The following is a 72,089-nucleotide window of genomic DNA, read 5'->3' on the forward strand; positions in this document are numbered from 1 at the left end:
CCTATAATAGCCGTGTAGGGAAAGAAAACATCTACGACGATGAAGTCCACCTCCACCACATCCGTACCGATCTGCACAGGTAATTTGACCTGACCTTTTGGGATGACCATTTTTCCCTCAAAACTCACCAAGGAGAATTGTAGGCCGTCAAGTTCTCAGGTTTTAAATTTAGCCCCCTATACAAGTTAGGATACATTATGTCAGCAGCACTGCCCTAGTCAATCATCACCCTTATCACATCGTACCCACCAATTCTTAGCGTAACCACAAGAGCGTCATCATGGGGCTGTATGGTTCCAACTTTGTCCTCATCTGAAAAACCCAACACTAACGGGATGCCCATCTTTGCTCTCTTAGGCATTGAGCTAGACTCCTCGGCTGGAGAACGGGATACCGACATTACCCTGGAAGGACAAGATCTGATCCTCCCCGGGACAGTAAAAATAATGTTTATTGTGCCGAGGGGGAGTCTTGAAGAAGCATCTCCTCGAAACTCTAAGCTCGTTTAGCTCAACCGACCACTGGAATGATGCAAGAGTTGCTTCAACTTCTCAGACTAACTGGTCCAAATGGTCCCATAAATTTCTGCAATCTTCAGTTGTGTGTCCATGATCCTGATAATAGTGGTAATAAATGTTCTAGTTGCATCTCATAGGATCTCTTGTCATCTTGTTTGGCCATTTGAAGAACGACTCATTCTTAATCTTCTCTAGTACTTGTTGCACTAGCTCTCGAAACACAGCGTTAACCGCCTGGGTGTTGACAGATCCTAACTGCCCAACAAAGTCTTTCCGAGGTTGGTTATTATTGTACCAGTCCGACCTGAAATCCCTCCTCTCTTAAGGGATCACCTTAGCCTTTCCTTTCACCTGCAGTTGGTCTTCTTTGACTCTTCTGTACTTATCAATCTGATCCATCAATTGACGTACACTAGTAATAGGTTTACCAGTTAGAGATTTCCTCAAATCATGCTCGGCTGGAAGACTTGCTTTGAAAGTGCTAATGGCCACATCATCATGCTCTCCTTCTATTTCATTAAACATCTCCCAGTATTTATGTGAATAAGCCTTTAAAGTCTCACCCTCCCGTATGGACATAGACAATAAGGATCCCAAAGGCCGAGGAACCCTGCTGCAAGTAATAAAGCGAGCACCAAAAGCCCGGGTGAGTTTCTTGAAGGAGTCGATAGAATTCGCCCTAAAACCATTGAACCACCTCATTGCCATCAGGCCTAAACTAGATGGAAAGACCTTACACATCAAGGCCTCATCTTTGGAGTGAACAACCATCCTTGATTGAAATGGCTAACGTATTCTACCAGGTCTGTCTGACCATTATAAATGGTGAATGTGGATTGATGAAATCGCCGAGGAAGGCTTGCATCTTCAATGTTCCGTGTGAAGGGTGATTTAGAAACTTGACTCAGCGCCTTGTTCATGGCATCATTACCCAAGCCTTTGCAAGGCGGGCTTTTGTGCCTATGTTTGTGGTGATGCTTCTCTTCATAGGAAAAGGTTTCGCTGGGCGGAGTTCTGGATCTCCGTCTATAATTAGCACCATCCATCTCTTTAGAGTACGGTTCGGAGCTGGGCGGTGAATGTCTTCGCCGAGCATAACGCAACTCCCTCTTCAACTCATTGATTTCACGTTGTATGTCTCTGTCATTCTTTGCATGGGAAACATGACTCTTCCCCCGAGAATGACCTTTACTGGTATGAGTTGTGTGCATACTTCCCTCACGGCCTCCTTTCCGTTCAAGGCTCCTATGCGGATTGCTATATTGAGAACCCATTGATTCTGCTTGATGTAGATTAACATCTACTTGGTGTGGTCCTGCCTCCTCCATCGTAAATGTTGCAACTGAATCTCCTTCAGACTAGATCAAGCTCATTCCTATAAACGGTGCCAATTGTAAGGACTGAAATTGGATTAGACCCAAAATAGGATTGGGTTCTAGTCCAAGCGGCCCAAACAATAAATTTGTAGAGCGTGGATGAAAGAACTAAATCTATTCCAGAAGAAGAATGATAAAATTTGGTAATTTAAGATTGTTAGACACAAGTAGGATGAGAAAATCTGTCATCGGAGTAACTCGAGGAGTTTATATTATATTGTCTTGTTGAATAATAAAATTATACAAGAGTTTGCAGCCTTGTTCTCAAATTACTTGATTTTTTCTAATCCCCTTTTTGGTACATCTTCCCATGTTATATACCACAATCTTGGTATCATCCTTACCATATACGTGTAGGTTAGATTCGGGGAACTCCTTCCTGTTCCATCCAACACCTCCCAGAACCATCAACTAGTAGCTGTAAGGCTGCTCAATCACTATTCAGGCATCACTTTCACATTAATACGACCAGAGAGTTGGTTGAGAGATATTTAATGCGAAGGTAGCAGTTTTTGAAGATATTTGTTTGCCCTTTTCTCTTCTTACCCCTTGTCCAATGTCCAACCTTTAGTTGTGATGTAACTTCGAACAAGGTCCATGATGATATAACACTCTTACTAACCTCAGACACTTGTTATCGAGATGACTTTTCTCCTTGGACATTCGTTGGACTTATTTCTTATTATCTCTACTTTTCTCTTTACTCCGTTCCCTTTATAATTTCATCTGAACATCCTCGGATGGTCCAATGTCCTTGGATTAGGTCATAGGCCTAATTAGTACAGACTTAACAGTACCTCCTAATTAAATGGCCCCTACAAAAATTATATTATGAAAAGTTTCAAGTAATTTAAGATGAAATTAATATTTCATGTAATTAATTTAATTATATACCACAATTTGTGTTTTAATATAGTAGAGTAGTAGACTAAAGGTTACACATTGCACATCCTGATTTATTAATTATTAAGATAATTTATTAATTTATTTTTATTGAAATTATATTAAATTTTGATGTGACTCATTAAGTAAAATATTTATATATAATTAATATTTTTTTAACATTTAATTTTAATTAATTCGTGCATGCATACTATTAATAAAAAAAAAAAAGAAAAAAACTTAAAACGACGTGGTTCCTCAAATGAAAGTTGAAATCTGTGAGAGACCCAGACCAGTTTTTCTGGTGTGTGCGTTACACCGTAAAGCATTTTCCATAGTATATTATCGTAGATTCCAAAGACAGTCCATGTAAGGTCCGAACTCCGAACCACGTAATCTGACAGGTCGGAGAGAGAAGAAAAGGTAAACACACACACTGAGACACAGACACAGACACAGAGAAGAGAGAGAGAGAGAGAGAGAGAAAGAAAGATTCAGACTTTTTGGTGAAACGAAATAAAAAAAAGTTGTGGGTTTTGATTGGTGGAGGACAAGGGAAGGTGGGCTCATCAGAGAAGGAGACAAAGTGATCATTCACCATCGTCTTCTAGTTTTAGTTCTAGTTCTAAAATGGATGGTAATGGTGAGGGGGTTGCGGTTTTGGAACCTCAACCTTCTTCTTCTGGAGTTTCATGCTCGATTTGCTTGGATTTGGTCTTGAATATTACTGGGGGAAGATCCAGGGCTAAACTGCAATGTGGCCATGAGTTCCATCTGGGTAAGCCTGATTTTGTTTTTCTTGTTTTTGTGGCAGTTTTTTTTAGTGGGTTGTGAAGAAAATTTGGTTCTTGATTGAAATTGTTGAATTATGCGGAACTTTGGCACCTGGGTTTGTCTTAAAACAGAAGCAGTAAGGCAAAAATATTGGGGGTTATGTAGAATAAAGTTGAAATTCTGAAAGAGTATTGTGTTGTGTCATTGTGAGCTAAGATTTTTCTTTTGCTATTTGATGTGTGATTGTTTCCTTTTTTATGTGGTAATACTTGATAATTTTGTGGTTGTAGAATTTTAAGTGCTTGTAATAAAATCTTTTACGGTATAGATATGTTTTTTTTTAAGGGTATCTTCACGGTTTCAAATTTTAATGCATGTAAACCCTTGGTTGAATTTCACAGAGAATTGAGCTTGCTGGAGAAATCTTGTAAAGAACAATTAGGTATTGGTAATAGTGAAAATAAAGGAGAGAGAAGTGTGATCATAATTGAATAGTGATGCTGTTGCCCATTTGGTGTTGATATGAGTTTAGATCTCAAAATTTTGTCAATTCTTGGTTATGAATATATGTTATCAATTGAATTTACTAGAAGAAAAAAGTGTAGACCATGAATGGATATATTAAAAAGAGATGGATTTCACACTTTGATTGTCGGAGTAATTATTGGCTGTCAAAAATTACAAAGGCTTTGTTTTGCAGGAACTGATACCTGTCCCAAGGCATAGTAATTTGATTAATTTATATTTCGTTTTCTTTTTTGGGTGTAGATTGATGGTTGTATTAGTTTCAAGGAGATATGAAACAATGCTTTTTGCATGATACAGATGTTGAAAAATCCAGCAAAAAACTTGTTTCAGCCAAAAACTTTTACGTAAAATACTATACTACCAAATATTTTTAATGTTTAAGTTTGGATTAGTTTCAACTAGAAATATGATTTCGATGATGATCGTTTTGGTATTATTATTAAGAACATTTGAGCTGCTGCATTTACTTAGATTTGTCAATTTCTTTCCACGTGAATGACCTGAAGCAATCTTTTCCACTCAGATTCTCATACTCCAGAAGGTCCTTTTATGCTTCTTTTACCTTATATCATAAGGTCCAATGCATCGGTCTTTATAGTTAGTTTAGGGAAAGCACTAAAAGAGAATGTAGCACTGTTCTGAAGGGGAAAGAGAGGTCTAAGGGGATTGAGTTCATTTGGTGGGAAACTATTTTGCTGAAGTTCAAATTGTGAAGTTCATTTTAAACAGAGCTCAATGCTTGCACTATTCCTTGGTGCATGCCTTTTGCAGACAAGATAGTTTTAGTGGATGACACTAGAAATGGAGTAACGCCAGGTTGGAAATCTGAATGAATGCTTTAGAATTTAACGACATTAGGTTAAGTAGGTCTAAAACAGAGCTCATGGAATGTAAATTTAGTAAAGTTAGAAACAAACATGAAGTAGTTGTAAAATTTAATGTATATTGGGGTATGCATTTCACACTTGCTGTTTGCAGATGATACCATCTTGTTTTGTGATGTTTCTAGAGATCAGTTGTTGTCCATTAGGCTGGCTTTGACCTGCTTTCAAGCGTTTACTGGTTTGAAAGTAAATGTGGGGAAGAGTGAGATTGTGCCGGTTGGGGAGGTTGGAAATATAGGTGCTTTGGCTACCATACTTCGATGTAGGGTGGGTAGTCTGCCTATGAAATACTTGGGAATGCCATTGGGTACTCCATATAAAACATCTCTTTGGAATCTTATTTTGGAGAGGATGGAGAAGAAACTCTCAGGTTGGAAGTGTCTTTTTTTATCAAAGGGTGGTAGACTTACTCTGTTGAAGAGTACTCTTTCTAGCCTTCCTACGTACTATCTATCCCTATTTACCATCCTTGTAGCTATGGCTGATAGGTTGGTGCGTGTTCAGAGAAATTTTTTATGGGTGTCTTCAGAGGAGTGTTTCAAATATCCTTTGGTGGCTTGGGAGAAGGTGTGCTTGCCATTAGAGATGGGTGGTTTGGGGATCAAGAAGTTAGTGCATTTTAATCAAGCCCTATGAGGGAAATGGTTATGGAGGTTTGGACGAGAAAGCACCAATCTCTGGTGGAGGGTTATTGCAACTAAATATGGAGAGGGTCAAGGGGGGTGAAATACTAAAGTATTTAGAAGGGCCCACGGATGCGGTCTGTGGCGTGGTATACACAATGGATGGGAGAGTTTCTCCAAACATGTAGCCCTAATGGAGGGTGATGGCTCTCGTATTCTTTTTTGGCATGATAAGTGGGTTGGAAATAACTCACTTAAAATGCTCTATCCTCAGTTGTATGCGTGTTCAAATGACAAGGAAGCTTGCATTTTTGATGTCCTATGCTATCAGGAGGATGGAAATGATAGGATGTGGAATTTGAGATTTTATAGGGATTTTCATGAAAGGGAATTAGAGGCTGCCTTCTCTTTCCTTGAGTTCATTTAATCTCGGATTCCTAGGGGTGTTGGGAGTGATATTTCCTATTGGCATCTCAATGGGAATGGCAAGTTTGACATTCGGTCCTATTACAATAAGATTTGGGGTGGTTCTATCTCCAATTTTTCTTGGAACGGTGTTTGGAAAGTTAAGATTCCTAAGAAGGTGGCATTCTTTTTGTGGACAGCAGTTCATGGGCAGATTCTTACCTTGGATAATCTTATGCTTAGGGGGTGCACTTTGGTGAATCAGTGTTGTATGTGCTGTTGTAATGAAGAAACTGTGGATCATCTCCTTCTCCATTGTCTTCTAGCTCACTTGCTGTGAGTGCATATGCTTCAGTTTTTTGGGATCCAATGGGTCTTGCCAGGCTTTGTGGAAAGCTTGGTGTTTTGTTGGAGTTATTGGCTGGGAAAATTAATTCAGACATTTGGAATTTGGTCCCTGACTGTTTGATGTGGATTGTTTGGATGGAAAGAAATCGACGCTCTTTTGAGGATACTGAGAAATCATTGGCTCAGTTACAGGCTCTAGGCCAGAAGACTTTGTTTGATTGGTCTAGGTGTTGGGGCTCCTTGAATTGTTCTTTATCATTGAGTTTCATTCTTCTCTTAGTATTGCATCTTGAGTTTTTTTCCTTCTTATTTGTTGCTTTTGCTTGTGTTCACCATCATGAACACCTTGTATTTACTTTCTTCTTTTTTACATCTTGATTAATAATACTCTTATTACGTATCAAAAAAAAAAAAAAATTAATGTATGTTTAGCTAAGTTAGAATCTAAGATAAAACAGTTGTAAAACCTAATGGCCAAGAGATACCAAAGAGTAAGCGTTTAACTATATCTTGGATCAATAATTTATAAGGATGGAAAGGTGAAAAGGGATGTAAATCATATAATAAGAGCATAATGGATGAAGTGTAGAAGCTAGGGTGTTCATTGGTTAGTGCAGCCGGTTTTGGGGGAGTTTTTTTGTCTGCACCAACCTAGACCGACCTAGTTGGTTTTCTCAAATTACAAATTGCCACTGCACTGGGTCAGAAAGTCAAGCATTGGGAGGCGATTTTGGTTGATGCGGTGGTCAATTACTGAGGTGAAAAAAAAAAACTAGTTTAAACAAGCTGGAGAGAGAGCCAAATGGGGGTGTATCTAAGCCAATAACAACTGTGACTAAGATGTTCTATTTTGAAACTTCTGATGACACCTACTCTTGTTTGCCAAAACACCCATACACAATCAAATCTGGAGTGATTGATCTTTTTTTTTTTTTTTGGGTGGGGGGGGTTGGTGGGGGAGAATGTGACACAGGTGTGGCAATTATTTTTGGGAATGAAAGATCTGTTTTTTTTTTTTTTTTTTTTTTTTTTTTGGGATCTCATTTTCGTTGGAGGGTTGGAGTTTTGTGGGGGGGGGGGTGTGGCGTTCAGGAAGTTGATTTTTAGGCGACTTTCAAACCCTATCACTGAAGACCACTACCTTGACCTTGTTCGTTTTGAAATATTTTCTGTCTCCCACCTCTGTTGACCTTGTTGGAAGCCACTGTTGCCAGTCAGCTTGGCTCAACAAGGTCGGCTCTGGTTGGTGGTAGTCAGTGTGTGACCAATAAGGAGAAGCAGATTAAAAGTATTGTGTAATCGTAAAATACCCATTAAGTTAAAAGGAAAGTTTTACAATGCTTCTATAAGACCAGTTATGCTGTATAGTATCAAATGTTGAACTTTTAAGAGGTGGCATATTCATAAAATTAGTGTAGTTGAAATGAGAATTGTAATGGATAAGTGGAAATACAAAGAAATATATGATACAAAATGAAGAAATTTGTTTAAAGATATAGGTAACTCCTGTAGATCAAAAAAGAAAAGAAAAATGAGGGAATGTTTCTTAAGATGGTTTGTAATGTGTAATGGAGAGTGATTAATGCACTTTGATTCAAGTTGAGAGAATGAAAGGAGGTGAGTGAGACCTAAAATAACAATAGTAAAAGTTATAAAAAAGTAAATGTCAATAAGGAGGTGATAGGGAGTACGATTTTGGACAAGATAGAATGGCAAAGAAGAATTTCTGTGACTGGCTTTGATTAGTCTATTGAGGAACCTCAAACTTTTGGGACTAGCACAGTAGCTCTCTGTTCTGTTGTTGTATTTTAAATGAGTTTGCAATTATGCTGTGCTGATTTAGGTTTTGGTTCTGTAAATGGAGAGCTTTGCATGACTTGAGTGAGGGGGATCATGTTTGAAATTGTTGAACACCCTTGTATTCTAAAACCTAAAGAGCACACAATATAAGTAGCAATCTGTATCTGAGCATCCAATAACCTTCCTTACTTCTGCAGATACGATTATGATGAGAATTACAAACTTGTCAAAATGTAAATGTGATGATATCACTAACTGCATAGGTCTCATTGGTTGTATCTCAAATGATGTCTGCTGAATATGTGCTTTGGGAAAAATATGAATACATATCGCATATCATTAATTTTTGTGGAAAGATATGAATCCCATTATTATATGGTTTGGACTATGGGTTGACTTTGAATTTCCCTCATATAATGTGTGCATGCATATGCACCACACACATAGATACATATGGCAGTACCAATTTCTAATACTTCTTATGGTATCTTCTCCCTTCAAATGTTAATTTTATGTCATGACTAGGAAAGTAAGACCCTTGACGATGCTCTCTTCTTCTGCATGTATTTAATTGTTTTGCAGACTGCATTGGCTCGGCATTTAACATGAAGGGAGCAATGCAGTGCCCAAATTGCCGAAAGGTTGAGAAAGGCCAATGGTTATACGCCAATGGCTCTGCTCGTTCATTTCCTGAGTCTAGTATGGATGACTGGAATCCTGATGAGGATCCCTATGACCTAAATTACCCTGAAATGGTAAAACATTACTACTTTATCTTTTAATAGTATATAACTCACTATTGTAAAACAGATATTTCTCAACCTGCCAAGTTCTGAACAGGCATCCAACGACTCTGAAACAACATTTTCTTCACGTCAGCGTCTTTGTGTTTACATAGATTTCGGGCTTTTATAATTCTCTCTCTCTCTGTGCATGGGTCATTAACAATAAGCTCTATTACAGGCTATGGAAATCCCTAAAACATATAGAGATCTTTTAAACATATTCTTTTTGGCAATTTATTTTTTGAAGAGTTGAAATCCCTTAATACCAAAAACCGCTAATGCCAGACTATTGAGGATATCCTTCTCTCCTTTTCCAAGATAAAAAGGAAATTCTCTCTCCAAAACATTTTAAAATGTGTTATTATTGAACTACTCATTTTTTTGCATATCTGCCTATGGCCTGCATGGTCCGTGTTATCGTACTGCATTTATAATTTTGATAATGTCTTTTGCAGCCATTTAGAGTTCACTGGTGTCCATTTGGTGAATTGGCTCGAATTCCTACATCTTTTGAGTAAGCAAGATCTTTGTTTTGTGGTTTACATTCAATTCGTTTTCTTTAATTCCTTGTGTGGTTTGTGCTTGGTTACAAATACTTATTTGTGTGAATCACTCCTGCCAGGAGCTTATGTGCTTGTACTAGTGTGCATTACACTGCTTCTTATCATTGAGGCCTGGGATTTTGATTTGGAGGATAAATTTAGTACAATAAGTGCAATGATTTTTTTTGGTGGGAGAAAGGGGGGTGGGTGGGGGGAGTAGGATTCAGGATACCTGGTTCTCTCACTTTATACGGAGTAGATCATTTCAAAATTCATGTTAGATCCCTGTGAGACTTCATTAAAATTCTCCCTTACTGTTATGTTGATTTTTAGTTTAATCATCAATTTTTATTGAGCATTTGCTCATAGTGTCACGACCCAAATCCATGGAACATGAATTTAGATGCATGACTAACCTACTAAACTTATATAACTCCATAAATTGAATTAATCCAAAATAAATTAATACTCCAAAGAAACAATACTCTTAAAAACCCCTTACAAAAATCTAAACTCCACAAATAGGAAATAATCTCCACTGTATAAAACATGAATTACAAAATAAAAGTAGCTAAAATTCTATAAGTCTTCAGGTAATATTGAAATCGCCTACAACTCCATGCTCTACCTTGCACCTTACAAAGCGATCCAAAGGTTCTATATTCCCAACTACACTTTAATCTGAAAAAAATAGTAATTGATGGGGTGAGCCACACATCTAGTAAGTAATTATACAGAATACACAATGGAATAGAGTCAAGCCAGGCACGAATATTTTGATTTTTCACAAACTCATTCAATGATATCAAAAATAATTATTCCAAGACATATAATGAATCACTTAGTACAATTGTAATCACATCTTAAAATCATTAGAAAACACATACATATAATTGATCAGAGTACAGTGTCACATATACACATCACATATTCTCACATACAATTCTGTGAGCGGATACCAACATCTAACCCCTGCTGGTGAGGGATCAACACATATTCTCACATACAATCCTGTGAGCGGATTTACACATATATCTGATATATCGGATCGATTATAAAAACACTTATTTTGAGTCACATATCACAAAGCAAAGTTTATACAAAATATAATAATTTACTTGATATTAACAATTTCCTTTCAAATACATAGGCATATCAAAGATCACAATATCGAATTGAACATAAATCAAAGGATGCTTGACTCTCTTAGGGAATGAATATGAACTGAAGAGTTTATATAAATATATTACAATTTACCTATCAAAAAAAAAAATATAAATATATTACAATTCTTGAGTAAATCTGAAAATTCAATTTGCTAAAAGAAACATTTTAAATATCATTTGGAGAATATGAATATGACTTTAAAATCACTTGGTTTTAACAAATTTAAAGAACAAGAACCTTTTTAGAAAGCTTACATTGAAACTCAATTATTTATGGAAAAATAGTTTAGTTTAGGAATCATCTTTTAAATGAGATTTGGACATTCAAAACTTATTTAAAATTCGAAGTATCTCTTTAAAACATTATTTAATAGTCGAAATTTCTCTTTCAATGATACAAAAATGCTTTTGACAAACTTTAGAAAATATAAGTTTGAAATACAAAACTTTTGAAAACTTTTAACTTCTAAGAACCTAATGGACAAAACTTGTGCATATTATGCATAATTACTTACAGCTCTTGAATCATTCTGAAAGTCCAGCTGAAACAACCTCCAAAAAGCCTCAAAACACTCTTAAATAGGACCTATAATCAATCATGGAAATTACTAAATATCCTCCACAAAATATAAAACTTATCGAATTATGCAAACTAACTCACGAGGGAGATACTTTGCTGAACTAATTAATAACACTAATGCAAGGAATCTCTACCCAAATTGTTTCCTTGAATTTATCAAACCGTAGAGGCAGTAACTAAAATATTGTAAACTTAAGATTTGATATATATATATATATATATATATATATATACCCAACGAAAGTAAACCCTTAAACATGATTTAAGCTTTATAATCTTGACTTTTGTTCTAGGATACGAGCTGTAGGGACCCTAGGATTTAATATATATATATATATATATATATATATATAGATATATAACCCAAAGAAACGTAAAAGCCATGTACTTGATTAAACTGTGTAACCCGTGGCTTGTAATCCCAAAGTAAAAAAGATGTTAAGCCAATCTAATCTATATAACCACCAGGGAACGTAAAAGCCATGTTTTCCTTGAATTAGGATTTGCAATCTAGGAATTAATATTTATATAACCCAAAGAAGAGCATAGAATCATTTACACGAATTAAGATTTATAGTGTAAACAATCCCCTTTTAAACAATCTACCCATCACTACCGATTTCCATGACAAGATTCTAACTTTTTAATTCTTTGATTCTAATGGTGAGAAATCATACCTTGAAAAAAATCCGATTGCCTCTTCAATTGTATGTGCTCTAACTCCAAGGAAAACCTCTTAGCCTCTTTGATAAAACCCTAGCCCCCTTAGTGATGAAACCCTTTCTATGAAAACCCTAGTTTATCTTTTCCTCCAACTTATATTTTAACACATCAGAGATGTGGGCTTGGTGGGATAGTGGGTTGGAGTTTAAAACCCACTTGAGCTTATCTCTTTAGTTTCCAAGAGGCCCATAAAACATCTTCCTCTTTTCTTTTTATTTATTTATCTTGTATGCACTAAAACTTTAATTTTCTCACCCATTTGTAGCACCACAAACTGTCTACTCCCATCTTATTGTGCACACACGTATAGTACCTCAACTCTATATTAAAATTGGCAAGGTACAGTGATAATCATAAAATCAAAATTGGGGTATTACAGACTTTAAGCTCTGGCATTCTTTGGTGAGATATTTAGGTGAACTTGAGTAGCGTTTACTATTCTGAAGAACTTCACCATCTATATTCTGCTTAAGAACTTGGTCAGCCCCTTTCCTAACACTATCATCCATTGTTGTCTCTGACACGTTGATTCTGTCTTTCAGGGAAGTGGAATCTCCATCAACCACTTGTAAGTGTTGAGTTATTTATATCAAGAGTTAAAATTTTTTAGTTGCCACCATTAATATATAACACAACAACGTAATTTCTTCTCCGCGTAGATCATGACATGCGGGAACACCATGGCATGCCTTCTGAACACACTGCTCCATCATCTCTGCCTCATTCATATGTTGCATACTTTGGACCGATTCCACATGCATCCTCAAGATCTAGTGATAGCATTGATGATCCTAACTTCAATTATCCCTGGAATGGTCTATCTGGACACAATGATATATTTAATCCCCATAGTTTTCCTGCCATTAGCATCCAATACCATACTTTGGGTCGTCATTCCCCTCCCTTCTCCCAATTTGGTAGCCATATCAATGGCGCTGATCCAGCTTCTATTCAACCTGCAACACAGGGATCTACTCACAGTGATTCCGATGCTACAACAAGGTCCAGATCTTTCCCATATCCACTTGTCTTTGCTCATGGGTAAGCTTTCTAGGCCAAGGTTCCCTTTTTTTTTTTTGAGGAAAAAAATCACAGTTTTGGGTAGGCGCTGCTGGTAAAAGTGCGGGGTGCACTTAAGTGCAAAGGTCTCCTGGAGCCTAGACGCAAAACACAAGCGCATGCCTGATTGAAGTGAAGCGTACATTCAAAAAAAAAAGAAAAAAGAAAAAAAGAAATTGAAGATAATTATTAATAAGCAATACAACAATCAAATGATCAAATAATCATATAAATTGAAATAAAATGTTTTGTATAATACATATAACATTTATATTAGCCCCTACTTTTGCAATTCTAACACAAAAATTGCAAGTCAAGTCATTTTATTTTTTAGATCATCTAAATAGGAGTACTTCCATGCAATATCCTTCTTAAATATCTGGTAGGCATAATGCTCTATGACTAATCACTAATATTAGTTAATAATTTAATCACTTAATGACTATAAGTCTATAAGAATTAATCAATTAAGTCTTAAGTGCTATGCTTAACATCAACTACCGAAGTAACTAAGCAATTACCAAAAATATGGTCATTGGTTCCAAGCAGTTATTCAAAGGGAAAAAATAAAATACAAAGAAGAACAAGATGGGCAGGGAGAAAAAACCAAGAAAAAATTAAAATTAAAATAGAGAAGCACTGGGGGTTGTGGGTTTCAAGACAAGTTACACAAAAAAATATGCCAAATCAATGGTTTATATCAATAATGTTAAGATCCTATAACTACAACTCAGTCTTGTTTTTTATTTTTTTCTTTTTTTTGAAAAATATAAAATAGTGCAAAAAAAAGGGCGCTTAAAGTGCAAAGAAAGCATTCCTAAAACACGCTTCTTTGAATGCACCTCACTTTAGAGGCAAAAAGCATTGGAGCATTGGTGCTTTGTGCTTTGTGCTTAATTGCACTTTTACCAACACTAGCATGGAGATTGCTTTCTAATCTCCTCATTTGCCAACTTCCTCTGAAATATTTGGGCTTTCTATTGGGTACTACCTATAAAGAGGAGACAATTTAGAATCCTGTTTTGGAGAAGATGGAGTGGTGTTTAGCTAGATGGAAGAGGTTGTATTTATCTAAGGGGTAAGGTAACTCTTATTAATTGTACCCTTTCCAACTTGCCAACTTATTTTATCTCTCTACCTCGTATCCAGGTGAAGGTGGCTAATCATATGAAGAAATTATAGAGAGATTTTCCTTGGAGTGTTATTGATGCTCCTAAGGTACCTCTGGTGAAAGGGTCTAAGGTTTGTGAGCCGGTGCAGAATGGTGGGTTAGGCATCAGGTGTTTGAGAATATTTAATACTGCCTTGCTAGGCAAATGGTTATAGGGTATGGAATGGAGAGAGATGCCCTTTGGAGGAGGGTCACTAAGGCGAAATATGGGGATGACTGTGGTGGTTGGCGTACAAAACTCATGTCAGGAACCTATGGTGTTAGTGTGTGGAAAACCATTAGAAGTGGTTGGCTGGCTTTTTCTAAGTTTTTTTGGTATGATGTTGGTGATGGTACTAGGGTGAAGTTCTAGGAGGATGTGTGGTGTGAGGATTGTTCTCTTAAAGAAGCTTTTCTAAAGTCGTATGGTATTAATTGGGCAAGGGAGTCTTTTGTGTCGGAGATTATGCATTCCTCTAATGGGAGGCTTCATTGGGACATCCAATTTCGTTGTCCAGAATAGGATTGGGAGTTAGAAGCTTTGGATCTTTTTTTGGATATGCTTTATTCCACGGATGTACCGGGCTATGGTGCTGATGAAGCTTGTTGGAAGCTAGCAATGAGAATAGGTTTTGAGGTTGGAGGTTTTTATCACTCTCTATCCCCCCTTCTTCTGTCATTTCTTTTCCTTGAAAAATGGTGTGACAATAGAAAGTTCCTTCTAGAGTAGCGTTCTTTTCTTGCACTGCCACTTTAGGTAAGATTTTAACTACAGATATTCTTTGGCATATTGCAGTGCTAGATTGGGCAAGTTCAAAAGACATAGAAATATAGATTTTTGGAGGATTGTGCCACATTGTTTGTTTTGGTGCTTATGGAGGGAACGGAATGCTAGATGCTTTGAGGATTGTGAACGGTTTATCCTTGATATAAAGTATTTTTCCTTCCGTACTCTCCTCAAATGGATCTTAGTTTTGCCTTCATGTTCTTGTTTATCCCTCCCCGTCCTTCTTGATCATTGTAATTTGGGTTCTTAAATTCTGCCACTATAGTGCATTTCTAGTGTACTTGGTTTGGCTATTTTGGCTATTTTTTAAAATAAAAGTTCTTACGTTATTATCAACAAAAAAAAAAAAAAAAAAAAAAAAATCTCCTCATTTGCCAACTGTCAAATGGAAAATTGTTTATGGTGGCACTATTGCTTTGCAAGGCAATGACGCTGGTTATTGCATAAACCTCTACCTGAGTTCTTTAAAAGTTCTACTTAGACTGCTTATCAAAAAGAGTTCTGCTAAGTTCTACTTAGACTGATAGACATGTATTTCTAACACAAACAGTTGTAAGAAACATGTGTGCTCTTTGCTAACAAAGCCAAGGGTATTCAATATAGTATAAATTACTTTTAATCACCTTATGGTCTTGAATGGAATATTGGTTTTAGTGGCACTACGGTTTTGCAGTTCATTAACAGTAGTTGAGGCATGAACCTCTTAAGTAATTTCTTCTAATATCTGCTTAGATACTTACTCTTTTAGTTCTAATAGTTGTGAGAAACGTGTGTTCTCTTTGCTGACATAGCCAAGGGTAGTTGACACACATGGACTGTGCACGTCTTTTTGTCATTCTCACATCTTTGATTGCAAATTTAACAGTTTACTTAAAGGAGTGTTCCATTATGAAATACCCAGATTGTTCTTTATATGAGCTGTGTACTAAATAGTCTTTGCCCCTACTCTTTGTAGGTCTGGTCCTAGAGCTGGGAGCTCATTTGTCTCCTCAGCTGTTCCTCGTTATCCAGGGTCCAATGTTCATACCCATGAAATGATACAGGTTTCTCATGCGTTTCATCTTCAGCAACGACCTAGCAATTCACTAGGCATGCCCTCACCTATCATTCCTGCTGTCAGGAGAATCGATAGTCCTGGGGGTTTGCCTCCAGTAGTGCCAGCATCTCTACAACCTGATGGCAATGGTGGTTTTCATATCTATCCTCCTCAAACTCCTTCAGTCCCGAACCTACATGAAGCTGAAAATCCTTTGCCAAATCAATTTCACGCGTGGGAAAGAGAGCACTTCTCTCGTTTCCCTCCTGTATTATCTGACATGGACTCAGCATGGGGGCAATATCATCATGCTGCTGGTGACTCTGATTCTGTCAACAGGTCTGGTGGCTTATGGCATAGGCGCTGGCCCTAGAGGACCCGCTCCCCTACTATGGTTGCAAATGTTTATCAATCAATTTATCCACTTGATACTTTTAAACGAATCGCATCTAAATTATGATGGATAACAAACTCAATTGTGGGTATTCATAAACATTTGTCCATTTTTGTAAATTAAAAAAAAAAAAAAAAAAAACTTATTTTGTCATGTAACCTCTTGAACTTGTAAATCTTTGACAATCTAGTGGTGCTATAACATTTGTTTCTTCTTACTGAATGTTTTGCTTAAACTTCCCATGGATGCTTGCATTGCAATTTGGCACTAGCTTTATTGAATTTCCAGGGAAGTACAGGGCCTGATGTAGAAATTGGTAAACAAAAAGTTACCTTAATATGTGGTGTATATACGGTTTCTGGGTCGACTTGTATTACCTTCACAAGTTGTCGCTTATATACACTTATTGGTCTGGAAACATGCAGATTGTTACCAAGAGAATATATTAAAACGACTTACTTCGTCTTCACGAGTTGGAAATGCAACTCTACAAAACTATTTTAAGCCACAGTCGTGAGAGATAATTGTTCCTAAAAAGTAAGGTAAAATCATTCAGTATACCCGATGTATTACACCTTTCTTATGTAGAAGCGAACTCTATTTTTAAGTCTCATACCTAAGAAGTACATTTATATGAGATAGGTATAAATATAGTATACTGACCGAAATTATGCACTGAATTATTCATACCTAAGTTAAATGTTTGTTTTAGTGAAAATTTCGATGCATATTTTCAGCATTGGTAGCATTATCCTCTATTAAAAAAACAATGGTTATTACGCACATTTGTACACATGTTTGTTTTAACTAAAATTTTCACTTTGAAGTCACAATTTTAGTTAAAAACAAGCATGCGTGTACTGATGCTTGTGTGTTAATGTGTGTGTAAGAGTTATTTCCCTTATCAAAAGTAAACTTGTGGGGTAATTTCTCAAATCAAGCTGTGGAGGGAAAGAATTCTCGCTCTCTTAACATGCAAACGTTAATGCACTGAAATAGAAGACATGAGAACCCTGTTACAAATTATTGATCAATAATGTCACTTTGTACATTTTGGTTCTCATAAGCAACATAACACCACTACACTTGTCCCATAATATGAACAGAGCCTACTGAAAGTGAGAATGAGAGAGAGAGAGAATGGACTCTTCTCAAGTTCAATAACTCCATCAAAGTTGATGCTTCTTCCCTTCAAAAAATTGGAGTACCATTTTGCAGAGAGCTTGGGATATCTTTTCAAATCCGGGTCATCCAAATCCACATAGTTTATGCCGTAGCTATATCCATAGCCACCAATTAACTCAAATATAACCAAGAAAGCCCATGTCAAATAACCTCTTGTGTTTGATCCATTCCTTCAACGAAAAAAAAATAAAAATTAAATGGTGGCAAGGAAAAGGAAATGCAATCAATTTAGAATTTTCTTTTTGTTAAAAAAATAAAAGCTACACACATCTATCATATCAAATACATTTTATTTATTTATTTATCGATTGTTGAGGGTGGGGGAATTTGAACTTGGGTGTCTCCATTGTAAATTCCAAGAGGTGCTAATGAGCTACAAGGCTCTTGGTATATCAAATAAACAAAATTGAATAAAGGTGTAGTCTATATTCATAGTCTCCTACCGTAAATTATGATAATGCACATTGGAGTTCTACTAATGCTAAACTAGTCTACAATGACTTAAATCCATTACAGACTTTTTCCATAATGGTCACATGCTTAGATTGGAAGTAAAAGTTCTCCATAAGTGTGTTAATAGTCCATTAGAAGACCATATTTGACTCAAGTCGACCTAATTTTTTTTGTTGCTAAACCTTTTAAATAGTTCTACAATTTGACTGGCGCCATTATCCATAGAAAACTTACAATGCTGTCATCCACCATGTGACCATTATAAAAAGGACCACTACATTAGGAAGCTTTCATATCAACTCATAGTGAGGATCAAATGTCACAAATTAAGTGCTTGCTACATCTATACTACACCCTAAAACGATTAGTTAAGTTACAATTAAGACTCATCGTAATTGCTTATATAGCACATATTGACATAGTAATTGAGTGATGTGGGACTCAGCGTACACCTTTGCAACACACACTCATATAATCTAGCACTTTTTCTTCATTCTGTGTGTGTTGCAATTCCATGTGTATCCATTGAGAAAGACAAAGGAGGGGGGGGGGGTTTAATTGGTCTTGCCAATAATGAAACATCTTGATTTTATTTAGGACTACCATTTCCAATGGTGCTTTGCATCTTAAAAATCATTATATCCCCTCTTGGAAATGAGTGGGGTTGAGATAGCAATATGGGCCCATAGAAAATATATAATTAGGAAACATTGGCAAAAGAGGGGGTTGGGTGGAGAAATCTATTAATCTACTTTGTGTTGAATATAAAAGTTGAACATCTGATCACATGTTTTTATTGAAGGAATGACCTGCTTAGCCCCCACAATGGTCATAGAAGGAATTTTAGAATATAATTAATGGCACTTCACTAGGAAAGGTTTGAATGAAGTATGCATACCTCAATGCATCAAGCACACCTCCAATGTATCCACGCATATATTTCACCCTTGCAATGTCATCCAATGTTGAATTTCTTTGCATCTGCTGACCTAACAAGACATCCCATGACAAGTTTGATCAATTAGATATAAAACATGATGAAAAGACATTGCATGATGAGCATTACAACCCAACCCAACCCAACCTTGCCTAACCCATCAAATGCCAACATGACAAATCATACCATATGCAGGTTCCACTGGTTCACCATGAAAGTACTTATAATAAGATGGTGGAAAGATTCTTGATTATTTCCAACAATGCCACAACCATCCCGAAGGTAGGGAACATGCAGCCACAGTGATCAATCATTATATGCTCTGTCTCATACTTAATGCAAGATAGCCAACCATCTAATGGATTTACAAGACCAAAAAAATTCAAGATTGGAATGATTCAAAAATTCAGCTACTTGCTTGTTCGACACAATTAATCTATTTAGACTTCATTTGGGGGATAAAAACAGATTTGTATATGGTCAATTAACTTGCAAAGTTTTCTTGCTGTCCCATAGGGTTTCCTCCAAGAGTCCACTTCCAAAAGAAAAGTCCAGGGAAAGAAAAGGAAGAAAAACAGAGAAATAAAATGATAAAGGAGCAACTACTCAAGAGTGAGTGTGTGAGAAAGAGACAGAGACCATTTTCATAAATGTAAATAGGAGGGTTGCCAAAATCTTGCTTGACATATTCCAGCACTGCTTGCAGACACCAGGGCATAATAGGAAACTGAGTAAAATAAGGCTGGTTAGTGAAGGGTGAATGATATAAACAAACTGAATCTTATGTTTAGGTAGAAAAAATTGCCTAAGCCACAGTTTATTTTTGAAGTCTCACCTCAAATTCTGATGAGCTATCCTGAATTACTGCCACAACCAGAAAATCACAGAGTTACTTCTGTTCATCTTTCATAAATTACAAAGACTAGTAGAGGTTTATTCGAACTGAAAGACTCACTCGGTGGAGTATATTGGCCTAGTCTAAATTTTCATTGAGTTAAAAGACATGTATGAAAGGCAGTGTAATACACACAATTTTTAAAGGTCGGGTATGTGAAACGAGATAGAAATTAAATCAAAGGGGCAAAATTGACTTAGTGAAACTTGACAGGATCATTGATTTAAAATAGTTCTCACTTTGTAATAATAATAGATAAAGACTTACCGGTTAGCTCTATTTCTACATCCATGAAGACGTCTCTATATACCATCTTCAGACCGTTGGAGATGTCTTTGACATACATACTGATGTAATGTATTACCCCTATGAAGTCAAATGAACCCTTTACCAGTTTGGATTCATGATTTGTGAAGACTGGCATTCTAGCCCCTGCATTTTGCTTCATTATATTGGGATAGTCTCCAAACACCAAGGGATTGAGAAACCTGCAATACAGTGCAGGTGTACTATAGTCAGAGGCATTGAATAATCAAGTCTCAAATTCAGCATAAACTTGGCTGGAGGAATTCTCATCTTCCTCCCAATTATTACCACTATTTTGGCCCACACAGGATTGACACTACCATAAGCAAAATTAGAATGATTTGAAATGAAGTTCAACATGTAGTGACACCATGATCCAAACAAGAAAATTTTAAGAGAAAAAATGGTATCAATTCTAGGATTTATTATTCACTAGCCATAATTGAATGCATAGGCCCTTTGAGTTGCAATTGCATCTTCTTTTGTGTTTGTTAGAGGAACAAATCCTGGCATATTTATGCTGAGCCATATCAATCCATGTTGTTTGTCCTACATCATAACATGTGCTCTAAAATCCACTAACATTTCCTTCACAAATAAATTCCTTTGTAGATTCAGCATTAGAATGGAAAGTCAAATATTTTATCAAATAATTACTAACTAGAAGAAAGTCTATTGGGATTCTGGAGCATAATTTTGTGTCTTAATTTCACTACTGTAACATATATTGACAATATTGACTGATTGATATACCACAAATAAAATGCTTAATATGGAAAATTTCAGATGATACCTGATATTTTTCTGGTACAATCTTGCAGCTGAAGCATGTGCCAACAAGATATTCTGAGCTGCTATGTACGGCTCAGATGAAGAGTTGCCTCTAGAGCAGTATCCATATGGAGGAGACATCGCTGAGGTGGCAGAAATCTCAAGTCATAGCCTCCATACATGAATGCATTGGGCTCATTAATAGTAGTCCATAATGAAACCCTATCTCCAAATTCTCTGAAGCAGACCTCTGCATATTCTGTGAAGTCTCCTACATCCAGATATAAATAGTTTGATTGTATTGATCATCCTATGCTGTCCTTGGCATGAAAATTTTTATACTAAGCAGAAAAGACAAATTTTAACTAACTAGTGTTAAGAACTATACACTATCTTTCGACTAACCCATCCTCCATACTTATCTTCAAGTGCCTGAGGAAGATCATAATTGTGTAATGTAACATGTGGTTGGCTTCCTGCAAAATCACTAGACCAAGCAATATTTAGAAACAAAAGTTCCAAGGTGTGGTTAGCTTAGCAATTTGGGAATGCTAAGCAAACTAGATTATTTATAGATTATGATATGGAAGTTTGGCTTTAACCATGGCTGACAAGTTCATTGATGAGATTGGTGTAATATTGTAAACCCTTTGGATTGATAGGCCCTCTCCCATCTGTTAGACAATACATGTGTACACAATTACTAAAATTTAAATGATTTTTATTTAATTAGTAGATCATAGTTGGGTCATCAAACTTGGGATAAGTCTTGACCATGAGATAGAAAATCTATAGGCATCGAGGCCTATGTCCACCATGAGTTGCACATCTTCCTGCAAGAGATACAGGAACTTGGAGATATGTGGGCTGGACTCCAGCAAAATTTAGAGAGATGTAATTCAAACAAAATGAATATGGTATTTGTTGGTTCAGCCCCATTTGTATAATCATTGGATCTTATATCATGAAAGGAATAATTTTTTTCTTTTATGACAATGAGAGGATTAATTGACCTCAAATCATGAATCATTCATGCTAAAGGATTGTTTTTCAAGGCATCAGAACCTTGTATTTATGGTACCCATCACATGCTACATCTCCAGTTGCTCCATGTGCTTTCCCTGAAATTTGAGAAGGAAAAGTTTAAGATTATGCCATTTTTCATATAACTATATCTTCACAATCACCAGTCTGCTAAATTGATGATGTTTATCAAACCACCAAGTGCGGATTTTGACACAAGGGCACAAATTTTTCTTTGGAATTTTGGCACCTTGATTTTGTTCTTTTTCTCGGTGCCTGCAGTGCAGACACTTAAAGTTATGTTAATTCATCCTTAAACTTTAACGAGTGAAAAGACCAACGACCACCCTATGATAAGGAGCAGGGGTTAATGGACTACTAAAATATAGTTCATCTATAGATAATTAGATATGCAACTTGATCTATCATATAAATAAAATCAATGAACTTTTCTTTGGTTTTCAAACCATAAAAATACACATTGTTATAATTCACAGATGTTGAAGTGTGGCAAAGATTTGAAGATCAAGGAAAGTTAACTGTTCTAAATATATTTGAAATAGGTAAAAGAGCAATGGCAATCAAGAACATGTACTAAAATACTATCTGACATCTAAATGACTTTTGAAATACAAAATCGAATAAGTAAATTCAAGTATATCTATTCTAAATTGTCAATAATGGAAAAAAAAAAAGGGTGCTCTAATGGCTAAAATAAAAGAAGCATCCAACTAAATCAACAACATAATATTGATAAATAATGTAAAACAAACTAAACTGACCGGCATGAGCAAATGTATCTCAAATGCTAGGAGTCCTCCCATCTTCGTTTGCTGCTTCCTCCACCTTTTTCTTAAATGGATAAGTAAGTAATTAAAAAAAAAAAAAAAAAACAGAACAAAGCATAATTAGGGCATACACAAGAGTATACAAACAATCCCATTTAAGTTTAGAAGAGATAAGAAACAAGCCTTAAGGCATCATTTTTATTCTTTTTTTAAAAAAATTTCCCACACTAAGGTAACTTTTAAATCATTCATGATTAAATAAATTATTCATATCTTGACATCTTATAAATATCCTAAATTGATACTAAAATAGTACTAGTCATTAGTCAATGCTTAAAGGTTGATAACATGGAAAAAAAAAATCTTAACCTCTCATTTATCCATGAATGATTAAGATTTTAAAAACTATCTAATGGTACAATACCTTAAATACATTACCTTAGATGCCAACATTACATTCTCCAATTAAATTCAAATACTTGGTTGCATTGACCAATAAAAAAAGATGCCAACATTACATTCTCCAATTAAATTCAAATACTTGGTTGCATTGACCAATAAAAAAAGAATGGTGTAATTTTTTTCCCAAGAATAATTGAAGCCAAAACGAACCAAGTGTTCGAATTCATTTGGGAACCTAATGTACTACACCGAACCTAAGGTATTGGGTCTATGTTATACTCTTTTTCGAATTCTTCTTGTGGACCATTGTTATTTTAGCTCAAAAAATGGACATCAGCTTTCATAGTTTACAGCCAACAACAAGATTGAGAATTAAAAAACAAAGTAGAAGCCATGCAAAAAGCATGGATTAACTAACCCGATAAGCTGAGGTTCCTGAACCAAAAACAAAGTCAGGAGGAAAGTCATCCCTGCTAAACTCACGTGAGCTAGGGACTCCCATTGCTAAATTAAGCACAAAGATTTGCAAGAACAAGAGCCTCAAGCCCTCAACATTTTTCAGCTTATTGCTCTTTTAGCTTTCTCTCATATCATATAAATTATATAAAGTCGTTCTTCCTGGTTTTTATTGCTCACAGAGAGAGCAAAATTTCTGAATATTTGTTTATTATTCAGTCTATCCTTGTACGTGGCATTGTCCTGCTGTGCATGGTTGAGTTCTACCAAGCGCCGGTGACAAATGTTCGTACAAACAAAGTGGTATAATTTTGGCTTTCCAAATTGAAGTAGCAGTTTTTTTTTTTTTTTTTTTTTTTTTTTTTTTTTTTTTAAGTGTTCGATGAATTTTTAAAATTTTTATAAAAGTGATATAAAAACTTTTCTAAAATAATCTATTAACAATTGTGAGCACTTGTTTGTAGGACCCTATGTTAAACTACAAGTCTCTTGATGGTTTTTTATTTTGTTAATTCCAACGAGAAACGAAACATCTTTTTATTTATTTTTTTTTTGCAGAGAAAATCTAGGATCACAATTTTTTGTGTCACAACTTTATCACAGTTTTGATATGACATACAGTAAGTGATAAAGAAAAAAGTGGTGAATCTATATAAAACTAATAGGAAGCCAATCACTGACATAGAACTAATATATCATGTCCTCTAGATCAAAGGGAGCATCAAAAGTCAACTCGTAAGAAATCCATAAGGTAGGGATCATCAAAGTGACAATGATGAAATTGCATGAAATTTGGTGACATAGAGAGAAACAATGTTGGGAACAAAAGTCTTGCCGTTTTGGCAATGAGTGACACCACTTTTGGGGCAAATTTCTTCGTTTAGGCTATGTAATTCTTGTTTTGGCTATTTATAGTAATTTTTATTTTTGTTATAACTTTTAAATTAAAATTTAGAATAAAGTTCTATCTATTTTGGGAAGTCTCCAAAAAACATTTGAATTTGATTTTGTAATTATCTCAATTTTGTCACCTAATTATGGGATTAGTTCGAGTTAAAGTTTTTAGGGAGTTTTCCTAGCTGTCATAAGTTTTTTTTTTTTTTTTTTTTTTTTTTTTTTTTTTTTAAAAAAAAACTATTTAAATGCATTGTAACCTTAAGGGAAATTCAAATTTTGGTTCAATAAAATTACAAAATTTTCTTTTAAATTTCTAGTAAATTCAAAGTTATCTTCTTGAAATAGACGTGTTTTGTTTCTTGTGACTTTCGTATTGTATCAATTATAGTCAGCTACATGACGTAAAATAGTTATGAAAATAATGTGGTAAAGGTTGTGATAAAGTCATCAATCCACATAAATGTACCTTGGATAAGTGGATTGATTGCTTGCTAGTTGAGGGAAAGTATGTGCAAAATACTACCGTTTGAGTATTCTGTCACAAAGATAAAATGTGAAAAATAAATCCAAACAAACTTGACATACATCTCCCGTCAAATCCAAAACAAGAGAGGTACATGCCCACCAGAGGACACTATTGGGCCGGGTCCATCCGATTAAAGCCCACGATCGGTAGTGGATGAAGTAAGGCGTGCCCAAATTTCTTGGATCCGAAAAAATTGGACCTGGACACATTGCTAAAGAGTGGTAATTTCTTAAGGAGTTTTTACAGAGGATCAGTACCTTGTTTTTTATTTTCTTTTTCTTTTTTAGAAAAAAGGATCAGTACTTAACTACTATTTAGCTTGTGATTTCCTTTATTCTTCAATAGTTTTTAATTTTTTAAGAAAGAGGATCAGTACTTAATTACTGTTTAGCTTGTGATTTCCTTTATTCTTCAATAGTTTTTTTTTTTTTTTTTTTTTTTTTTTTTTTTTTTTTTGAGAAAGAAGATCAGTACTTAACTAATGTTTAGCTTGTGATATCCTTTATTCTTCAGTAGTTTTTTTTTTTTTTTTAAATAGTGTGTTTGGAAAAAATTAAAATATTAGTTTATTTTACTTAATTTTACGCTTATTCATGGACCTTATTGCACTTTTTTATATTATTTATGAGTCCAACTATATTATTTTAGCTAACTTTTACTTTTATAATACTTTCAATAAAAAAAAATCAATTTTAATAAAATAAACAAATCACAAACAGACCCAAGTCTTTTGCTTTAATTTTTTAGAAAGATAACTTTTTCTTTAAATTTTTTTTGGATATTTTTCCTATTAAAGTTGACGTGTGCAATAGGTACTGGCCAGTGGCCCATCTAATTTCAACGAGTCTATCTAGACACTGTAGGGTGCCATTCCTATCATAGAGCGTTGGAAAATTGTTAGATATTGACATAGTCGTACCAATAATTATAATCATTCAATATAAGAATATGACATAAGGTAATATGAAAAAGAATAATCTAACAGACATACCCACAAATTCAATTCTATAAATATCAAGCTTGTTCTTACTAATTTCCAAAACCCCAAATCCTCAGCTAGCCTTAATTCTTTTCCTTCGTTAACATCAAAATCTTTGTTATATCATTCAAGCATGGGTGTCACTACTTATAACCAAGAATTCACCACCACTGTAGCTCCTGCTAGGATGTTCAAGGCTTTTATCCTTGACTCCCACAACCTCATGCCCAAGCTCATGCCTCAGTCCATCAAAAGCATTGAGTTCATTGAAGGAGATGGAGGCGTTGGCAGCATCAAAAAGACCACTTTCCATGAGGGTTAGTAACTTTGTTTTCACACTCATTAATGAGAAAGTTGCATTACATTTTAGAATTACATAAAAAAAAAAAAAAAAAAAAATGGACTCTTTTTTTGGTAGGGAGTCACTTCAAATACTTGAAGCACAAGATTGATGCGCTTGATGCTGAGAATTGCTCTTGTAAGTACAGTTTGATTGAAGGAGATGTGTTGGGGGACAAGCTTGAGTCAATTTCTTACGAGGTTAAGTTTGAGTCCACTGATGGAGGAAGCGTTTGCAAGATGACTAGCCATTATCACACAAAGGGTGACTTTGAGCTAAAGGAAGAGGACATCAAGGACGGCAAGGACAAGGCTATGGGAATGTATAAGATTGTGGAAGAATACCTTTTGGCCAATCCTAATGTCTATTGTGAAGCTAAATGTGCCTGTTAAGAGTCACTGCCTAATTAAGCATATCCTTGGTTGTAAGAGTAAGGTGTAAAGTAAGATGTGTTTGCTTTATTTTTGTTTTGGTCTTGAATGGACAGCTTTTTGGATTGTTAATAAGAACCCTGCTACCTAGTGCTACTGTGGTGTGGTAATCACTATAGCATGGTTGCTTGAGGAGTTTGATACGAATAAGCGAGGCAGATTGTAAATTTGATTACTATGTATGTATTATTGGAAAGAGAAATAAGGTATTGTAGTAAAGTCATCTAAGATTGTTAAATTTTGAAGTTTGTTTTCTCTGTTTAATCTAACTAATCCACTTTGAACTTGTGTAACAAAATTTACTACCCTTTTTTTTTTTTGAAAATCAAAATTTACTACTCCTGAATAAACACACTAAGAAATAATTGACTATAAAATATAAAGAGACTAATTTCAGGAACTAGAATGAGGCAGAACTAGAGCCTTTTTTTTTTTTGGTTGCTAAACCGGCAGAACTAGAGCTTTGAACACCAATTTAGTGATGCTGGTTACCTCTTTTAAAAGCACTGGTTTTCTATAATTTGGTAGAAGGAAAAAAAAAAAAAAAAAAAAAAAGTTGAGCTCTAAGTGATAAATGGTTGTTTTATTCAATATTCCATTGTTTATGACATGTTTAGAAAAAGAGAGTCTCACCCCATTCCAAGTTCGAAAATTCTTATAGTTGATATAATGGAGAAGACGTGTCTCATGTGATTCCTCTTTGAAGGCAAGAAGCTCGGCAAGTATACGAAGTGTAAAACCTCGGAAGCCCAGTATATATATAGAGAGTGTTTGTGAAATGTTTAATGGAAGTCTCTGTGTATAACTTCGCTAAAGGAATCTATTAGAGTTGGCCTTACCGATTTGTTTTCGAGGAGCTGATAACTACAGGTCCACTGATTCCGCTACACTTAGTCGTAACTAGAGTGTTTTGGAATTTATAATACAAACTAGCGAAATGATAACTTTTTTAGAGTGGTCTCATTAAATTTATTTTTTACAATTTGGACTAATTTAATAAAGAGTAATGTATTTCATGATTATAAATGTAATATAGAAACAATCATAAATCATAAATATTAATTTGAAAATTCATATTTTTATTTATTATAATAATTATAAATCATAAATATAAATTTTGTTGTACCAAAAGAAAATAATATAATTTTTCTCAGAAATTCAAAAGGCAAATTGATGAAAATATTCATTTTTTAACAAAAGTTACTAATAATATTTTGTGAATCATTAAAAAGAATATAAAATTTAGAAATTATTCTTTTAATTTAAACAAACTTTCTCAAACCTTATTGAATCGATAAGAGGTTGATTTGCCCCCATTAAGAAAAAGCTAAAAGGAAAGGAAAAGAAAAAGAAAAAAGGACAACAACAACATTAAAGACAATATGAAAACTAATTGCAAAGAATTGCAACTATTGTATGTTTACCTGGCTCAAAGCCAAAATTAAAATTCAATTTTACAACAGTGAAAACATGCAACTTCATATTAATTGAAAATCAACCTCACTACTCAAATCCAATGTTCACTCTAATGTATTTTGCAAATCATGCACCTAAAAATACGCATTGTGTCAAGAATTTCAATAAACAGTATTGCCACTTTTATCTTTGTTCTAGACATTTAATTTACGCATAAGTCAATAGCAACTGCAATTAGCTATCATGGTTGCTCAATGCTATGACAATCTTGACCTCATCTATTTCCTTTAAACCTACAAGTGAAAACTGATTTCAAGTAAAAATTACATTTTACATAAAATATCTAAGCAACCTAACTCGCCTTACATCTTATTATTAAGATAATAACATCTTATAATCTTACAGTTGTAGCTTCTTGGTCATTAAAAGGTCTTACTCAACGCACAAAGCTCCTACTCATTAGACTTTAGAGCATTAGCAGTAGTGGAGCTAAAAATTTAGTTATTTGGCACCACAAAAAGTTACTTTATCTATTTTACCTACTCATTTTACTAAACATCCAGCAACAGTGAATCTATTTTAGTTTTCAACACAATAAAATAATATAAATATCATAATAAAATAATATATCTGCTATAATAAAATAATACATCCCACTAAAAAAACTTCACAAACCGATCAATGGCACCATCCACAGCCATTACCAACCAAGAACAACCACCATAAAAACCTTTTTGCCAGCCACACCCACATCCACCTCCACCACCACTCCATCGGCAGCAACCTCTATGTGACAACCACAACCCACGGCAAGCAAAAAAAAAATCAAACCACCACCAAAACCAGAACAGATCAACGATGAAGATGAAGATCCGCGTGAAGATGAAGATCAGCAACAAACCACGACACCACCAACCTTGTCAGACTTGCTCTTCTTCACCAAACGGTCATGACCTGAATCCGAAATTTCGTCTTCCGATTCGTTTGTGTCAGTTTCGGGTTCTAGGGTGACTGAGTCGGACCATTATAGAACTGATAGAGACTTAAGTCATTCGAGAAGGGAAGGAGTTTTGGCGATTTGGGTCGAAGGATCTAGGTTAACATGCTCGAGTCGGGCCGCGGTGGTGAGACAGAGAGGTGAGAGTTTGAGAGAGTTTAAGAGTATGATGATCTGAGGAGTGAGGGTGAGAATGAGAGGAGAGCACAACGAGTAAAATGAGCAAAAAGAAAAAGAATAAAAAAGTATTATTTTAATAGAGGTAGGAATTAAAATAATATTTCTTACTTTTAGCTTCACCTTCCGTATGAAGCCAAAAATAGCTTCGTACAGAAGCTTGAAGCTAAAAATTTTTAGCTTTACATCCACTGCTGTGAGAGCATATTTTGTGTTTTAGTGGAGTTAAAATGGTTATATAGCTTTTTAGCTCCAATATTGCTAATGCTCCTGGCTAAATTCCCACACGATATGCAGTGCAATTTATTATTAGTTTTCTCCAATATTTCAATAATTTTGTTAAGAATCTTGTAACTTAATTTGTTGGCACCTCAATTTCCAATAGAGACATTCATGATTCATATCCCCATCTATCGATGTATAATTTTTTTTTTTTTAAATTCCTTGTAAAAAATTGTTATCTTTATTTATTTTATAGACAAAATAGAAATCACACTATATATGTGTTCACAAATTGAAAATAGCATGATATAGTGGTTATAGATAAGCATGTTTCATGCCTACTAAAAAAAGGCATATATCCTTCAATTATTGTTTCTCATATAAATCGTAGAAAAATTATATTAGAATTTCATTATGCTATAACAAAATAAATATATTTATTCTATTACATGTGACTGAAAATAGTTAAAAATTTTAAAGGACTAAGATTTATTTTAGTGAATTTACAAATATTTAATTTTTTATGGCATTTGTGTCAATTGTTGTCAAAACAGTTAAACATGAGTAAGAATGTCATATTCTAAGTTTATTATTATTATTCCAACTAAAAATATCAACTCATCACAGATTAACTTGTCTTTGCTAGGCAATTTGTATGATGACATTCGATGTATGGCTGGCGGTCTACGACATGTGGAAATAAAGAGTATTCAACGAAGTGCAAATAGAGTTGCTCACTCATTAGGTTGCTATGCTAGGCATATAGATGAGGATATTGTTTGATTAGAAGATTCACCACCACCTGCCTTAGAGGCTTTGTATTTGGATTCTCTATCTATTTTTAATCAAATGAAGTTGAGTTTGCTTTCAAAAGAAAAAACATTATCTCTTATATAGGGTTTATAAAAATAATCATATAAATTCATTTGATATAAATAATTAATACACAGCTATAGATAATTAATAAAAGTATTTACTTTAATAGCTAATTTAATGAACTAATACTTTGATATAAATGCAAACTTTGTTGATTTAGAATCCTAAATAAAGAGAACTTTAACAAATGCGCCACATGGCACAATCTCATACTCTTTAACATGAGATCTCCGCTGATGACAAAGAGAATTTGTCTGCATAAATTGCAGAGAACATTGAATTGAAATTGGGGAAAAATGAAGACATGATTTCATTAGAATGAGATTTTCTAGAAGTATCATCTATATGCGGGGGAGGTAGAAAAGAGTTTATAATTTGATGGTTTTTAGACCCCTTAAAACACAACTGAATTAACCTAGGTAATTAGCCAAGTTGTTACTTAGCCCAATTTAACAAATCTAGGTTATCACAATCATAGAGATCATATCATGCAAAGTAGCGGAAAGATAAATAACACAAAGATATGATCACCTAGGAAACCAAACCAGTAAAAATCTGGGAAGGATTTGACCTAGTTATCCTCAAGGTAAACTTGAATCCACTATCTTGAAAGAATCGAAATTCATACAATAAGACTTACAAGCCCCCACACTCGACTTCTTATTACTACCAACCAGTAGAACTTACTGACACGACCACGTGCAAGCTCCGAATCCACAGACTCCTTCTTTCTTGGATTCACCACCAGTTACAAGCACACCTACTTGTGTTTTCTTTAAACTTCAATGGCAGCAACCAAATTGATCATCAAGGTGTAGATAAAATCTCCTCCTTGAAAACCCTAAGTTTGTGTAAAGGAAAGCTCATCTAGATCTCACAAGAGATTTACACAAATAGCAATATGAGTAACACTAAAATGTGGCTAGGGTTTGCCTTTTATATTTAGGACAAATTAGAAAACCCTAAATGTTTTAAATAACTAGGGCTGAGTTGGAAATCTGCAGAAAAACAAATTTTGCTCGAGATTCGATCGATCGAGCGTAAGTTTCGATCAATCGAGCCAGGCCAAAATGCACAATACTTTCTGCATTAGCTCGATTCCAACTTTACATAAAATATACAACTTTGAGCAAGATTAAAACACTTCTAAGCACATTGTTTTGATCATGGTTTGCCAACAATACACATTAGAGTTCTAAATACATAAAAACCTAAGTCTTTAGAACCTAACATAACTGGATAAGAGTTTTGGTTTTAATATACACATGGGAAGGATCAAACTTGGTTTATAATATGTAAGGTAATAACTGGGCTAGGGTTTTTCATAAGGGTTGGTCTATTTTAAAAGGTTGTCCATTTTTTAGAAAATAACTTTTGGTCTAATTGTCAAGAGTAGTTAATATTGTATATAATAGTAAAAGAAAGTTATTATGATCTATTGGGTAATAGTAAAAAAAAAATTTAATAAAAAGAGGTAAAAAATGCTAAATATATATAATAGTAAAAATAAGTTACTATGATTTATTGGGTAATAATAAAAAAAAGTAATTAAAAAAGGTAAAAAAAGACTAAATGCAACATTAGAGCGCCACATGATAGGACCTCATACACTCTCACTTGAGGTCTTTGCTTTTATATATATATATATATATATATATATATAATAACCGCAGACCCACGCAATGCGTGGGAATATAAATATTACGTAAAGAGGTGTAATATATATATATATATATATATATATATATATATATAAACCATTACTTCAAGCATTGTCTATTAAAAGAAAAAAGATTTCTACAAGTATTTTTTTTAATCTTTTTATCTCTACAAATATATCATTTTATTATTATTATTTTTTTATGTTTGATTAATATTTTTTTAAGGTGAACCATATTCTTCTAACTTCTATTGTAACGTATTATATTTGCTTAATATACAACTAAACTTTATAAGTTTCAAATTTATTATTCAATTTTCTCATCTCTTAAGGAATAAGAAAATTATCATAATAATCAAAACTTATTACAAAATTACAATGTTATCTTAACCAAAATTAAAATGAAAATAAAGGAATAAATAATAGGCTTTATAATAATTTATTACTCAAACAATTAGTAGGCATATTCAAATTCATGTTTCCTAAAAAATTAAATATTAACCCAAACTAAATTTCAACCAAAGCTATAAAAGGGAAAGAGAAGACTTTCTGATGGGATATTTAAAAAAAACTCAATAACAAAACACATATTAAAAAAAAAAAAAAACCATCAACCTTAATTAGAGTTATAAGAAAGAATAAAAATTCACCAAGAGAGAGAGAGAGAGAGAGTACTCACAGTTTTGTGTGGGAAAAATATAGATTGAATTAGAAAACGATATTAAATTTATACAAAATAAAATGGGTAGAAGAAGAGGCAAATTATAAAAAAGATGAAAGAAGTATAATAGTAAAGTAGTGGGGAGATAAAAGGCAAAAAGGAAAGGGAAAGGTTGAAAGAAGTGTAACAGTAGGTGTAAAAGTAGAAGAAGAGGCGAATTATATAAAAGCATAAGGAAGTATAACAATAAAGTAGTGGGGAGATAAAGAGGCAAAAAAGAAAGGGAAAAGTTAGAAGAAATGTAACAGTAGGTGTGTGAACTAATAAGGAGAAGAATTTTTTTTTTTTGGGAAAATGGGGGGAAGAAAAGTTTAAATAGAGAAAAGAAAATATAAAAAATAAATGAATGACGTGGTTGCTGATGTAGTTCAACAAGAACTTAGTAACAATAAATGCTACACTTCAGCTTTTAGTAATATATAGATTGATGATTGGATTTTGAAAACTTATAAAATTGCACATCATCAAACAGCATAAGCATGAGATGATACTATTTCAATGAAATGACAAATTAGAAACAAAATCAATACGTATAACTCTAAATAGTTGCATGCAAAAAACAATAAAAGATTCAAAAGCAGAATTGAAAGCTTTTTGTCATATAAGCAAAATCACAAATTCTCTTCTAAGGCTGTGTTTGGTTGCCGTAAAACGTTTTCCGGAAAATACATATTTTTCGGAAATGCTAATTTCTGGAAAAGGAAAATATTTCTGTGTGTTTGGTTGCATTTCAAAAAATTTTCCGGAAAATATTTTCTAGTGTTTGGAAAAGAAGAAAGGAAAACACAAATCCAGACACAAGCCACAACCCAGAAAACACAAATCCAGAAAACACGATTGCGATCCGAGATCGCGATCTCGCGAAGGCGAGATCGCGATCGACGCTTCGCGAGATCGCGCCGTCGATCGCGATCTTGATCCGGCGCGATCTCGCGAAGGCGAGATCGCGATCGACGCTTCGTGAGATCGCGATCGACGCTTTGCGAGATCGCGATCGACGGCGCGATCTCGCGAAGCGTCAATCGCCGTCGTCGGACTGGTCTTATCCTCTCGCGGACTAGAGATCGACGCGGACTGGTCTTCTCCCTCGCGCACGCGCTCTCTCTCTCTCTCTCTCTTTTTCCGGAAATCCTTTGAAGTGAAAATAGAAGCGGTAATTGATTTCCGTGGTCAAAGGCCTTTTTTTTCGGTCAATGGATTTCAATTTCCGGAAAATAGAATTTTCCGGACCAACCAAACACACCTATTTTCCGGAAAATCATTTCTGGAATCACTTTGAAGTCGATTCAAACGCAGCCTAAATAGCCTGCATTCTAATCAATAGCTTTTGAGTGTGACTACCTCCAAGAAAATAGAGTGATATATAGGGAGCAATCTTTAGAACCCAAATGGCATTGGTTTGAAAAAGAAAAAAAAAAAAGTTTCCCAAAATCAAAGCTAATCTACAAAAATCTGTAAAACCCAGTCAAACACATTTTTTTTATAGGTAACATAAAAATTTTATTAGAAAAAAAACACAGTCCAAGTACATAGGAAATGCACTATAGGGGCAAAACCAATCAAACACATTAGATTACTATAAACTTTTGGAAGACATCTCTCATTGAATAAATAATTCTGGTAAGTAGGACTCTAACTTTCCTAACCTGGTGTACTTTAGTTTAAAGTTCTCATTGGCAAACTTTTGGAAGACATTTCTCATGTAACATCTAAGATTTGCACTAAGATCATGCCATAGTAATAATGTAATCCTCCATGATATTGCTTCAAAATCTTGTCCCATATATTCTCACTTTCCCTGAATTTCATTTCCCTGAAAACCAAAGAAGACAGAGTTTCTTTCATTCACCAAGAAGATAAGCAGAACAACAGCTGAACACGCAATGAATTACAACATCACAAGGGTGACCCAACAAAATTTACACAGAATGGGTGTTAGAGCCTTCCTTGTGGCTAGAAGATGCTATATACTCTGATAAAGATGGAGCATAGAGCTATTGCAAGCAAAGAGAAGTAAAGCAGTATGGCTAGAGAAATACCTAAAACTGAAACCGACTACATAAAAAAAAAAAGGTTGTCACTTCCCCAACAATGGTTAAGAATGAACTTTGACTTGGTGTTAACTCCAAGCAACCCTTAGGTGCTGACTCCTAGGGTTTAGTCTTGATTCCATTGTTGTTTGATTGTTCTATTTAAATAGTGTGGTTGTCCTACATCAGTTTTGGTATCAGAGTAGACTTTCGGTCCATACAACACAATTGTAGACAACCACTTGAAAGCAAAACCATCAAAAGAGAAAGCTAGCCAAATATGACAGTACCTTTCAAGTTTTTGCCCATGAGATTTTGAACAAGCCCAAAATAGTCCCTGCAATTTGTATATACCCCTAAGCCCCACATGAGTTTTTCATCCCTAAGCCAATAGAGAAGCAAGTGATGCCTCCCAAGCCGGTGACCACCATCCGTGCCCGCCTCTGATCACAAAACCCTTAACCCACAAACCAAAAAAAAAAAAAAAAGTTACCCATGCAAGACCCACCAACCACCAGTCGCCGAAACCCACAAATCAACACTCACCGCTGCAAAACCCATCAGCCACCAACCACTGAAACCTATTATCACCCTCGACCACTACTGATGCCAAGACCTAAGACAAGAAACCGCCACTCCTCCATGTTTCATGCCACTGCTGTCTTCCTCGTCTTCGCGCTGCCACAATTGTCGATCCCTAGCACCACAAGTCCATCGCCAAGCAATTTTTCATTTCGTGCCGCTATTGTCTTTCGTTGTCTCTTTTAGTTTCTGTGGTTTTTTTTTTTTCTTTAAAGTGTAGTTTGAGTTTCTTAAAGTCTGTCATTTGAATTTATTTTAAAGTTTGTAGTTTCTTAAGTCCATCACAGCAGTGTATTTTATTATTTTGTAAAAAAAAAAAAAAAATCAAAAGGAAAGAAAAGAAATAAAATTCCAAAAATTCCACCATACCCCACTGGCCTACCCATTTTGTGCTCAAGTTAGCTATTTTATTATTTGTGCTTTCTTTCAATACCCATTCTAAAATTCCCAAAAAAAAAAAAAAAAAAAAAAAAAAAAAACAACCCAATTTCTTTGAAATATTTGATTCTCTTTATTAATTGTGGAGCTTATTGGAATTTGACTTTTATTTGGGCTATCTCTCAATATTGTGAACATTGTCACTACTTAACTGCAATTTATTCCTTTGGTTCATTGATCTAGTCTCTGCATGCACTCTTGCTTGACCTTAATTTTACATTGAGAATTGGTTACTTGAATTTATGGGAATCTCAACTGCATTCATAAATATAGTGTTGCATGCATCTACATAGTGGTCACATCAGGTCAAACCCTGAACATCAATCCACTTCTGAGCCTAAGTCCTCCTTAGAGCAAACCATAGAAGACCTAGCAAAGAGTGTCCATAATTAATTGGATAGGGTAAAGTGAGTTGAAGCATCTCAAAGAGAGACTATTAACCATGAAGGAGATAATATGCTTAGGCAAAATAACCACGGTTACTTTAATAGGGCTCCAAACTTTGAATATGATCACTATAATCACAATGGCCCTAGGGATTATGATAATAGGATATCCAAGGAAATGATAGAAGCACCCACCTTTGATGGCTGCCTAGACCCATGGGTTTTCACTGATTGGTTACGTCAAATGGAGAAATTCTTTGACTATTACCATTGGGTTGAGAATAAGAAGGTGAGGTATGCTAGGATGAAGTTAATTGGAAGAGCCGACCTTTTTTGGGAGGACCTTGAGGATACCTTTAGGCAACGACATGAGCCCCCCATTACTGATTGGCTTAAGATGAAGAATGCACTCTCAAGGAATTATCTTCCTCCAGCTTATAGGAGCTCCCTCCTTGAGGAATGGGATCGCCTAAAACAAGGCACTGCTCCTGTGGCTGAATATATAGAGAAATTCAAGGAATTCAAAAGGCGAATTTGAATAGTCAAGGAAGAGGTTGTCACACTCAATAGGTTCAAGAAAGGTTTAAATGCTAACCTACTAAGCGAGATTATCACCCGAGGAGTCACTACCTTAGGAGAAGCATATGACCCAAGGTTATCGATTTTGTATTGTACCGGCCGGTACGACCGGAATATACCATACCAGCTAGCAATCCGGTACACTCGACCCCCCGATTTCATACCGGAAAAAATACCGGCCATATCGGCCTCGTATAGGTCGTATTAGCCAATTTTGGGCAATACCGGCCGGTACAGAAAAAAGTTTTTTTTTTTATTTTTTATTTTTAAAGTTTTGTAATTTTTGAATTTTTGTTAGGATAGAATGGTAACTTATTTGCATTAACTTATTAGTATTATTTGCTTTCTTAGTATGCAATGGTAACTTTTAAGCTTTCTATTTTATTTTTATTTTTATTTTTTTCCCTTTTAATTGATACTAAAGTCTAAAACCATGAATAATTAGTTTTGAATTGAGGAAATGTTTTATGGTAAAATTTTATATTTATTATAATATATATATACACAGACACATACATACATACATATATATATATATATATATTTATTTATTTACTTATTTATTTAAAAATATAAATATAAAAAATAGCAATAAACCCGAAACGGTACACCGGTATTGACCGATATCCGAAATATATCGTACCGGTGGACAAACTGGTATGGCCTCCAGTACGGTATTGACATCCTTGATATGACCTTGCTAGGAATTGTGAGTTAGCATCCAAATCTATCTTTTGGCGACGTCTGGAGCTCTGGAGTGTTCCTACCAACCCTCAACCTTTTGGTAGCAAATCTAGACTTGCCTTACCCCCTAAGGTCAACCCCAATAGCATCCCAATATAAAAAGAGGACAAGGGAAAAAGGTGTGATCAATGAGCGTTTTCAAGATTAGGCTCTCGCCTCCAATGCTTCAAATGCAATGGGGTTGGACATATCGCAGCTAGATGTCCCTCTAGGACCCTTTTCATTCAAGAGGATGATGAAAAGGTAAAAGATGTTGAAGAGCTAGTGTATGATCCAAATGTTGAAGAAACCCAAGATGTTAAGGCAAAATGGGAAGATGATCCTAGCTACCTCGCATGCATTAGAGCCATCTCTCCCCAGGTTGATGACTTCAAGGACTTTGGTGTCCCTAGAATGAATGTGGTAAGGTGTGCTTTGGCAAAGCAGAGAGACACTGATGATTGGCAAAGGAGTGCCATCTTCCAAACTTACACTAAGTGTGGAGACAAAACTTGCAAGGTTATTATAAATAGTGGGAGTTGCATTAATGCAGTGTCCTCTAACGTTGTTTCCCGCCTAAGCTTGAAATTGACCGCACACCCTAACCCATATAAAGTTTCATGGGTGGATACTTCCTCCATAGCCATAAAAGAAAGATGTGTTGTCCCACTTCAATTCCTCACCTACAAGGTTGAAATATGGTGTGACGTAATTCCCATGGATGTAAGGCATATTATCTTAGGTAGACCTTGGCTTAATGATTTGGATGTCACCCTTCATAGGCAATCCAATTCTTGCTCATTTATGTTTGAAGGAAAGAAGATTGTGCTCAATCCTTTGAAACCTAAGCCAATCGACATGAGTGAGAAGAAAGAAGCACCAAATGCGAAAGGCTTGAACATCATAAGCCCAAAGGCATTTGAAAGGGTAGTTATTCAAGAATTCATTGTGTTTGTCTTCGTTGCCAGGGAACTTCATGGAGAGACCTGTGAGGAGCAACCTGAAGAAATGAAGTCAGTGCTCCTAGAATTTAAGGATGCTTTCCCTGAGGAACTCCCCAATCATTTACCGCCTATGCGTGACATACAACATGCCATAGATTTTGTACCCAGAACGACCCTACCTAACTTGCCTCACTATAGGATGAGCCCTGCAGAGCATGCCGAGTTGCAAAGGCAAGTAGAAGAACTACTTAGGAAGGGTTTTGTTCATGAAAGCATGAGTCCTTATGTAGTCCCTGCACTCTTAACTCCAAAGAAAGATGGAACTTGGAGGATGTGTGTTGATAGTCGTGCCATCAACAAGATCACTATGAAATATCGTTTTCCTATCCCTCAGTTAGATGACATGTTGGATATGATGGCGGGAGCAACGATCTTCTCCAAGATAGGCTTGAAAAGCGGCTATCATCAAATTAAAGTTCGTTCTAGTGATGAGTGGAAAACTGCCTTCAAGACGAAGGATGGTTTATATGAGTGGATGGTCACGCCTTTTGGATTGTCCAATGCTCCTAGTACCTTTATGAGAGTGATGATTCAAGTGCTCAAGCCTTTTATGGGGAAATTCTTGGTTGTGTACTTTGATGACATCCTTATCTATAGTAAGTCTAGGGAGAAACACTTAGACCACCTAACTCAATTTTGTACTACCCTTAAGAAGGAGAGTTTATATGGCAACCTCAAGAAGTGCTCTTTCTTCACCGATAAAGTCATCTTCCTAGGTTTCATAGTATCCTCTGAGGGAATTTCTGCCGACCCCCAAAAGGTTCAGGCGATTGTGGATTGGCCGGAGCCCAAAAATGTCCATGAAATTCAAAGCTTTCATTGGCTCGCTTCCTTTTATCGCTGATTCATCAAGGGGTTTAGTACAATTATGTCCCCCATCACTGACTGCATGAAACAATGGGAGTTTGTTTGGACTAAAGCTGCTGCTAAGGCTTTCAATGAGGTAAAACAAAAGATGATTGAGGCACTTGTCATGCATCTCCCTGATTTTACCAAGCCTTTTGAAGTGGAATGTGATGCCTCAGGTATTTGTATAGGGAGAGTACTTAGTCAAGAGCGCCACCCAATTGCTTATTTTAGTGAGAAATTGAATGATGTTAAGTAAAAGTACTCCACATATGACAAAGAATTTTATGCCATTATTCGAGCTCTTTGGCATTGGCGCCATTACCTGTTGTCTCGAGAATTTGTTATCTACTCTGATCATAAAACTTTGCGCTATCTCCATTCCCAAAAGAAATTGAATTTTAGGCACGGGTTGAATTTCTGCAACGCTACTACTTTGTGGTGAAACACAAGGCGAGAGTTGAGTATAAGGTTGCTGATGCACTAAGTCGAAGGGTGTCTTTGCTATCTATAATGAGTGTTAAGGTTACTGGGTTTGAATGACTCAATGATGACTATGAGTCATGCCCAGATTTTAGGGAGCTCTACACTAGCCTAAGTAATACCCCACGGCCAATCTGGGATGATTATACCCTTCAAGATGGTTACTTGTTCAAAGCCAACAAGTTATGTATCCCTTAGTTTTCAGTGAGAGATTTCCTAGTTTGGGAGATACATGTGTGAGACCTTGCAGGTCATTTTGGCTGAGACAAAACAATTAAGGAAGTGGAACGTCAATTCTATTGGCCTGGTCTTAAGAGGGGTATTGCCAAGATAGTTGGTCAGTGTCGTACATGTCAACTAGCCAAACATCGCAAGCAAAACATTAGCCTGTACATGCCTCTACCTGTGCTAGATCACCTGTGGCAGGATGTGAGTATAGACTTTGTGTTAGGTTTGCCCCGCACCTTTAGAAAGCATGATTCTATCCTATTAGTTGTTGATCACTTCTCTAATATGGCTCATTTCATACCATGTTCTAAGACCTCTGATGCTTCTAAGATTGCAAAGCTCTACTTTGATGAGATTGTCAAACTTTATGGTCTTTCCAAAACTATAGTGTCTGATAGGGATGTTCACTTCATGAGTTATTTTTGGAAGACTTTTTGGCATTTAGTAGGCACCAAATTGAAATTTTCCATGGCACTTCATCCTCAAACTGATGGTCAAACTGAGGTGGTTAATCGTAGTCTAGGCAAACTCCTTCGGTGTCTAATGGGTGAAGCCAATCGGAATTGGGATTCAATTTTTCCTACAGCCCAACTTGCATATAATAGCTCTGTCAATAGGTTTATAGGCGCTAGTCCTTTTGAGGATGTGCATGGATATACACCCAGGAAACCCTTAGATCTTTTGCCTATGTTCCCACATGTTAGGATTTCTGAATCTGCTAAGGCATTTGCACGACATATTCTTGATTTGCATAATGAGATTCGCAAAAAAATTTAGGTAAGTAATTTTCAATATAAAATTCATGCTGACACTCATCAGCGTCACGCAAAGTTTCAGGTAAGGGATTATGTTATGATTTAGATTCAACCTGAACGGTTTCCCTTTGGGACCATTAAGAAATTGCAGGCTCGTAGTGTCGGTCCATTCAAGGTATTGAAACGAATGGGCCTAAATTTATATGTCATTGACCTTCCTCATGATTATGGTATTAGCTCCTCCTTTAATATTGAGGATCTAGTTGCTTATAAAAGCCCCACAGCTATTCCTGTTACCCCTTTTGATGAGCCTTTGCTTGATCCTATTGATGCCCTTATTCCTACCCCTTTACCTTTAAATCTGCCCTATGCACATAAAGAATCTATTGATGCTATTTTAGATGAGCAGATTGTTTCTACCAGGGATGGAGGAGTTCACTGTTTCCTAGTTCGGTGGTGAGGGCGACCAGATTCTAACTGTACATGGATTACTCGAGATGAGCTATAGCAACTAGATCCTAACTTGCTGGAGTACTATCAGAGCTCTTCAGATTTCCACTTGATGGGGTTGAGTTCTTCTCACCGGGGGGAAGTTGGTGCCGACACAAGGTACAAACCCCCAATTATACGCATGTATGGGAGGAAAAGCAAAAAAAAGACGGCCCAACCTATGGCCTTATGGATGGAGCCTGTTAGTTATTGGGTTTGAGATTAAGCAAGCCCGTGCATTTAATAATTAGGGTTTCTTTATGCATTTTATTATTAGCTATTTAAGCACTTCTTTTGATTATTGTAAGACAGTTTTAAGAATTATAAAATTATTGTGTTTCTTTTTACACTGGTGCCAACTCGAGTTTGCTTGGTGTCGACTCCATTTTGCTTGGTGCTAACTCCAAGCAACCCTTAGGTGCTAACTCCTAGGGTTTAGTCTTGATTCAATTGTTGTTTGATTGTTCTATTGAAATAGTGTGGTTGTCCTATGTCAACATGTACATGCCTTTATATTTTATAGTTTTAAATATATGCATTTCATGGGGAGGAAACCAGCAACGAGACTCCAAAACAAAATTTCAAGCATTACAAACACCGGAGTACCCCACTTTTCAGAATGAATCATGGCCTGCACTAACGATTCCGTGCCATCAACCTGCACACCAGATTTGGCCCAAAATTGTCTATCAGATAATGTGCCAAGTCAATCAATACATCAATTGTGTTCAACAATCCCATAAATCTATTAAAAAATAGTACAAAATAACATCACACTGTTGATGATACATACTGTAGTAACATTGTTGTCAACAATTACCCATCTCGCATGTCAGTCAATTCACTTTCACGACATATAACTGATTTTAATTAGCAACTTCTCCAATCTCCACGCAACAATTGGAGGGCGCACTAAAAAGATGAAATTCCACAATTTTTATTTTTCATTTTGGAAAAAGAGAAAAAAAGGAGGTGAGAGGGTTAATCTAAAGCAGTAAAAATTTCAGATTTTTTCCCCTTCATTACATTCCAGCCCGGTCCAAACTAACTTGCATGGACATATGCTTATTGTAAAAGAGAAGCATAATGACTCACAGGTAATACCCTAGTACAAAAGAAAGAGAATTACCCAGTTATTGTAACATTGTGGGCTTTCTAAAATGTTTGATATCAACCTGCATTTACAGAGGGTTTAATTTTTTGTTTTTAAAAGATGATTTAACTAAACAGGCAATGTTTTTGTAATTTTAGTGTCATTATTCCAATTAAACATTATGCATCACATTGCAGAGATGTTAAGACAAGCTAATGGTATGCATCATATAGGTCCTTGTTGTGAAAATTTGGTGAAATAAATCTGTTTACACAAGATTAAAGAAGAGAGAGAGAAGATAATATGACACAAGGAATTAACATGGTTCGGCAATATGCTTACGTCCATGGGAGGTGACAGAATAAATTTTCACTATAATTGTGGAGATTACAACAATAACTTGAAGACACTCTCACACAAACCCTTACCCCAAATACACTCTTGGTTCTCTCACAAATAAGTAGAAAACATCTATTGTATTTAGATAAATTGAAAGACACAACTTCCTAGCTCTGGTGCACACACACAGAAGAAGTTATTTTGCTATCTCCCTAGCTCACGTAGGAACTCTCCTTTTCCCTCACTCCTCTTGGTCTCAATTGCTCCACCTTTATTTATAGCTAAGCTCCAGCCAAAATACCAACACATGAGAGACTTCTATTTAGAGCATTAGCATTGAAGAATGCTAATGCCATATCTAAGGCCTTTTTGGCATTTCATGTCTCAAAAATGTTTGCATCAAAAAATTGTAAACCCCACTATTGCAATTTTTTTTGCAATAGTGTTACAGTACAATTCTAAACTTAGAATTGTATTATAGCAGTATTCTAAAAAAAATATATATATATATATATATATATTTTATTCCACCCCCGAAATTTCTCTCTCCAACTTTAGTTCTTTTCTCTCTCTTCCTTCTCTGTTTCTCCATCTCTGCTCTCTCCTCTCTTCAAACCCAAACACCATCTCTTCTCTCTCTTCCTTCTCTGTTGGCTCCGGTGTTTGGGTCGTGGTTGGGTTGTGGGTTCGGCATTTGGGTCGTGAGTGATGGCGTGGGTCAGTGGTGGTTGTGATTTTTGATGTGGGTCACTGTGGTGGTTGTGGTTTTTTTTTTTTGGCTGTGACCAGTGCTTAAAAGGGTTGTGGGTCGTGGTTGGGTCTGGTGTTTGGGTCATTGGTCATGGTTGGGTCCAATGTTTGGGTCGTGGTTGGGTTGTGGCTGAAGTGGGTTATGGCTGAAGTGGGTTGTTGGTCATGGATCGACGAAGCTTCACACGGCCTCTCTCTCATCTCTCATCGTGGATTGGCGAGCTGGGTTTGGATTGGTGGGCTGGGATTGGTTGATGGTGGGTTTGAAACGGTGGATCTATTGATCGGTGGGTGGATCGGTTGGGTTGATCATCGGTAGCTCCGATGGTGACTCCGGTGATGATTTTTTTTTTAATGGGTTTGCTCCGGTGGCGTGGGTTTCTGATCGGTGGCTTGGGTGGTGGGTGTGGTGGCTGTTGTTGGCTTTGGTTTGATAGTTTGTGTGTGTGTGGCTCTATTGATGGGTCTGTGTGTTGAACCGGTGCAAGAGGTTGAGGGAGACTGAGGAAAAAAAATACTGTTAGAAAGCCCAGGAAAATGGAATCATGCCTAGTCTGAAAAAAAGTATCGGTTAGAAAGAAATAATAAAGAAAGATTAAAGAATAATATTTTAATAAAAATAGAGTTTTTGGGATGTGGGAGGTATTGTAAAATGGGATGGTATAAGTAATAAAGTGGCTTTTTGAGATGGTAAAATAGAATAGGATAGCATTCTTTGATGCTGATGCTCTGAAGTCAACAATAGTGGTTAAGCAATTTATTGCCACGGAATTCATTCAATTCGGCTAGCACACTCTTCTTGGCAATTCATGAATTTAATGAAGTCACATATTTCGGTTGCATGTCAAGTGTTCTAGACCAATGGGAATGCAAGACTTCTATTAACCAAGAAGTTAATAATTGTTCAAGTCGGTTTTGTTTCCATGCAATAATTTCATGGAACAATTTCATGCAACTTTGAATGCATGAATATTGTTCAAGTCGGTTTTGTTTCCTTGTCATTTTCTTTGACTATTCATACAACATAGCATTTAATGCTTAGCCGAAATGCTAATCCACCATCATTAAAATTCAAGCCATTTCAACAGTCCTTGTCATAAAACCAAAGAGTAGATTTACTAGTGTTATATATCGTAGTAACCATCTATGTTTGTGGATTCTGGAGGAAAAGGCTGAAAGCAAGCTTGAAGAACCAGCAGTGCCGGCTAAATAGTGGAGCAAGAGAGGCGGTCGTCTAAGGCCCCAAGTAAAAAAAAGGCCCCCAATTTTTAACCAATAGGGTTATTTATAATCAATAAATAAAATAATATTTTTTTACTAGATGAAAAACAAATAAAAAATAGAGAAAAATGTAATGTCCACAATATTTTTTACAACATTTTTACAAATATGCTAAGTAGGTGGTTATTACAATCTATTATTGATGGCAAAAAAATAATTATAGTGATATTTTCAAAGAGAGAAAAAAAAAAAAAAAAAAAAAAACTTAAAATCTAGGATTTGTTATAAAAAAATATTGTGAATATTGTACTTCTAAAAAAAAATAAGAATAATAATAAGAGTTTAGTTAGCAAACTTTTACTAGTTCTCATCTAAGTCTACCACTAACACCACTCTTTTACTTACTATTACCAATCTACCATCTTAAGAAGTATGAAAATTTTTGTCAAATTTTTTTTGTTTATAAAATTTCTTAAAAAAAAAATTTCTACGTAGTTTATGTTAATTAGTAGTAATTTTGTATCTAAAACAAGATAATTAATTTTCGCCTTAGGCCCCCAAATACATCAAGCCGCCCCTGAGAACCAGATAGTATGGCAAGACCTTAATATTTTAAAGGATTGGAAATATATGGAAGAGGATGGTCTCCCATCATTGGGCATTCCACCCTTTAAGAATCAGGCACTGTCACTCAAAGGTAGAAAATGATGCCAACTCTAAAATCGATTCACTACACTTCCCACCTAAGTTTAGAGTCAATACATTCATCTGTGATATATATTTTTTGTGATAAGTTACATTCATCTCTGATATAAAGATTCTAAAAATTACATTCTAATCTCAAAGCACTGAAAGCCAAACAAAATCTAGGTGCCTTTCAAGATTAACTTCTCTAATCCTATAGCTTCTTTGACTTCTCAACAAAGAGAAATATGACCAACAGAGGGAAATGACCTTCAGAATTTGAAACTTTTATAGGTTGAAAATCTCTACATACTACAAGAAAAACTTAATTTGAGGTCACATTTGCACTTCTCCTGGACATGTCAAGAATTCTGCAATCAATATAAAGAATCTAAAGTCACACTTGTTTCAGTATGCCATGATAATTCCATGGCTTTATGTTGAAATCAAGTTATATAATTTTAAGGTAGAGAAATTGCTAATGACCAGAACTTACAAGTGATGATTTCCTTTGACCTAATTTTTATTGAAAAAAATGGATAAACAGCCCTTTATTGGAACCCCCATCCCCAATATATGTAAATAAATAAAACTTTTTGAAAAATAGGTCAAGATAAACTCAAGCTTGAGTTTGACATATCAGGAGATTGTAAACTCTTCTATTTTCTCCATGATATTCCCAATTTAACAAATCAATTATTGATATGGGCTACTGGGTTTGATCTCACCTGATGGTACGAGTCATAGCAAGCTAAACTTGGGTCACTTTTACATCATGGGGATATTGGTCAATTAATCAGAGCACTATCTAGAATGATGAACTTACTATGAAAAAGATAATGGTTAGGAACAAGCCTGATGCTCCTACCGTGATGCACATATAGCTCAATGTATATACAGTGGCTTACAGAAAGGAACACCTGATATACCTTACGGAAATTACTTGCAAGAAACAAAGTGAAATTTACAAAGAGCTAAAAGATATAAATCAGATCTCTATTACAAGAGAAAATACCTAGCAACTCCAAAACATATCCTGCAATTAATAAAGGGCATGATAACATGGACCATAAATGGACCCTCTGCATTTGGTCCTGAAGAAAAAAGAAAAAAGTTTATATGATCAAAAAAAGCTATCAAAGAGTCACGTCAAGACTAACTGTAAATCAATAAGTCATAGCTAAAATTATGCCTACATGTTATGAAGCAACAGGAAGAAACATTGTACCTTAAAATGCACGTGTGTGCCCAAATTGCAATCCCACAAAACATGTGATAGCAGCCATCAATGAACTGGAAAATTTTGTAAGAAAAACAAATTAGCAACCGAGTACCAACAACCAGCACCTATCGATGAGGATGGTAATGAATAACGCTTTAACATTTTCATTGCCTTTTTTTTTTTTTTTTTTTTTTTTTTGGGGGGGGGGGGGGGTGTGAATTGCAATAAAGAAAGTTCTTCAAATGTATTTAAAAATAAACTGTGCTTTGAGTGCCTTCTCTCTACTACATTATAAATTGTCACAGTTCACTGGTTAATAATATATAAGGAAACAGAAAAAAGGAATGCCATTATCAGACCTTAATATGCCCTCTGGATCATATGGTGCAAGGCACCACCCAGGTGCATTTTGTGGCAGAGGTCCATAGTCAGGAGAATTAATACTGCATTCCTGTGCAAAACTAAGATTAAGATAAGATCCCCCTGATGATCAAACAATGGAACCTATGGATAGCAGGATAGGGAGTTCAAGATAGCAATTACACAGGCCAAGAAAAATAATCTTTGTTCTTCTGTCCGCAGGATGTTGATAAAGATGATGTTCACCAAGAATAACTTGATCAATCAAGCCAACCGCACTACAAGGAAGCTCAAGACTGCCCCTCACTTCACAATGAACCTATTGAACAATTTATTGCTTAAATTAGTTCCACTTGAGGGTAAATGAAATGAATAAGTTCCACAAACAAAATGGGATACAAAAAACATATACACGACTTTAAGCAGTCAGCAACTATTAGCTTGTCTGCAAACATGTGGGGAAGCACCCATAACATAGATCTCTAGATTCATATCTTTTTTCCTTCCATAATTTAGTTAAAACAGTGGTTCCATGTATACAGCAATTACATGTTCTCACAGTGTAGATCTCCCTCTTATGAAAGAAAATCATTTCTAATCGATTATTAGACAAAAATTAGACCTAAAGAAGTGCTTTAGGGCCACCTTCAGATTCCAGGACAAGCAGTCAAAGCTGCTGGCTACTTAGACAATTCTAGTTGCAAGCAAACTTGGTTACTGGAATTTGAATGACAAACTATCCAACAAAAGAAAAACAAGAAACCAAATATTATCTATGTTAGAATAATGGTTTACGGCTAAATGATTGAATTCACCATTTCCTAACAACTTAAACTTTTGGGACAAGTGGTAATTTACCAAAGCAGGGTGATTTAGAATTCAAACTCTACCTCCACTCTACCTTCCATTAAAAAAAAAATAGAAATTCAACATGTTGGTCCGGCTTATTAAGAGGGAGTTTGGACCCACACATGATAGGAAGTGTTCAAATAATGGTTAAATGATTAAATTTATCATTACCCAACAATTAATTTTTTGAGACAAGTGGTAATTTATCAATGTCCAATACACATGCCATAAGAAAATGGGTCATAAGAACAGCTTAAATTCAGACGCTACCCAACAAAACAAGTGAAGCATGTGCGTCTAATACAAGTCACAGTTGTGGAAAATAGGCCCAACATAGGCTTCCAGTGATTAATACTGACAACTTATCATTTTATGGCATATTGTTCAAAAATCAAAATCATACATGAAAAGATATGAAAAGTAAAGAGAACATCTTCAGTTCTAAAGTACCAAAATTGGATAGGCCATTTTGGATATACACTATTGTCAGTTTTTTTAAAACACTCTCCCCTCTTCTCATGTATGTGTTAAAAATATTTAGTATTCTCAAAAAAAAAAAAAAAAAGTACCAAATTTGGAAGTCTCGGACTATCTTCATCAACGGATTGACATATTGATAGAATGTTGCCAATGAAAAACTTTCAAGAAATTATATGATTCAACTCACAATTTGAATACCAGATGCATATCCAGTCAAATTATTTAAAAAAAAAATAGCATGTAACACATGCATACATACAGATACTTTTAAAATTAAACACAATTTTTATCATAAAAATATAAATAATTAGTCAAATTATTTTTTTAGAAAAATAAACGTAATTAGTTACATATTAAAATTCTTACCTAAATTTAATACTACTTATGATTTTTTCTAATTTTTAATAAAATAGAACATGTGGTGATTTTTGTTGTATGGTGATTTTTATTGAGTATATGTGATTGGTTTTTTTTTATTTATAATTTTATAATTTATTAATATTAGATTATTAGTATTTTGCACTCATTAACTCACTTGGCACAAAGATTAAAAAACTTAAGTAGAAACATGGCATAAACTTAAGTAGATAATTATGGTGTGGTCTCCACATAAATTTAGACACATGGCATAAAATTGGATTCTATTTACAAATTCTAATTGGAGCTTTACCTATTAATATATATATATATATATATATATTAGAGCTGGATTTTACAATTTTTGAAGTTTGATATAACATTTTTCTTTTTAATCTTCTTAGGAAGTCATTTTAAATACTTGAAGCACAAGATCGATGCCCTTGACACTGCGAACTTTGTGTGCAAGTACACCTTGATTGAAGGAGATGTGTTGGGTGACAAGGTTGAATGCGTTGTTTATGAAGTAAAGTTCGTTGCGTCAGGTTCAGGTTAGGTAGTGTATGCAAGATGACAAGCCACTATAATACAAAGGGTGACATTAACCTTAAGGATGAGGATATTAAAGCTGGCAAAGACAAGGCAATTGGAATGCACAGGGTTGTAGAGGAATACCTCTTGGCCAACCCTGATGTTTACGCTTAAGTAATCACTTACCAATCAAAAGGAGAAGAAATAGCATTGACTTTATCAAGAATGATGAGGGGCATTGGATATCTGGAAGGGATAACATTGGTAAGTGCCTTGAACAATTTTATAAGAGCTTATTCTCTTCATCCCATTCTTCTATTCCAAATGATTTGGATGATCTGATTTCTCCTTGTCTCTCGGATGATGACCGGGAAATGCTTGTTACTATTCCTTCTCTGGAGGAAATAAGAGAGGTGTTATTTAGTATGGGTTCTAACAAGGCTCCAGGCCCTGATGGAATGTCGGCTCTCTTTTACAAATTTTATTGGAACATCATAGGGGGTGAGGCGGTTGAAGCTGTGTCTAGCTTCTTTATTAGGGGCTTCATGCTTAGAGAGTTAAACCACTCTTTTATTGTATTAATCCCAAAGAGCAGTAATGCAGCAACTGTCTAGCAGTATAGGCCAATCTATGCAATGTCCTGTACAAAATAATATCTAAGCTGCTTGCTAATAGGCTTAAGAGGGTTCTTTATAAAATAGTCTCTGCTTGGCAAACTGCTTTTGTACCAAAAAGAATTATTCAGGAAAATACGTTCATTGCCCAAGAGATCATGTATGAAATGAGGAAGAAGAAAGGAAAAAGCCCTTGGATGGGGCTCAAGATAGATATGGAGAAGGCCTATGATAGGCTTGAATGGGAATTTCTTCACAAAGTCATGAAGTGTTTTGGATTTCTAGAGTTATGGATTTAGTGGGTGCTTCAATGTATTACAAAACCCTCTTTCTCTATTCTCATCAATGGAGCTCCCTATGGGTTCTTCAAATTTGAAAGAGGCCTTAGGCAAGGGGACCCTCTATCCCCTTTCTTATTTGTGCTAGTAGGAGAAGTCTTATCTAGAATGATTGGAAGGGCAGGTCTTAATGATAGAATCAAGGGGGTCAAATTATCTCGAGATAGTGAACCAATTACCCATTTACAATTTGCTGATGATATGTTTTTATTTGCCCATGCAAGGGAGACTGACGCAAATGGCATCATGGAGTGTATTAATTTATTCTCAGCATGGTTGGGGCAAAAAATAAACTTGTCAAAGTCTGTTATCATGTTCAGCAAAAATGTTTCACCTTTGCTCAAAGGTCGATTGGCAAATATGTTAGGGATAAATGCTTCAAACAGGAGGGAAAAATATCTTGGGCTTCCTTTAGTCTCGGGCAAGGAGAAAAGGTTGGCGCTTCAGGAGGTTATTGATAAGGTTAATAGTTGTCTTCAAGGATGGAAAATGAAAGTTTTATCTCAAGCAGCGAGAGGGGCTCTTATCAGGTCAGTATCTTCATCCATCCCTTCTCACCACATGTCTTCCCTTCTGTTGCCAAAGTCTATATGTAAGAAGCTTGATGGTATCAATAGAAATTTCTGGTGGGGAATAGATGAAAAGAAGCATGGGTTGTTTTTAAGAAGCTGGGACTCAATATGCCTCCCTAAATGGGCTAGTGGTATAGGTATAAGGAAAACAGAGGATTTGAATAAAGCTTTAGTAGCTAAATTATCTTGGGAGGTGGCAAGTAACTCTAGGAAAAAATGGGTTCAACTATTTCGGAAGAGTGAAGCATAGAAACTTTATGAAGATGCAGTGCCCTAAATTTGCTTCTTGGGCAACTATAAGTATATTCAAATGCAGAGATGTCCTTAGCAACGGGCTTTGCCATAAGATTGGGAATGGATGGGATACATGTATATGGGAAGACCCATGGGTTCCTAAAATCCCAAGATTTATTCCCACCAGCTCCAATGACACAAGTAGCAGTGATGTTTATGTGGCTTGTCTCATTGACCATGACTCAAGACAATGGGATCATGGTAAGCTATTCAATTTATTTGATACGTAGACAGCAATGAAAATACTTAAGATCAATCTTCCGCATCACCAACAAAATGATCAGATTTTTTGGTGTTTATCAAAATCGGGCTCTTTCTCAGTCAAGTCAGCTTATATGTCAATCATCCAACCCCAGTTAACTGGCCCAAATCCTTAGTATCAAAGAATGGAGAGGTCTATGGAAACTTAAGGTCCATGCCAGATTCAAGAATCTCCTGTGGAAGATGGTTTGGAGGATGCTCCCAGTAGGTGAGGAGCTGGAGAAAAGATCTCATATCCCATCCACAGAGTGTTTCTTATGCAAGAATGCGGTTGAGACAATTGAACACATTTTCCTCCAATGTCCGTGGACCTCTTAGGTATGGCTTATGGCTCCATGGCCTTTAAATATGTCTAATTTATCTCATATTGATATTATAGAATGGGTAAAATGTATCATTGATCCCAAAATGAAATTGGGAATAAGGGATGAGGAATCCCTTCATTTCCAATTATATGCCTCAATTGTGTGTGACAGGATTTGGATGCAGAGGAATAAGGCTAGATTGGGTGAAGATATTGGTTCAGTGGTAGATCTAGCTAGGAAAATTCAGAGCTCTTTTAACGAACAAAAAGCTGCTTGGGAAGAAGTTTGTGGGAAAAAACTAGAATTGATTGAGTCTAGTTGGATCCCTCCTCCTGCTGGTTGGGTGAAATTAAATTTTGATGCTGCCATAAGAGAGAATAAAACTTCAATTGCAGTGGTGGGCAGAGATAATCATGGCAGAGTTGTTTTGGCTTGGATTGACATTTTGGACTCGGGAAGCCTCCTGTGGGGTGAAGTTAAAGCGACCTATGCAGCGGTTAATAAAGCAATTGAAGCTGGGCTCAAAAAATTTATAATAGAGGGTGATGCTTGGAATGTTATTGAACCTCTTAAAGACAAAAAGTCATCATCTGAATGGACTATTGATGTAATATTGCAAAATATTTTAGCTCTTTGTAGTCTAATTGATGATGTTTCTTTTACTTTTGTGAAAAGAAAGGGTAATTCCTCGGCTCATTTGTTAGCCCTATGGGCTGCTTTTTGTAACAACTCCGGGCCTGTCTCCATCTCTGACCCATCTTTGTTAGTGGCTAAAGTTTTGGAAAGAGATGGGCAAAGGCCCATGAGTTCCATGCTGTACCAGTCATGGTTTCTTTTTGTGAAATAAAGATGTTTATTCAGCAAAAAAAAAAAAATCAAGTCACCACATACCATTTGTCTCTATTTCATATGGTCTTGGTAGAATGGTAGGATTGTTTGTTTTTTTTAGGCTAAAACTGTCTATGATTTGTAATAAAAACTCTGCAGCTGAAGCGTTAGCTTTGGCTGATTTGTTACAGAGATGTTCAATACAAATTGTGTGGGTATATTGTACTTTTCATGAGTGAATGAGACAAGTTTCAGTGTTTTATATATATATATATATATATATATATATATATATTACTATTTTTTTGCTATTTTGCAATCGTCAATCGCAATGTGTTCACCAACTGGATACTCTCTAGAAACTTTACAACTGTAATGAATCAATAATTAATTAAATAGTTTCAAAACCAATTATCATCCATATCTGAAAGAAATTTCTTTTGAAAATTGATTGAAATGACTTTGCTTTTAATTGACTAAAATTATAAAGCCGCTGGCTGAAAAAAAAAATAACTATAATTTTTACCCCATTTTCTGAATCAATAATCTTAACAACATTTTATTGTACTTATACCATTATCAGATTCACAAACAACTTTGGATGCTTATAGAAGTCTAGAAGACTTGGTTTGGCCAATGCCAGAGCAATGCATTAATAGCTGCGCAATGAGCTTGATTCCACTCCAGTTGCCACTGACTAAGAAAAGGGGGTCCCACTGCCACAGCTTGGAATCTCTGACTAATTTTGTGTTCATTTCAGCCCGCCAGACTAGTAGAAATGTGGAACAAAATTCCACACCTTACACCTTGAATATAAGTGTACGTCATTCTCAGTTAATTTGGATATACTAGGCATCTTATAAATTCTTTTGCTGATTAATTTATCAGCATCTTTTGTAAAACACTTTCCCACCCCCCGTTCTGTTTTCAATTTCTAGACTAGGAAGATGGGTGTGATAAGTTTTGCTCAAGAGTATGAATCACCAATTGATCCTGGTAGATTATTCAAGGCCTTGATAGTTGACTCGCATAATCTATGCCCAAAGCTCATGTCTCAGTCCATTAATAGCATTGAAATCATTGAAGGAGACGGAGATGTTGGAAGTATCATGCAAATTAATTTTGCTCAAGGTATGTAACAAATATTGCTATTTGTCTTTGTTTTTTTGCTAGGAAGCTATGCTATTTGCCACAAAATATTAGTATTAGATCCTAGTAATTAAATAACTTAAGGGTAAGGCAGCCTACTAAGTAATTTTTTTATAGGCAAAAGTGGGAGTTTTATGCATAAAAACGACCTTTTGAGATCTTAGTAGGTAAAATGTAGTATGTGCTTAAATTATGTCTACAATATGCAGGTATTCATTTCAAACATGCAAAGCTCCGGATGGATGAGCTAGACACGAAGAATTACTGGTGCAAGTACACTATAGTTGAAGGAGATGTGTTGGGAGAGAAGCTCAAATCCATTAAGTACGAGGTGAAGTTTGTAGCTGATGAGCATGGAGGCTGCATTTGTAAGATGTTGAGTGAGTATTATTCAGATCAAGAAATTGAGTTCAAGGATGAGGACATAGAGTTTGGCAAAGAAAGAGCAACAGAGATGTACAAAGTAGTGGAAGCTTACCTCCTGACAAATCCTCATACCTATGTTTAATTAATATTGCTATAACAAATCCTCATGTTATGCTTTCTCAACAGACGTCTGAATATCCTACTGTATGTTTGAATGATCTTTTATTGAAATTACACTGCTAGGTTTTAATAACTGAAGTATTCAAAAAATTTCATAGCTCACAATTCTTCTTGGTCAGTAAGTCTTCTTTTAATATGTTTCATCCAGAAGTGAGATAACATAAAAGCACAGTTTGATACACTCATGGCCATTCCAAGTCCCCTGGTTTTGTTTTACCATTGTTAGGGACTTTTATGTGCCTTTTTCTTTTAACTACCAATCAACCCAAAACCTCATCTTTCACAAATCATAATCACAAGACAACAAAAAAGACGGTATTTAAAGCACTATTAACATCCTATATACAATACTTATATACAATACTTTTTAGGGTAAAGTATGTATTTCATCTCTATTCTTTAAAAATTTGCCGTGTTAAATAGTTTAAATAAATAAAAAATTGCCAACACCTGGACTAATATGTCAGCATTTTTAATTTTATTTTATAAAATGTCGGTATAATTTTAAATTTAAAAAAAAAAAAAAAAAAAAAAAACAGATAATTGAATTCCCTTACTCACATCTATCAACAACAAAAAAAACTCCCTTTCATAAAAAAAACAGAAAAAATCCCTAAGTGAAAGTCACAGTCTCTTTAAGTGTCTTTACGGTCCCAGCGGTTATGATTGGTAGGAACCTGCAGAATTCCTGTTGAAAGGGCAGCTTGTAGGGCCTTATCATGTCCAGATGCACTAATAGGGGGACTCATGACAAACCTGAAACTTGAAGATGATACTGTTTGTAAAAGTCGATAGAATATATCAAAATATAAGATACAAATAAATAAATAAAAGAAAAATGAAAAGCAATGCAAGATCTTACTTTGCTGCAGTGACGAAGTCAGGATCCCAAACCCCAGATTCATCAAGGGATAAACCAGAAACTCCTGGTTCTCTAATAACCCTCTGCCCTGCAATTTAAAGACGAGTTCTTTATCTTCCTTAAAAACAATAAATCATCTAGAAAAAAGAAATCTGGAGATCAGCATATATGAGTTCTAGAATTGAAGGCCAACAACTTTAAGATGACACTTAAAACAAATCAATCAGCTAGGATAGGGGAAAATAAAAGTCTTGAGATAGTGTTTTACATGGGTCTGCCCCCTGTTTAACGAAATAAGCAAAATTTTGAATCAAACTAAAATGGTTTGGATTGGGTTTTTTAATAAAAAACTGACGTGCTCTCTTAAAAAAAAGAAAAATTGATGTGGCAAATTTTTTTTTTTTTTTTAGGCTGTTTGATACTTCAACTTTTCTATCCAAGAGATAATGGTAGAGAATAAATTGACATACATTTAAAGATTAGGAACTAAATTGACATAATTGAAAGATTAAGAACTAAATTAAAATATAATGTAAAAATATGTAATTTTTTTTTTTTTACAAAATTAGAAAATCTTGTTTTCTAATTAAATATGTCTTCCTAAAATAAATTGTATTCTGGTACATTTATCCTTATTTTTTAGTGTTCTACCAATTTAATGTATCATAAACAAAAAATTATATAAAACCAAAAATTTCAAAATAATTGAAAAGTAAAATTGATTCATGGGCCAAAATTTTTAAGACACATAAGACCCTGATTTTTTTTTTTTCACGTACTTTGAGGTTGCACATGCAAAATATATCTTTTTAGGCGATCTCGGATGTAGCTTGTAAGAATGATGATGACTATTGTCTATTGACTATTGCCTTATGTAAATCTTGTTCATTTTCATACAAATTCATCACCTAAAATAAATTGACTTCTACCAAATTTGTCCCTTGTTTTTTTTGTTGATGTTCTATTTTATGTATCAATGAGATACAAAATAATTAGACAGCAAGTCTTTTACACACACAAGACTAATATGAATTCGGACTCAAATGTAATATATATATTCGGCAAACTCTCAAATAAGGTTGAGGGAGCTAGAGGGGAATATTATATCTCTATATCACTATTTGATTGACCACCACCAATACATATTTGTATGACTCCGAATTTGATAAGGATAGGGTGTAAAACTTATATTTTACACTATTCAATAAGAGATTGTCACATCGACTTTTTTACTTAAAACTCAATACATCCTACCACACCTAATAACATCTCAATAAACTCTCAATTTGGTTGGATTTTTAGATGGGTATTAGAATTGATTGAGTGTAATTATGCTTATTTTTTAATACTAGTGTATAGCCTCGTACATATGCATAGGTACAATTAAAAATAATCACAATTATACAGTTCAAATTATACATAGTATTAGCTGACACTTTTTTTAAATCATACATTTCTAAAATATGTAATGGTTTCTGATATATGGGTTGGATTCAAGTTCTAAGTAATGTTACATCACCCAATAATTTGTTATAGAATTCATATTTTGAAAATCTCACTGTCGAATTACATGTTCTATATGTTTTTTAACATTCATGCCAATTTTCATGTCAATTGAATGTTATTTACCGTTCAATCCATACTCATATTTTATGCATTATTTTAAATTATAAAAACATGAATTTAAACAATTAATTGATGACATGACTATTAATTTTTTATCACTTCGAAATTTTGCAAGTATAGAAAATATATGAAGATAATGTAATCTAATGATGGATTTGTCAAAATTTACATCCCATTAAAAAATATTGAGTGGTGTAACTTGAACCCAACCATATATATATATATATATATATTTAACATTCATGCCAATTTTCATGTCAATTGGATGTTATTTACCATTCAATTCATACTCATATTTTATGCATTATTTTAAATTACAAGAACTTAAATTTAAACAATTGATTGATGACATAGCTATTAATTTTTTATCATCTTGAAATTTTGCAAGTATGGAAAATATATGAAGATAATGTAATCTAATGGTGGATTTGTCAAAATTCGCATTCAATTAAAAAATAATGAGTGGTGTAACATTATTTAGAGTTATATTAGGTGTAACTTGAACCCAATCCTATATATATATGTGTGTGTGTGTGTGTGTGTGTGTTTTAACATTTATGCCAATTTTCATGTCAATTGGATGTCATTTACCATTCAATCCACACTCATATTTTATGCATTATTTTAAACAACAAAAAGTTGAATTTAAACAATTGATTGATGACATGGTTATTAATTTTTGATCACCTTGAAATTTTGCAAGCATGGAGAATATATAAAGATAATGTAATCTAATGGTGGATTTGTCAAAATTCGCATCCAATTAAAAAAATATTGAGTGGTGTAACATTAGTTAGAGTTATACCAGGTGTAACTTGAACCCAACCCTATATATATGTGTGTGTGTGTGTGTGTGTGTGTGTTTTAACATTTGTGCCAATTTTCATATCAATTGGATGTCATTTACCATTCAATCCACACTCATATTTTATGCATTATTTTAAACTACAAAAACTTGAATTTAAACAATTGATTGATGACATGGTTATTAATTTTTGATCATCTTGAAATTTTGCAAGTATGGAGAATATATGAAGATAATGTAATCTAATGGTGGATTTATCAAAATTCGCATCAAATTAAAAAATATTGAGTGGTGTAATATTATTTAAAGTTAAACCAGGTGTAACTTGAACCCAATCCTCTATGTGTGTGTGTGTGTGTGTTTTAACATTCATGTCAATTGGATGTTATTTATCATTCAATCCATTTCATATTATATACATTATTTTAAATTACAAAAACTTGAATTTAAACAATTGATTAATGACATGACTATTAATTTTTGATCACCTTGAAATTTTGCAAACATGAAGAATATATGAAAATAATGTAATCTAATGGTAGATTTGTCAAAAATCGCATTCAATTAAAAAATATTGAATGGTGTAATATTATTTAGAGTTATACTAGGTGTAATTTGAACCGAACCCTATATATATATATAATTTAGAATTTAATTGGATTTAGACTCTTCCGTTTTGCACCCAAAAATTAGCTTGCCACAAAAATTAAAAAAATAGATGGACACGTGGTGGAAAATAGGATTTTAATTGAAATCCAATTTAAAATCTAATTAGATTTGGACTCTTTGATTTTTACACTCAATAGTTCATTTCATACAAAATTAAAAAATTAAATGGGACACGTGGCACAAAATTGAGAATCCAATCAAAACTTAATTGGATTTTCTCTGAGCTTTGGCTATTAATATTAATATATATATATATATATATATATATATATGTAATAAGCTGATATGAGATGTTGAGAATGGAATTGAGAAACTTGGGTTTTACGTCACATCCTTATAGAATTTTTTATTATGTATATGTAATGATTTCTACACTATATTCCTAGGTAAAAAGAAATTACTATTTAAAAGTTTCATATCCTACAAGAGATGTAGGCTTGTAAAGATAATCAATAAGGTGGCTAGGTTGCTATATCCTGGGGGCGGCATGCCAATGTTGTTAATCTACTAAATCGGAACTAGTAGACGGCGTGTATTGTCTCAAGATAGTGACCTGATTCACGCCTCAACTCCATCAACTAAAAACATTCATAAATTAATTGTAAATTATTTATCATATTATGAGCTGCACTTTAAGCACCACAAGTTAATATCTCCTAATTTTATTCATGTTTTATGTTGGATCCACAACGTCCAAAAATTATTATTATTTAAAATGATGTTTTGAATGTTATAAAATTCAATTTATTAATTAATTTATGTCTTAGGAACAACAAATGATTATGACTATTGACTATTGACTATTGCCTTATGTAAATCTCATTCATTTTCATACATTCTTTTCATACAAATTCATCAACTAGAATAAATTGTCTTCTACCAAATCTGTCCCCTGTTTTTTGTTGGTGTTCTATTTTATGTATCAACTAGTAAGTTACCCATGCAATGCACGGATAATTTTGTAATATTTTATGTAAAACGGTTTTGGATAATATTGTACATATATTATAAAAAAAAAAAAAGTAAACTAAATTAGAGTAAAGAAACATATACATTTTGAGATATTAAAAATTAGTTTAGTAGCTTCACTGTATATTTGTAACCTTCTTAAGATAAGATTATTATTATTATTTTTTTAAATCATGAAACCAAAAATAAATGCAAAAGAGTAACAAGATCATGAAAATCAACTAATTTGTGTTGTGTTCATATATTTCGTTCCAAGAAATAAAAGTATGTCCAATTGTCTGACTGTCATCTGCTCATCGATAGTGTGACATTAAGAAATGGTGTGGGCAAGTGTACATGCATGTGTCTTATAGATAATTTAAAATTAAACCACGGTATAATATGGCTTTACATTATGCACCAAATATTCTCTCTACTTATATACCCAAAAAAAATATCTAGCCAAATTACCTAAACCTAGTTCATATTTAAGCACCTAATTTAAAAAGAAAAAAAGAAAAAAAATTACTCGTAGGGGTTTCGGCCTCTTAATGGTGATGGGGGTTAGTATAATAGAGGTGGTAGATTCCTCTTTCTCCCTCTTTCAAATGTTTTGTTAGTCTTAGGTATTTTATTTTGGTAATATATAATGAAATAGTGCATTTTATTTAACAATCCACACATTTTTTGTGTCTCTCTATCTCTCTCCAGGGCCTTATCTAGTTAATTATTACTAGTAGCATATAAATCCATGCATATGCATAGATACACTTAAAGATATATAGTAAAATGTATAATTTAATTCCTATATATATTGTAGGTGCCCGAGGATCGAGGATGAAGTTGAAGAGTTGCAACATTAGTGTGAGGATGCCATAGACCACAGGCCCAAGGAGGAAAGCCACCCGAGGAGAGGAAGAAGTGAGTCAAGGTACTCTAAGGCATTCTAAGTGGGAGTTTGAGTCTAAAGAGAGAGAGAGTCAAAGGGCATCAGGGAAGCTTCTGGTCTAGTATGGCCTGTTGCATTCGCATTAAATGGTAGGCAACAGCTTTATCAGCCGCATTGATGACGAAGTGACCTAAATAGTGTAAGTCACAGCTAAGCAGATTCCTTCCACCACCTTCTTCAGATGTTAAAAGCAACAAGTGTCATGAGAGGAGAGATGTTAGGTGAGAATGGATGGTTGAGATATGATGGAGGTAAAAGTATATAAGGAAAAGAACGTGCATTGGAAAAGGGATTGAGACACAAGTATCAAAAAAGAGAAAAAAGATTAGAAGAACACAGAGAGGAGAGAGTGAACAGTGCCATTTTTCTGTATAGCATCGACCTCCTTGGGCTAACTTAGAGGAGGAGTTTAGCTCATCTATTCAATAATATAAGCCCTTTCCCCCTTATTATCATCCTCAAATAGAGCCCCCTTTTGTTGTTTGTTTCTCTCTCTCACAAATTTATTGATTTAGGCCAAGGCTGGACTGTACCACTCACTGCTCAAAGTGGGTCTGGGCCGCTGGATCCTTTGGTCCTTACATATATAATTTAAATACTATTGATAGTCATTGTTATATTTTGTTAACTCTTTAAAAAAAATTATAAAGATATTATTAGATATAAAATATAAATTGTCCATTTATTAAATTATTGTGAAACATTTCTTTTTTATGATTCCTTTATTCTAGACTCTTTGGTTTTTGTACTTAATAACTCACTTGGATGAATATTTATGATGTGGTCCCACATTTGATTCTAAAATTAAGAAATAAAACTTTTTAAGAATAAATAATTTAGGACACATGGCGCAAAAATGGAACTCTAATTTGGAATTCTAATTTAAGTTTCTCTCAGCTTCATCTATTATTATTATTATTATTATTATTATTATTATTATTATTATTATTATTATTATATAGATGAGACCATGGTTGTTAAAATCGCGATCTGGATCATAGGATCACAAGATTTTTCGATCCCACCTCACCAAAATGTTTAGAATCGCACTATAATCGTAAAAATGGTAGGATCGTATAGGATTGTAAAAATGGTAGGATCCCATATGATCCTACCAAAAACATGAATTTTTGGTTTTTTTTTTTTATGGGATAAATTTTTTGTTTTGATGAAGCTTTAAGGGTTTTTATTTTTTTCATGTTGTGATGGTATGACTTTTTATTTTATTTTTATAAAATTATGTTAACTTAAGCAAATATTTTTATAGTTTCTAGTTCACTTGTAATCAAAATGAATGAATGCTTCATCATTTCTAAATGAAGAATTTGATGTTGACTTTGCTGCCTTTTAAGTTATAATGTTGTTAAATTTGTTTGATCAATATACTAATTTGTGTTCTATTGAAGATGGTAGAGAGTTCTTCAAGAGAGACTTCAGTGCAAAGAGCAAGCACTTCCTTATGGTCACGGGTTTGGAAAGCAAGGGTCCCCAATAAGGTAAAACTCTTTTCTTGGAGAGCATGTCAAAATATATTGCCTACACGGGATAATTTGGTTCGAAGAAGTCATAGAGCTACGGAAACGGTATTGCATGTGCTTTGGGAGTGTGAGGCTGCACAGGATGTGTGGGCAAGTAGTGCTATCAGATTTCAAAATTTTGGGACTGAGCAAGTGGATTTTAGACAGCTAGTAGCTGGTCTCATGCCAAAGCTGTCATTGGAGGAATGGGACTTATTTTGGGTGCTTTGTTGGCAAATTTGGCTGTAGAGGAATACAATGTTGCATGGGGGTGTCTTCCAACACCCATCACGGTCTCACCAACGTGCATCAAATTATTTGAGAGAGTTTGTTGATGCTCAAGACTAACTGAGTGTACCTGTATCAGTCCACATCCCTACAAGTCAAGCATGGCAGCCACCACAAGGTGAGTTCTTCAAGCTGAATTTTGATGGAGCTTGTTTAGATAATGGTGCGACTTCGGGCTATGGTGCTTTTATTCGTAATGGGAATGGTGAAGTTATGGCTGCTGTATTTGCCAAGGGTGGTGTTGTGAGGGATAGTGTAGAATTGGAGGTGATGGCTTGTCGCAAAGCTCTGGAATTTGCTATAGACCTGGTTTTATGGAGGTGATACTAGAAGGTGATAATGCTCTGGTTATAAAGACAGTTTCGTAGGCTCAACCAAACTTCTCTCGGCTTGGATTAATCTATGAAGATATTTGGTGCTTGGCTGCAGGTTTTAGATCCATCTCAGTTAGCTGTGTTAGGCGTAGTGCCAATGGTGTTGCTCATGCTTTGGCAAAATTTGCTAGGTTATCTGATAATGATATTGTATGGATGGAGGAGGATCCTCCCCCTGCAGTGGATCCTCTTTATATTTGGATTCTAGTCTTTTGAATTAATGAAAGTCATTTGGTTTCGATTTCAAAAAAAAAAAAATATTACTAAAATTTTTTTTTATGAGGTGGGTTCAAGTTACACCTTTTTTAAGCCATAGATTTCTAAGAGATCTAATAGTTGAAAAAATATCATTAAATGTTAATACTTTCCACTGTATTACCTAATTAATACTACGGTTTGTTTTCTCTCACCTTATTTATTGCATTCCACATGATTAGAGTGCACTACCATTTTCAATAACCTGTAAACCTTACATATACTAGCAGCCCACCATAGCTAACCTCCCACATCTCTACAAAGAAGCTTTTTTTTTTTTCTTTTTTTTTTCTTGAGAGAAATCTCCACAAAGTAGCTATTGAACGGTACACTAGAAATTTTTTGTTAGAATTTCTGCTTTACATTCCCATTAATAAAGAGCTGGTCGTGGTGCAAATAGTGTTGTAGACAATTTCGTTATTGGATAAATTACCCAATTACTACATTTATACAACCAGCAAGTTTAGCAAAGACTTCATGTCAAACATACTATGGGAAAAAAAAGCATTTCATACCCATTTGGAATAGGAGCAAATTGCTATATTGACTATTGATTTGCAATATCTTGTAACGACATTTTGACTAGCTCTTAAGGAGCTTCAACTTGGAGGTGCTGGAGATATATGACCCATGTTTAGGTGATATAGGAATTATTCAATTGACATAATATTTAATTGTTATATTGCTTCTGTGCCGAAATGGGAGATTTGGCTATGGTGAGGTGCTTCTTAGTAGATTAGTAGGTTTGGAAGGTTATTGAAAATGAAGGGTACATTCTCTCAAAAAAAAAAAAAAATGAAGGGTACACAATAAATAAGGAAAGAGAAAAAAAAATGCTAGTATTAATTAGGTAATAAGGTGGAAAGTATTAACATTTAATAATGTTTTTTTCAACCGTTAGATCTCTTAGAAATCTATGGCTTAAAAAAGGTGTAACTCTTATGAAGTTACACCAGGTGTAACTTGAACTCATCTCTTTTTTATATATAATTTTATCAATTATAATTGTATTTGTATATTGATTGATTGATTTTTTTGAGCATGCTCTTTAATTGTTACTAAGTAGTATAACTTGAATAGTTGAATGTGAAATTGTATCTTAATATCTTTTGCAGCTCTAGTATACAAATATATAATGTCTACATAGATGATGAAATGGATGATGATGATTAGGAATTTAGGACGGTGGTTATAAGAATCTTAGAATGGGAATAATTAAATATTCACTTCGCCTTAATATTCATCTTACTTTTGGATTTCATATTGTAGTTAGCTAGTTTCCATTTGCTAACTTATTTTGGATTTCAAACTTGGAACTTGGAACTTGGAAAATGTTTTCCATATGTTTTGATAAATATTTTGGTATTTGATTGCTAATTAAACATTTATTGAACTTTTTAAATACATTGGGTCAAAACTTAAATATACTTGTTTTGTTAGTATAGACTTAGTAATGTATAACATGCAAATTACATCATATGATGCAAATCTTAGTTTTTTTATGGATGAATTTATAATTTACGTGATTATTCAATATACAAAGTCATTATCAATGTGTTTTTTGCTTTAAATCTAAAAATATGTAAGATCTTACGATTCACGATCCAATCCTACAATCTACGATCCCACCTACCTTTAACGATCTTACATAAGATCCCAATTTTGACAACCTTGGATGAGACACAAAATTAGACACTAATTCTTTTACACAGACACACAACACTAATTCAAAAGGAATTTTTCATTAAATTGATTAAGAAAGAATTTTTTTTTAATGGACATAAAAGTAAAAAACTAATTAATTAATTATCCTCTTTATATTATAATTTACATAATCACTTAAGTGTATTGCATATGAGGTTAAGTTTGAAAACTCTTCAGATGGAGGGTGTTTTTGTAAAATGACAAGGGAGTACCACCCTGCTGGTGACTTTACCATCAATGAAGAACAAATCAAAGGTGGTAAAGAAAGAGCCATGGCCGTGTACAAGGTTGTTGAAGCCTACCATTTGGAAAACCCCACTGCCTATGCTTAAGAATCATTCCGTACTATTGCCCCTTTAAAATTTCTATGTGCTCTGAGTTCTCTCTCCGCTGAGTATTGTTGTAGCTTGTAATGACTGATTAGTAATCAAAAATTCAAATAAAAATTTTCACATTTAGTAGTTATTTGTAAGCTGCTACCTATATATGCCGTAGTCTACAACATGTGCATATGCACGGTACAAATACAAACAATCACAATTACACACACACACACACACATATATATATATATATATATGAGTTTAAATTACACCTAGTGTAAGATTTACACCATTTTTAAGTCATAGACGAGTTTTATTCTCTCCTGCCCTTTCTTTTATTACACTTTACCATCCTAAACTATATTCCAGATTACACTTTGCACCCTACACTTTTCGAATGCATGTTTTGCACCCTAAACTATAACATTTGTTACACTTTGCACCCTAACATTAAATTTACTATTGACTTGGATAAAAATTCAAAGTTTAAGGTGAAAAACGTAATCAATGGTATAGTTTAGGGTGGTAAAATATAATTTCCTCTTATTTTATTTTAGTTTATATACACACACACACACACACACACACACACACATAAGTTTACTCTTTGTGAGCGACCGCGACCCTGGCCCATTAATTTTTTCTCAAATTGGGCTTAACCCGCGCAAACGGATGTGATCGTGATGCTCAAAATGTTGAATTCGCTATAAAATGTACTCCCCCCTAGATCAAGGGTTTTAAATGGAGTCGTCACTTATTTAATTTAAATGGAAAAATAAGAAAACCTTCTCTATAAAAAATGCTTCTGTTATATTATTATATATGACAATTTATATCAGTTTTGTAACAAAAATTTACAATGCTTTTTTGGTCCTAGATACAATCTAATAAAGTAAATTACATTTCTTTGTTTCCTAATTACATTCCAAAAAAATGTAAAATTGCATATACAAGAGCCTAATTTAGAACCCTTGATCTTAGTTCGGAGGCTAATTTACGAGATGGGAAGGGATTAAGCACCCATCTCAACTGGTAAAATTGATCTCCTAAGTTAAGGTGGCCAATATCATGTCATGTCAAACAAATGCAAATAATATATCACATGATCATGTTAATTTGCAAGAATTGTAAACAAACATGTGTTGGGGAATTTAATGTAAAGAGAAACAAAAAGTGAAATTTGTTAGATAACAATGTAAATGTAAAGAAAGCATGAAAGTAATGGCATGTTCATCCAAGAGGTTAATGTAAAACAAAAAATTCCTAACCTAGACATGTTCATCTAAGCATGTGAAGGAAAACAAAATTGTCATGTTATTTGTCATCAACATAATTGCAAAGAAAAAAATATTTTTTTTTAGGCATACCAATCATCCAAGCAGTTATGAGAAGAACAAAGAAAATCACTCGGACATGTTCTTCCAATTATTTAAGCGAAAACCATAATGGTAATTAGACCTGTTCGTCTAAGCATTCAAAAAAAAGAGAAACAACTACCTGAGCATGTTCATCTAAGCATGTTATGAAAAGCAAATAATAACTTAGAAGTGTTCATCCAAGCATGTGAAGGAAAACAGAGAATTGTCATGCTATTTGTCATCCACAAAATTGCAAATAGAAAAGTAAAACATTTAAGCATATTTGATCAGCCAAGCAATTATGAAAAAAAGTAAAGAAAAATCCCTTAGACATGTTCATCTAAGCATTCAAGAGAAAGTTGTGCATTAGCCTAGAAGTGTTCATCTAAGCATGTAAAGGAATATCAATGAGATATATAGGAATGTAAATCCAAGCATATCATGAAAGAAACAAATAATGACTTGGAAGCATTTATCCAAGCATGTGCAAAAACTAAAAAAATCTAGACAGGTTTGTCTAAAGTTTTTAAAGGAAAGTCAAAAAATTATGTCATGTTCATGTCTCAATCGTTGGTGAAGAGAACCAAAAATATATGTCATGCTATTTTGAGATGGAAAGCTAAAAATTCAGCATGTGAAGAAAATCAAGGTTGAGCAACAAAACATATGTAAGCAAACAAAGATTCAAGTCACGTGAAGGCAAACAAAAACCTAATAATATGACCAAGAATGAATACATCTGTCATGTTGAAAGCAAATTAAGATGTGATCACGCAATTCAAGATTTAATCACGGAGAACTAAAAAGATTAGGACATTCCCTAGCAAGCAACAATCTGATTTTTATGAAGAAAACCAAACATTAAGCATGTGGTAACAAAGCATCAGAACTATAGGCGTGAAAGACAATAGACATTAAGCATGTGAGATATCATGAGATGGTATTCAAAAATTTGAATTACATTAAGGGATTACATTTAAGTGTGTAGCATATGAGAAGACACAAAATTATAAGAGAGGAACAGGACACCATGAATGAAGCATTATATGAGAATAAAAAAGATAACCATGTATTAAAACAAGCATGATTCCACCAAATTTAGAATACGAAGGACAAAATAAGGTAAGTGTAGACACTCGATTTTGCACCCATAATTTAATCTTGGAAGATGGCTAGAATGAACATTCATATACCTAAAAAAATCATAATTGCATTACATGCATTAATTCATTCATTGCATATCATAAAAATGATCTTGAGATTCTAACGGTCGTGAAGATATGTCCGATTCCTAAAACAGACCGTTAGATTGAAAGATATCACATGATCAAAATTTCATGGTTTGCATGCATTTTGTTTGGGTGGAACCAATCACACGTGATTAAATTAAATTAATTCTGATTGGTTAAACAATAAAAATTAATTAAACAATTGTGTGATTGGTTGTTGGTTTTTGTCACAAATAAGCCTACTTGCATGGGAATAAAGTGGATAATCAAATAATTAAAAATATTTGTAAAATAATTAAATTTTTTTAGAATATTTATCTATCGGATAATTATTACTTTAAAGACCTAATTATCAAGAAAAAAGGGGATTAATTTTTAGAATATGAATTAGAAACATGTCTAGGTACAATTCCCAACCCAAAAATCCTCAAAAAAGGGTCCAAAACAAACCAAAATTGAAAAAGGGGCTTAGCACCCAAGAGGGCCAGTCGGCACTCTTGGAGTGCCAATTGGCCCAAATTCATGGCCTGGCTTGGGAACCTTCTGATTAATATAAAACCTATCTTTTTCGAATTTTTAGAGTTAAGGACGCATTCCAATTCGTATCTAATCTTATTTAGCTTATTTTTCAAGCATCCCAACCTCTATAAATAGAGGGAAAAGATCATAAATCAAGATCTTTCTTTCTGGCCCTTCTTTTTTGAATTCTCTACTCCCCTTACGTTAAAGACATTCTAGAAGCCTTGGCTCTAAGAATTTCTTTTTGGTAAGTAAAGTATTTTAGACCTCAAAAAAGTGAAAATTTCTTTGATGTATAAAATATTCTTCCATTGAAGGGTACGCTTATGCAAGTAGGTATTTAATTTCATTCTTGTGTTTATTTTTCTTGTCTCTTAATTATGTTGTGTTGTTCATTGCATGGTTTTTGTTAATGTGTGTTTGATTTCATTATGACCTTGCTCACAATTTGTATATGTCATGTTCACATGTTTGGTTGGGATTTTCTTTAATTGATTAACATGTTCGTGATTTAATTTTTTTTCTTTGAATTCAAGATCTGCAATTAATCACCAAAACTTAAAAAAAAAAAAAAAAAAATCAAAAACAGATATGTATTTTCATAAAATACAGATCTAAAAATTTTCTGGTCAAAACAGATTTGTATTTTCATTAAATACAAATCTGAAAGTTTTTTTTGAAATTTTTCTGGTTAAAAATTGACCTGGCATACAAAATATATATGTATTTTCATTAAATACAGATTTGAAAATTTTTCTAAAATGGTTTTCTTCTTAAATAAAAAACTACAGATTTTGAATTTTCAAAGAGTGAATTAATAGTTAGGTTAAGGTTTTTTTTTATGTCATTCCATAAATATGTGATGCATGCATAATAGATTTGAATTATGAATATGAATTCACTTTTAAAAATCCTATTTTTTTTATCCCTTACAAAACAGATCTGATTTTTATTAACTAAATCCCATTTTTTTATCCCTTACAAAACAAATTTGATTTTTGTTAATCAAATTTCATTTTTCTTAACTTTCAAAGAAAACAGATCTGGTTTTTCTTTAAGAATAGGGCATATTCATAAGACAAATTTGTTTAAATTAATTTTGTCAAGCAAGTGTTTGTTACATGCATTATAGCATATCATTCAATATCATACAAAAGGGTATATAATGGTCATTAGAGTCTAGAAGACCAGACTTCGTCTGGGCGGAATAGGTGCCTAACACCTTCCCATTCTGTAACCTAGCCCCCAAACTTAGGTTTTTGGATAATAGACTAGTGTTTTATCTTTTGTTTTGGTAGATTGTAACTAGGATCAAAGTTTTGTAATTTTTACATAGATTGTATTTTAGGACCAAAGACTTGTAAAGTTATTCTACCAAGTTGTATTTGTATAATCAATTAATGACATTTGAGGAATTTTTGGACATGTGGATTGTATTTTATTTTTTCTTATTTTTTTATAAAAAAAAAAAGTGGCAACTCCACACAATTACCCAAAAGAGGGGTGCCCTAAGCACCCAAATCTCTTTTTAAGAGCACCCCTCAAGAAGTGCAATTTCTCACAGTGGCGACTCCACTAGGGATGTCGAGGGCTAAACTTCGTGTCAGATTTCAAATGACCAATTATATACCCTTGTGTTTTGTATGATGTTTTCGTTTGTTTGGTTGCTTATGTCTTGAGATGTTTGTATGATATTTTGTTTGAATTTGCCATGTTGGTTGTTAAAAGCTTTCCCTAATTGTCATAGTGTGTGCCATCAAAACAACAAATATGCATGCACCCATCTCAACAAATGGTGGTAGTAACCATGGATCACCAGTCTTCATTAGATTCGGGTACCTAGTGGTGAACTCACCAACTCATAGCCCAACAAAAAATAACTCTCAAGAGAACAAATTTCCAAATTCTCAAAAAATTTCAAATCTTCAAACTTAGGATTTTTCCCTTTCTTGCTTGTTCCGAATATATGTGATTCAGAAGCATTCCATTTCTTTGATTGAATTTGAAGACTTAATCTAAAAAATTTCATAATGAAGAAGCAAATTTGATTACATGTTTTTAATGATTTCAAATCCTTTCTAGCCAATGAGATCGAGTTAACAATTGAGCATTATGATTGGTCAAAGTTGTTCAAATGATCACCTTTTGTTCATTTGAAAAAAATAAAATTTCAAAAAATCTCATTCTAAGTAAATTGCTTTTTTTTCAAAGAGAGAGAGAGAGAGAGAGAGAGAGAGAGAGAGAGAGACTCATTTCAAAAAATTCATTGTTCAAAAGAAATTTCAAAATTTTGTTCGAACTACGTCTGGACTTAATCCTCTATGAGAGAGGTACGTAGGCAGCCTTTTCAAAGGTCCAATTACAATCACCCAAAAAGAAACTTCATTTCAAAAAAGAAGATTTTTCAAAACTTCATTTTTGAAAACTTTTTTTGAACTATGCCTAGACCTGATCCTCTATGAGAGAGGTACGTAGGCAGCCTTTTCAAAGGCCTGGTCACAATCACCCAAAAAGAAACTTCATTTCAAAAAGAAGATTTTTCAAAACTTTTTTTTTCAAACTTTGTTTGAACCTGATCCTCTATGAGAGAGGTACACAGGTAGCCTTTCCAAAGGCTCGGCCACAATCACTCAAAGAAAACATTTTTTTAAAGGCTCCAAATCAAGATATTTCTTTGTGTGAATTTAGGCTAGGAGCATCTGTTTTACATTAAACATGTCATCAATTTTTTTTCAAGCATATCATCAATTTTCTGTACAAGCATGTCTAAACTAGGGGCATTGGCCCAAAGCATTTTTATAATAATTGATTACTAACAAGCTCATGGAAAGAATCTTTTGCATGAGGTGGACATGGATCTTTCATCAACTCAACGTTCACCATCAATCTTCAGTTTAGATGCTACCATATGTCCTAGAAAAAAAGGCTGAAAATGCGACAACTGGACAAGGCTCAAGATGTGCCAATCGACACTCCAACAATGTCGATTGGCCCATCATTCCAATAGTCCTTGTTTTGCCAAGTTTTGTGATTTTGATCTTGTTTTACTCAAATTTTGCTTTATTAAGATCCCTACACAATAAGATTTTTCAAAATTCACATTGATTGTTGAACTAGGGGCATTCAGCCATGCCTCATTCATTTTCCAAAAAAAAAAAAAAAAAAGATCATCATCATCATCTTTTCAAAAAAAATCAAGTTTTCCAAAAATCATGCATCATTTTGCAAACTAGGGGCATTCGGCCATGCCTCATCCATTTTTTTTTTTAAATCATCTTTTCCTCAAATATCAAGGTTCTAAAAAATCATGCATCATTTTTGCAAACTAGGGGCATTTAGCCATGCCTCATTTATTTTTCAAAAAAAAAAAATTATCACAATCATTTTAAAAAAAAAAAAAAAAAACAAGATTTCCAAAAATCATGCATCAATTCGTAAACTAGGGGCATTCGGCCATAACTCATCCATTTAAAAAAAAAAAATCATTTTTCTTAAAAAAAAAAATCAAGATTTCCAAAAACATACTACAAAGGGTAAACTATGAGCATTCAGCTATACCTCATTCAGGTGAGATCACCCATATGAAGACCTTCCAAGTTCAAAGTTTTGAGTAACAAGGTCGTATCAGGTAAACTCTAAACTTTTCTGAATCAAGTACAATTTTCTTTCGAATAAGTTCATACATGCTATACATTGTAGGATCGACAATAGCTTTCCTACTTTCAAGGGATAGGCCTTAGTTCTCCTAAAACTCATAGGATCGACAATAGTTCTCCTATGCATTGTAGGATCAACAATAGCTCTCTTACCTTCAAAGGATTGACCTTAGTTCTCCTAAAACTCATAGGATCGACAATAGTTCTCCTATACATTATAGGATCGACAATAGTTCTCCTACCTTCAAGGGATCGACCTTAGTTCTCCTAAAACTCATAGGATCGACAATAGTTCTCCTATGTACTAGGATTGACAATAGCTCTCCTACCTTCAAGGGACCGACCTTAGGTCTCCAAAAACTCATAGGATCGACAATAGTTCTCCTATACATTGTAGGATCGACTATAGCCTTCCTTCCTTCAAGGGATCGACCTTAGTTCTCCTAAAACTCATAGAATCGACAATAGTTCTCCTATACATAGTAGGATCGACAATAGCTCTCCTACTTTCAAGGAATCGACCTTAATTCTCCTAAAACTTATAGGATGGACAATAGTTCTCCTATACACTAGGATCGACAATAGCTCTCCTACTTTCAAGGGATCGACCTTAGTTCTCCAAAAATTCATAGGATCGACAATAGTTCTCCTATGCACTAGGATCAATAATAGCTCTCCTACTTTCAAGGGATCGACCTTAGTTCTCCTAAAACTCGTAGGATCGACAATAGTTCTCCTATGCACTAGGATCGACAATAGCTCTCCTAACTTCAAGGAATTGACCTTAGTTCTCCTAAAACTCATAGGATCAACAATAGCTCTCCTACCTTCAAGAGATCGACCTTAGTTCTCC

General features: G+C 34.4%; 4 protein-coding genes and 1 pseudogene across 5 annotated transcripts; 3 read left to right on the forward strand and 2 right to left on the reverse strand.

Moving 5' to 3' along the window:
- Window positions 1-3,043: 3,043 nt before the first annotated feature.
- On the forward strand, window positions 3,044-16,479 carry LOC115971241 (E3 ubiquitin-protein ligase RFI2-like). 2 transcript variants are annotated; one of them, XM_031091027.1, is made up of 6 exons: window positions 3,044-3,554; window positions 8,721-8,893; window positions 9,379-9,437; window positions 12,477-12,502; window positions 12,594-12,936; window positions 15,886-16,479. In XM_031091027.1, exons 1-6 carry the CDS (start codon window positions 3,407-3,409, stop codon window positions 16,337-16,339), a joined length of 1,203 nt encoding a protein of 400 aa, XP_030946887.1. In that variant the 5' UTR covers window positions 3,044-3,406; the 3' UTR covers window positions 16,340-16,479. The 2 variants fall into 2 exon arrangements, with proteins under 2 accessions (XP_030946887.1, XP_030946886.1); XM_031091026.1 differs by having other exon boundaries at window positions 3,045-3,554; window positions 12,594-12,975.
- A 941-nt stretch (window positions 16,480-17,420) lies between these two features.
- On the reverse strand, window positions 17,421-21,740 carry LOC115970473 (annotated as a pseudogene).
- Window positions 21,741-25,976: 4,236 nt separating this feature from the next.
- LOC115969909 (major strawberry allergen Fra a 1.04-like) lies at window positions 25,977-26,997 on the forward strand. Its single transcript, XM_031089546.1, has 2 exons — window positions 25,977-26,295; window positions 26,397-26,997. Exons 1-2 carry the CDS (start codon window positions 26,112-26,114, stop codon window positions 26,708-26,710), a joined length of 498 nt encoding a protein of 165 aa, XP_030945406.1. The 5' UTR covers window positions 25,977-26,111; the 3' UTR covers window positions 26,711-26,997.
- Window positions 26,998-53,339: 26,342 nt separating this feature from the next.
- LOC115969854 (pathogenesis-related protein STH-21-like) lies at window positions 53,340-54,244 on the forward strand. The gene is made up of 2 exons (XM_031089488.1): window positions 53,340-53,590; window positions 53,818-54,244. Exons 1-2 carry the CDS (start codon window positions 53,407-53,409, stop codon window positions 54,114-54,116), a joined length of 483 nt encoding a protein of 160 aa, XP_030945348.1. The 5' UTR covers window positions 53,340-53,406; the 3' UTR covers window positions 54,117-54,244.
- A 484-nt stretch (window positions 54,245-54,728) lies between these two features.
- LOC115970474 (dihydropyrimidinase-like) lies at window positions 54,729-55,905 on the reverse strand. Its single transcript, XM_031090104.1, has 4 exons — window positions 55,886-55,905; window positions 55,285-55,331; window positions 55,017-55,104; window positions 54,729-54,910 (listed from the first exon to the last, which is right to left on the reverse strand). The coding sequence occupies exons 1-4, from the start codon at window positions 55,903-55,905 to the stop codon at window positions 54,790-54,792; spliced, it is 276 nt and encodes a 91-aa protein (XP_030945964.1). The 3' UTR covers window positions 54,729-54,789.
- Between the last annotated feature and the right edge of the window lie 16,184 nt (window positions 55,906-72,089).

This window comes from Quercus lobata, chromosome 12 (genome assembly GCF_001633185.2).
Source record: "Quercus lobata isolate SW786 chromosome 12, ValleyOak3.0 Primary Assembly, whole genome shotgun sequence".
Classification (NCBI taxonomy): Eukaryota; Viridiplantae; Streptophyta; class Magnoliopsida; order Fagales; family Fagaceae; genus Quercus; species Quercus lobata.

Coding starts and splice junctions, on each gene's coding strand:
- LOC115969909 (XM_031089546.1), top strand. CDS start 26,112: ATGGGTGTCACTACTTATAACCAAGAATTCACCACCACTGTAGCTCCT. Junction 26,296..26,396: donor AAAGACCACTTTCCATGAGG/GTTAGTAACTTT, acceptor TTTTTTTGGTAG/GGAGTCACTTCAAATACTTG.
- LOC115970474 (XM_031090104.1), bottom strand. CDS start 55,905: ATGAACAAGATTTACATAAG. Junction 55,332..55,885: donor ATGAACAAGATTTACATAAG/GCAATAGTCAAT, acceptor AAACCATTTTAG/TTTGATTCAAAATTTTGCTT. Junction 54,911..55,016: donor GACTTCGTCACTGCAGCAAA/GTAAGATCTTGC, acceptor TTCAAGTTTCAG/GTTTGTCATGAGTCCCCCTA.
- LOC115969854 (XM_031089488.1), top strand. CDS start 53,407: ATGGGTGTGATAAGTTTTGCTCAAGAGTATGAATCACCAATTGATCCT. Junction 53,591..53,817: donor GCAAATTAATTTTGCTCAAG/GTATGTAACAAA, acceptor TACAATATGCAG/GTATTCATTTCAAACATGCA.
- LOC115971241 (XM_031091026.1), top strand. CDS start 3,407: ATGGATGGTAATGGTGAGGGGGTTGCGGTTTTGGAACCTCAACCTTCT. Junction 12,503..12,593: donor GGAATCTCCATCAACCACTT/GTAAGTGTTGAG, acceptor TTCTCCGCGTAG/ATCATGACATGCGGGAACAC. Junction 12,976..15,885: donor CCACTTGTCTTTGCTCATGG/GTAAGCTTTCTA, acceptor TACTCTTTGTAG/GTCTGGTCCTAGAGCTGGGA.